Here is a 72,089-nt window from a genome sequence, read left to right on the forward strand (position 1 = left end):
TTACATATTACGACTGAAAACGTAAACTTGGCGAGGAACAAAAAGTCATGACACATCGGCTGATGGCAAGCCTTTTGCGAACCGAACAATAAAATTTGTTGCACAGCGATGTCATGTGATATTTTTCAGTCTGCTGGAAAGGGGTGGTGAAAAAAAAACACATGCCAAGCCAATAAATGGCTATTAGCATCTGCGCAAGCCTCTTTTGATCATGAGAGAAGAAATTAGAAATGTGTCTTTTACGAAGACGCCCTATTAGCATCTTGTAGATGCGCCAAGCGTTTTCTAAAAACTCTCAGTCTCTCCATACCAACGGCGTCGTTTACGTAAAAGTATGAGATGATGCCTGTGCTGTCCAGGTTATGTGCATAGTCACCCTGGCATGGTATGAAGTGGGCCAATAAATGAAGACGGGCTCTTGCAGCTGAGCATTTTGTGCCGAAAAAAAATCTGTTTGCAGGAGTACGCGGTATTCGTTCGTGTTAGAGCGAGAGTTTCTTCAACCGCAGAGCCTGTCAACGACAGAGGGCTCCTTAGGAGTGCCCTCTGACGTGGTGGACGCCTGAAAACTCACAGTGCAGTGCCGCTGTAACTTAGGGCGAACATATCCCAAGTCATTACAAGAAAAGCTTACCGTTTCAACGGCAAGCATGGCAGGGGCAATATTATGCGATCGTAAACAATATTTGATGGCCATTTCAGCGTTCATGGTTTGACTTATGCTTGGTTTGCTTAGCAAAACACAGAATTATTGTTTTGAATGCTGGTAGCAATTTCATATGTGAATACTGTAGTACGTTATACTCACGCACGAAATTTCCTGTTGTAATATCCTGCATAGAGATTAACTAGGCATTGATGTGGAAAATATTAAAAGCCTATCAAATGGATTCATGCGTATGAAATGCGATAGAATTCTTCCTTCACTTGCCAATTTATTCCAATTCTGACACTGTCCCCAAATCAGATTCCAACATAAAAAAAATTCGTATTTTCCTCTAACGGTTTCTGCTTACTCTAACCATTTTGTCATCTACGGTTGTTTGTTAGCTTTGGCTGTTAACTCATACCACTACCGGCTCACTGGTGCAGGAGTTAAGCGATGCCTCGTTGCGCCGGCAGGTGGCTGTTTCAGTCAACCACTAGTGGGGCCTCTGGGACGTAGGTTGCTCTTCCCGAGCAATATGCAGGACTAGCTCCCGCAAGTCGTATTTTTGCACAGGTAGTTTTGAGGGATGCTATTTTGCATGGAGGCTTGCTTTTGTCCAAGTCATTTTCATTTTCTCAGAGTCGCTCTTGGTTCTCTTGGATCTAATCTTTCGTCTCCTTCTTCTCTCCTACAAGCAGGGAGGCAAGGAGGGGGACGGTTGACTGGCAGCCAGTGGAGAGAGGGAACTTCCCACCCACTGCCGTCTGGCAGGTGGAAACTTCACGCACAAGCCGACGCCAGACATTTTTCGTTCTCATGAACCTCGTAATACTGTCGCATCATGCCCGCCATAAAAGCACAGGACACTGAAACTGCTCTCTTTGTCGCTCAGGACCAAATTGTAAATAAATTCAGACATAGCCACTCCCGGTCTCCGTGACCAGAGATTCGCAGGGGTAAGATTGCCCTTCACCAGTCCAAAGGCTCGCTAGAAAACATTCCGGCCGCTCTGTCTGGGGAGGTGCTGATGCCTCTCCCTGAGGCCGCATCAGCTTTTCGAGTGGGACGGGCCCCCCAATATTAATGAATTACATTCACGATGGCTAGCCTACCTCAGCGGAAAGCCAACTACAATCCTGATTGGTTCGAGATTATCCAAAGGAACTGCTGGGGTCTACTGCGCTGGGGGAAACGTTAGCGCCTACAGCTCTTCTCTTCCTGCAGTTCCTCGGTACGATGCCGTCGGTTCTGGTACTTCAGGGCCCCGAGGCGGACACCAAATTCACAGGGTACAGTTCGTTTCATGGGGTCCTACAGCGTGCATCCTGGTGAACAAGATGTACACCGCAGTCCCAATCGACCTCGAATTGGAGACTCAGCAGGAATATAGTATGATTAAGGTTTTGCCACTTAAGCGATGTGGACCCATGATTACATGTCTTTAACATTTATTGCCCCCCCCCCCCATAAACAACGCGTCACCTTCGACGAAATTTTTTACCGCGCGCTCAACTCGGCTAACAAGGAGCATCTAGTGATCGTTGGGGACTTCAATGTTCCAGCCTTCATTGGGGCTGCCACTTTGAGAAGGCCAGAGGACGCAAGCTGGTGGAGCTCCCCTCCACACTTGGTCCTAGCTGCTCACAGATCCGGCTTGTCACGTGTGGGCCAGTCGGTTACGCGACACACATGCCCTTAACAGTCTCGCGTTAAGAACACCACAGACGGCACCAGGGAGCGATCACTGCCTTCTAGAGGATCTCTCTTCTGGCGAAGGCGGCTCGCAAAAAGTGGAACCAGGCAAAATTGACCGGACCGGTTGGCATGCGTTTCGAACTCCAGGAGATACCGCCCGTGCTTTTTCCGGCGGATATGTGGTTTCGGCAAATCAGTTGGACACAATAGACAGACAGCAAGTCACGACTCTTCAGACCACCGAAGAGATGCCTGCACTGGACACTCACCTCCTGCACTTGTAGGAGGCACGCGGGAGCCTTACCAAACCGTGGAAGAAACAAAATCGCAAACTTAAGGCTCGCATTGTCGACCTCACGGAGAAAACTCTGGCGTATGCTGCCCAGCTTGCCAGTTCAAACTGGATGAGAAGTGTAATTCGGAAGCGCGCCAGATGAGCTGGAAAGGGACATACCGCCTCTTTCGCAGTTTTATCGACCGCGCTCGAACGAGACGGGCCGAGGCAACTACAGCTTCGGCGGCCTTTGCAAAGGTACAAATGTACGACACCTAAACTCGCGGACACCCTGTGCAACAGGTATCTGTCGCAAAAAGGCATCGGGTGCACCTGAGCATGAGTACGCGGGGAAGCCGAATCTAGACATTTATCCCCCTTTTGAGTTACACGACCTTAAGGCGGCCTTAGCTAAAATGCGGCGAGGTACGGCTCCGGGTTTGGATCGCATAACAGTCAAACTGTCGGCGAATCTCCCAGACTCGGCCTTCCTCCACCTTCTAGAGTGAAAATTACTTTTTGGGGAAAAGAAATGGTGCAGTATCTGTTTCACATCTCGGCTGGCACCTGAACCGCGCCGTAAGAAAAGAAATAAAGGAGGGACTAAAAGAAGAAAGGAAGGAAGAGGTGCCGTAGTGGAGGGCTGCGCTATCGCCGAGAACGATATCGCCGAGCACGTGCAGACAACTGGCCACGAGATAGCCTGGGACGAGGCGGAGATTGTAGCCGCAGAAAGAAATAATTTGAATAGACTGCATCTAGAATCATTAGTCATCCAGCCGAAGAAAGATACTTTGAACAGGAATCAAGGCTCCCTTCATCATATCTACGCAAAAAGATTAGGAACAATCCTGAAGACTATATAATCCCGCCTTCTTCTTTGACAGTCTTATTGTGAACAAGGGTCCCGTACGGGACCCGAAACGTCATTTTCGTTTGTTTTTGACTTGGTCAGTGTCCCAAACTTCACCCTGTTATTATGCTTCATCCTGACCAGACGGTATTCCGTCGAACGTTAGACTACGGGAATATATTCGACCACATGGGGATCTTTAACGTGCACTGACATAGCAAAGCACACGGACGCCTTTGCGTTTCGACTCGATCGAAACGCCCCTCCGCGGTCAGGTTCCAACCCAGGTACTCTGGATCAGTAGCCGAGCGCCCTAACCACTGAGCCACCGCGGCGGGGTACATCAACCATATTTGGGACGGGCGTAATTCTCTCCTGCCTGGAAGACCTCCTTGGTTACTTTCATCCCAAAGCCAGGCAAGACGGTCAAAACCGACAACCTGAGTCCCATCTCACTTATCTCATGTGAAGGCAAGCTTGTGGAGACGAAGGTTATGGATCCCCTCTCTCCACACATGGAGTCTGAGGACCTCTTTGCAGACAGTATGTCTGGGTTCCGACCTGATATGTTGGTGCTGGATGTCCTCCTCCAATTACACCGTGACCTAATGCGACCAATTGTCATGTTCCACAACGACAAGCCCATCCTTGCTCTCAATCTCAAAGGCCTTTGACAACGTACGTCATGGCAGCATCCTGGCCAACTTGAGTACCACCGATTGTGGGCACAAGGCATTCGCCTATGTACGAGAATTTCTCACGGAGCGTCAGGCCCTCCTCAAGATCGAGGCTGACAAATATGGAGCATGCACAATGAGTACACGGCGTACACCTCAAGGGACGGCCCTGTCACCGCCTCGTTTCCACATTGTCATGATGCGGCATCCTCACCAATTTGCCTGGGTGAAAGGCATCCATCACGCATTCAACGTGGATGATATAAAAAATTGGGCTACGGAAATGAATGTTGGGGAAATGGAGGACCGCTTCCAGCGAGCCGCCACAAAAGCAGATAGCTACGCTATCGACTGGGGTCTCCAATCGGATCTTCTGCATATAAGAGGTAATCCTGAAGAAACACGAGTTGGCGAATTTCTCTGACGGGAAGTCCTATCAGAGAGGTCGAGGAGCTTCTCATACAAGGTCTGCATAACAGGCTCAGCCCGGAATCCACTATTGACAAACTCAAGCGCGTAGGCGAACAAGTCGAACACTTGATGCATCGCGTTTGAAACAAACGCGGCGGGTTGCTCGGCAGGGGCGCGCTTCGGCTCGCCCATTCCTTCGTGGCCAGCCGGATTCTCTTCTCCGCTCTCTACCTTCGCACTACGAAACAACACGAGACACGAATCGACGCCATCATTAGAAAGGCTACAAAGCGCGCACTGGACCTTTCAGTGGCCACGTCCAACGCTAAGCTGTCGGCATTGAGGGTGCTCAACTCCTGTCAGGAATTACGAGGCCCACCTCGTGAACCAGCATATACGCGACTCTCGCAGACAGCATCCGGGCGCCGCCTGCTAGACCACCTGTGTCAGATTCTGGAGCTATGGCTTCACAACGTCTGGGTCCTTCCACCCCAGCGCAACGTGGACAAGCAGGCACACGAAGGCAAACACACCAACCTCGAACACCAACACAGATTAAAAGAGGGTACATACTACGCTGACGTGGAAAGGCCGTCGCCTATTGGATTCTTTACTGCCGCCGTAGTTCACCAGGACAAACACGTTAACGGCCTCTCATATCGAGATCCAAATTCAGCGACAGCCGAGGAGCTAGCCATTGCGCTTACCGCCTCTGATCCTAATTCGAAGGTGATCATCACAGATTAGCGTCGAGCCTGTGAATACAACCTGGCTAGCGAGGTTTCACATTTATACTACCATATTCTAAAGCTGGCAGTAAGGAAATCGGGCTCTTCACCCAAACACATATTTTGGACTCAGGGTCATCACAGCCTTAGAGGTTGTCACATATATTAAGAAGCCTAAATTAAATTTTAAAGGAAAATGATGTGAAGAAGACGACGTGAATTAACCGAAGAATCAAGAAGAGGAAGAAGAGGCATTCGGTGTGGTGGAGAGAGATGATTGGTGGAGAAGCATTCGGCGAGTGGGAGAAAGATGATTGGTGGAGAAGAGAAGAAGACGACTACAAGGCTTACGTAGACTAACACCGATGCTATAAAAGGGGGAGTGAGAGCGAGGCACTGGGAGGGAACAGCAGAGAAGCGGAGGCTCCGGCAATACAGGGTCACATCGGCTGGAAAAGAGCGACGCCGGCTACTGCTTCGGTGAGCTCGCGTTCTACGGCAACGCATCGTGGACTTCCTGCCGTGCCTGAGCACGTTCCGGGGAGTCAATAGAGGACGGTACCACCTGCTACGGCCAGGGGTGTCTACAGCGCTGTTGCAACCAATCCGGGTGGTGCCCCCAACGCCAACAACACCGGCATCATCTCCACGGGCGCTTGGACCTGGAGCTTATATGGCGCAGCCAGCGACGCCGCCACCAATGCCAACACCGGCATCACCTCCACGGGCGCTTGGTCCTAGAGCTTGTACGACGGAGCCAGGGACGCCAGCTCAAGCACGGCGAACGCCGCCTCGACGCTGCCTACTGGATCCATACAACGCCGCAGTCACACCGAACCAACCGTGAGCACGAACGCCGAGCGTAATAGTAGAACAATAGTAGTATATGCTAGTAGCAGTGTGCCCGGGTCGTGTGTATTTATAGTCTTTGTGCTTTGTGTTAGTTTTGTGTTCTAGTGTGTGTGCCACGTGGGATGTATTAAATGTGCGTTTGTGTGGGTACACCCGTCGCCTAGTCCATTTTTTCAGTCCGAGTGTTCTCCGGGGAGATCCGTGACAAAGATAAGTGGCGAGCCTGTGCCAGGATACATTTAGTTTTTCTTTTTTCTTTGTCTCGGATTTTTCTGATCTTTCGACGGCAGAAAGTATGGATTTGGCAAAAACGTTAGAGCTGGCGCTCAAGCTAGGGTTAAGCAAAGAAGAGGCGCTGCGTCTATATTACGAGGAGGGAAAGAGGCAGAAAGAGCAGGCAGATTGGCAGAGAGAGGAAAGGGCGCAAGCACATGCAGACTCTCGAGATGCAGAAGAACGCGAGGCGAAAAGAGCTCGCGAGGCAGAACAGGAGAAAAGAAGGATAGAACGGGAGAAGGAGTTTACTTTGTGGAAACAGGCGTATGTCGCGGGAGAATATGACGATATCACGGACAATGATCAGCGTTCCATAGCGGGTACAGAATCTCCTAGACCAGCCAAAGTTTGCCCAAGAAAGCTGATGGCTCCTTTTGATGACAAGTGAGATGATTTGGATGCATGTCTGCAACGATTCGAGCGGATAGCTTTGGGGCAAGGCTTGGAGCGCAGTGAATGGGCCACGGAATTAAGCCTGCGTTTAGTCGGAGAGGCGCTGAATGTGTTTGGAAGGGTGCCTGCTGCTGATTCCATGGACTACGAGAAAGTCAAATACGCATTCCTCCAAACATTCAGGCTTACGGCAGAGGGTTTTCGTGAGAGATTTTGCACCGCGAAACCTGAGGATTCGGAAACCGCGAAGCAGTTTTCCTGCAGGCTGACCAACTATTTTGACAGGTGGCTTGATATGTCAAACACAGAAAAGAGTTTTGAAGGGATGCGTGACAAGCTGGTCACAGAGCAATTTTTAGCGTGTTGCAGCTCAAAGCTGGCGCTATTCCTGAAAGAAAGTTGTGTTCGCTGGAAGAGTTCTCCGACACTGCAGACCAATTCCTCGAGGCTCAAGAGTTAAGAAATTTGAGTAAGGCAAAGGAGGAAGCCCAAAAGACCTTAGAGACAGATGCAGCAAAACCAAGATCATATGGCGGTGCATCTAAGGCGCCAGTAAGGTGTTTTCTCTGCGGCAAGGTGGGACACCGTGCAGCTGACTGTCTGACTAGTAGTGCTGCCCAAAAACACATGTTGTGTGTCAAGGTTGTAAGAGGAGGAGTCATACTCTGGATGAGTGCCGATACAGAACGCAGGACCGAGCTGCATGCGTTGTCGAATCAAGGGTAGAACTTGTCACGCCACTCGAAGTTCCACAGCTGAAAGCAGAGCAAACGCCGCTGGAAAATGAGGCAGTGAGTGGAACACCGAAGTCGAAAGCAGCAATGCCAGTGGTGGTTGGGCAAATAGGGGACCGTCCTATATTGGTGCTTAGAGAGAGTGGAGCTAATACAGTCTTGGTTCGTAGAAGCCTGGTGAAGCCCGAGAATTTTACAGGGGAAGCGTCCGCCGTCACTCAGGTAGAGAGCACAATAAGGTACCTTCCTGAAGCCAGGATTTTAGTGTCCACGCCATATTATACTGGACAGGTAATGGCAAAATGCGTAGACCAACCCATCTACGATCTCATCTTGGGAAACATTACGGGTGAAAGAAGAGTTGAAGACCCCAAGCCCGAGTGGAGGATGTTCGACGTTGAAGAACATTCAAAGGAGGAAAGGCCTGCGAAAGCTCAGACGGGTGCAGTGAGTTTCTCGTCGGCAGTGGAGACAAGAGCTCAAGCGACAGCCAGAGCAACGCAGCGTCCGCTCTCCACTCCTGTTACGATGTGCCTGAGCGTAACACCCGGCGAAATTGCAATTTGGCAAAAGGAAGACCCGAGCTAGAAGGCTTGCATCGAAAGAGTCGGGGAAAGAGTGAAAAGAAAGAAGAGTCGGACGTCATTCGAGTATCAATTGTTAAATGGTCTTCTGCACAGGGAATGCACATTTAGTTCAGGAAGGCGGGTCCAACAGCTGGTGTTACCACGAGATATGTGAGAGACCGTACAACGATTAGTACATGAGGCCATTATGGCCGGACACCAGGATGTTCAAAAAACGGTGTCTAGGATCACCGAGGAGTTCTTTTGGCCGGGTGTTCAGAGTGCGGTTAAGCGCTTTGTTCGTTCATGCGATGTGTGCCAGCGCACAGTTCCGAAGGGAAGAGTTGGTCCCGTACCTCTGGGAAAGATGCCAGCCATCGACCTACCGTTTCAGTGAGTTGCAATTGACATTTTGGGGCCAATCTCTCCAGTATCCGCCAAAGCCAATAGATATGTGCTTACTCTGGTTGACATGGCCACTCGATATCCTGACGCTATTCCACTGAGAGCTATTGACAGTATCCAAGTGGCGGAGGGTCTTGTGGAAATGTTTTCGCGTTATGGGTTCCCGAGGGAAATTTTGAGTGACCGGGGCTCGAACTTCACATCGGAACTAAAGAAGGAGGTTAACCGCCTTTTGTCAGTGAGGCATTTACTGACGACGCCTTACCATCCCATGTGTAATGGGTTTGTAGAGCGGTTCAATGGCACCCTCAATAATATAATTATTATAATTGGTTTTGGGGGGAAAGGAAATGGCGCAGTATCTGTCTCATATATCGTTGGACACCTGAACCGCGCCGTAAGGGAAGGGTAAAGGAGGGAGTGAAAGAAGAAAGGAAGAAGAGGTGCCGTAGTGGAGGGCTCCGGAATAATTTCGACCACCTGGGGATCTTTAACGTGCACTGACATCGCACAGCACACGGGCGCCTTAGCGTTTTTCCTCCATAAAAACGCAGCCGCCGCGGTCGGGTTCGAACCCGGGCCATGATCAAGAAAATGTGCCAGGAGAGACCTACTGATTGGGATAGATATCTCCCAGCGCTTTTGTTCGCTTAGCGCGAAGTACCACAAACGGGTCTGGGTTTCCCGCCCTTCGAGATGTTGTATGGGAGAACCGTTAGAAGTCAAGTTGCAATACTCAAGGAGTTTTGGGCTATTATAGAGATTGCATCAGATCTCAAGGCAACTTACATATACGTGTTTGAGTTGCGGGATATATTGAAGGAAACATGCAGGCTTGCACATCAAAGCCTGGAAAAGGCGCGTGAACGCCACAAGGGATGTTATGAAAAGAAAGCCATTCACAGAAATCTGAATCCGGGCGACAGGGTTCTTGCGTTGCGACCCATGGATCATGATAAGTTAATGATGCAATGGAAGGTCCCGTACCTTGTGACGCAGAGGAAAAAGGACATTGGTTATGAGGTAGTGATAGATGGAACTAAGAGAGTTTTCCAGGTTAATATGTTGAAGAAATATGAAGAACGAGGTCTCGTACGGCGGTACGCCCCCAGGGCAACTTGTTCGGTAGTGGCCGCGGATACAGGGGATGCTGCCGAGGTGTCCACGTTCAGTGTGAAGGAAAACGCAGGAGGGAATGAAGTACTTGAGAAGCCCAATTTGAATGCAGACAGAGGATTACAGCTCTACTCCAAATCAAGGGGAAGACGTTTTGGGATGGGCCAAGCCAAATTGAGGTAATATGTCACAAATTAGACTTGTATAGAGATAGAGCTAACTGGTCAGCTCTGGGTGTCTCTGGTATATATCATGTTGTTGCTGTGTTATTGTGTCTCTGGGATTTACCTTGTTGTTGTTGCTAGTGTTGGTGTTATGTGATCATACAAGGGAGCATGTTGTGGACATGAACATGTTTATTAAGGACTGTGAGCGGACAGCGGCAGTGGTGTGTTAGTGTTCTGAAAACGCAATTTGGTGTGCTGTGTTAGTGGTGTGCTTTCGGTATGTCATAGACATCTTCGGTGTGGGGTGTGCTGAGTCCAGAAATGCCACAGAAGATAGTCGGCTGGCTGGATGGCTTGAAGATGAGGATGACGTGAGCAGTTTTTCATGGAAAAACTCTTGAGAGAGGGGCCCTTGTCACATATATTAAGGAGCCTAAACTAAATTTTAAACGAAAATGGTGTGAAGAGGACGACGTGAATTAACCGATGTATAAAGAAGAGGAAGAAGAGGCATTCGGTGAGGTGGAGAGAGATGATTGGTGGAGAAGCATTCGGCGAGGTGGAGAAGAGAAGACGACGACAAGGCTTACGTGGACTAACATCGAGGCTATAAAAGGGGGAGTGAGAGCGAGGCACTGGAGGGAACAGCAGTGAAGCGGAGGCTCCGGCAGGTTAGGGTCACATCGGCTGGAAGAGAGCGACGCCGACTACTGCTCCGGTGAGCTCGCGTTCTACGGCAACGCATCGTGGACTTCCTGCCGTGCCTGAGACCGTTCCAGGGAGTCAATAGAGTACGCTACCACCTGCTACGGCCAGGGATGTCTCCAGCGCTGTTGCAACCAATCCGGGTGGTGCCCCCAACCCTAACAACACTGGCGTCATCTCCACGGGCGCTTGGAGCTGGAGCTTATACGACGCAGCCAGCGACGCCGCCACCAAAACCAACACCGGCATTACCTCCACGGGCGCTTGGACCTAGATCTTGTACGATGCAGCCAGCGACGCCAGCTCAAGCACGGCGAACGCCGCCTCGACGCCGCCTACTGGATCCATACAACGCCGCAGCCACACCGAACCAACCGTGAGCACGAACGCCGACCGCTAATAGTAGAACAATAGTAGTATACGCTAGTAGCAGTGTACCCGGGTCATGTGTATTAATAGTCTTTGTGCTTTGTATTAGTTTTGTTAGGTTTGTGTTCAAGTGTGTGTACCACGTAGGGTGTATTAAATGTGCGTTTGTGTGTGTACACCCGTCGCCTAGTCCATTCTTTCGGTCCGAGTGTTCTCGGCGGAGATCCGTGACAGAGGTAACGATGTTGCGGACGCGGCCGCCCGAACGTATACGTACCGGGCACCTCATCGAGGCTCCTCCAGCTCAGAGATTAGGCAACCGCTTCTGCGGTTCAGGGAAATTCTGGAGTTCTGTTGCGCACGGCATCGGCTTTTCCCGGTTCGTATAAAGGCCTTAGTAAGGCCGATGAGCGAACTCTCAGGCGCCTGCACGCCAACAATTTGTTGTGTCCTGCAATAGCAAAACATATTGACCCCAAAATTGATGCGCGCTGCGCTCACTGTGAGGAAGCGTCCGATAATGTCCACATGGTTTGAGCCCTTCAGAAGAATTCTTCCCTTCCCCCAAACCCTTTCCCCTTCCCGAGAGGGATGGGAGGCAGCCCTGCTCAATCGCTCGTGGCTGGAGCCTCAAAGAGCTCTAGTCCGACTGGCGCGAGCAACGGCCTCGTCCAGCGCAGTCACGGACTATGGACCCCCAACCCCGTAATGTAAAGGGCGATTTTTGGCCTGCAAACGCAATTCACTGGATAAAGTTTTCCACCACCATTACCACCCAGGTGCGAACCAGACCGTGGCGGCCGCGTTTCAATGGTGGCGAAGCGCAATGGCGCCCGGGTGCTGTGCGATGTCAGCGCACGTTAAAGATCTCCAGGTGGTCGCAATTATTCCGCAGCCCTCACTACGGCGCCACTTCCTTTCTTCTCTCAGTACCTTTTTAACAGTTACCTTACAGCGCGGTTCAGGTGTTCACCGAGATGTGAGACCAATATTGCGCCTTTTTATTTCTCCCAAAATTAACTTTTCTGTGTGATCCAACCGAGTCTCGGCAACTGCACGGTCGAAAGCCAGCGTCTTTTTTTTTCAGATTGTGAAAAAAATGAAAATTGGCGTTAAGGAAAGGCAATAGCGCAGTAACTGTCTCAATAATCTCGGTGAACGGCATAAAAGCGCCGTAAGAAAGGGATAAAGGGAGGAGTGAAAGAATAAAGAAGAGTCGTTGAAGTTTAGAGCTCCGTAATAATTTAACTGCCTGAGGATCTTCACCATGCACTGACAACGCACGGCACACTGGCGCCTTTTCGTGTTTCTCCTCCATCGAGACGCGGCCTCCGGGGTCGGGTTCGAACCCCGGTACTGCGGCTCAGTAGCCGGGCGCTCTAACCACTGAGCCAGCGCGGCAGGCACAGATTCCTAAACAGTTTATGACAGTCCTTCTCGTTAATGACACATCATTTTCCGAAAGTGCCATCACCCAACTTAAGTTTTGGGGAGTCTCTCCATTCCACGGGCATGCAAACCAATATGTGCTGCAATTTCGACCTGTATCATGCGTGTTGGTCGGTGAGGTCCTATAGCCTTGAGAATTCCATGTCATGATCGACTGTGCTTGACCAAAGCGCCATTTTCCGCGCTGTCTTCAGTAAATAGATGCCACCCAAATACCACCTTCACGTACTGTCGCATTCGATCGCTTTTTTTTTCACCGGGTGTGTGGCTTGTAGAATGGTCGGATACGATTTTGTGACATGTTTCCGTGGAGTGTCGCATTATTGCTGTAAATATAAGCAGCAAGCAGCAGTACATCAAAGTATTCTCGAAAAGTATTTGGTCTTCTCCCACATTATATTCTTGTTCAGCGAATGTGAATGTTGGCTCGCTTGTCTCCATTGGCTTCGTCGCGCTTGATCGGTTGTTTATGGCTGTATTCCACAGGCTCCACTTAACCTTTTCTCTAGGCTTGAAGCAATGCGAGCTCAACTGAAAGAACGACTTGGCTGCTCAGGGTGTTCCTATGGCAGGTAATGGAGACACTTTTGGTGCTTCTTCCAACACATAACGCCAGATAAAAGCTTTTTTTCTTCTCCTTTTTCTCAGGCGTTGTTGCAATGCCCTCCGAAGCCGAAGAAAATCATTCGCAATTTTCCGCGATTCAGATGGCCTCATTTGAACGCGCCTTCGGCCGAGATGCTAGCGCCCGTTCCTACGCATTACCGGCCAACATCACTTATATCGCTCATCTTCCTGAGGGTGCAGAAAAGCGAAATCATGCCCTACTATGCATCAAATACCAATGGTGATCCGCATCTTGAGAATTAAAGCTGGTGGGACATAAAACGTAAGCCAATGACCCTTAGTGAGTGTAGTTCTCGATTTGTCGCTTCAAGCTTGTTGCAAAGCGTGCAAAGCATCTACCCTGTTCTCTTGTCTGTCAGTAGTTTCTAGATCGCACTACACAAGAAGCAGCTCTCTTTTTCAATGGTTACTTTCAGTCGCCTTATTCACATTTGGCGACGTTAGTTCGTCCGAGTCGAGCAAAAATGTGCGGGAGTTTTTTAATGCGACAGCACTAGAAAGGCCGTGTCGATAATTCATGGTGCGTTAGTGATGCAGCTCCGCGAGTTAAGAGAGCCCCACAAGGAAGGAGATAGAAGGAAGAAGAAAGATGCACGGAAGAAAAGAGAGAGGAAGAAGAAGGAAGACGTGTGGTACGTGGTCATGACAAGCATTGTCATTCGGCGTCACAACACCCCAAAACAAGACCGAAAGTAACGTCACCAAGAAGGAAGTGCCGACCGGTAGAAAGAGCGTGTGGCGGCCTATCTTGAGGCGGCGATCCGTGCTTGCGGCTTATCGTTAATTAACCCATCGATAGCATGGGAATTTTCTCGCTTCTTTTTGGTGACAGATGTCAGTTTTTACCTCGTCCACAGACGCTTTGTGCCGCATTTAAAATGCCTCATGCACATGTGTAGTCTTTTCACGTCCATTTCATTACCGATGCTTCCCTTACATAACATCGTGCTTCAAGCAGTCCGCCGCAACGCCTTCTTATTATTTACACCTTTTGAGGATCGCTGCTTTTTAGCTAATTTCAAGATGCTGCAATTTTTTGCTGCTGTACATTTCCTAGTACACGCATGCAGTCATACTGAGGTTCAAGTACAGAACAAAACGAACAAAGCAGTTTGCCTCCCTACTCGCTTCGGCTGTTCTGAACTCTCCTCCTTTAGCCAAATAATTCTGTGTTAAAAATGCATCTTGATCACATTGATTTAATGTCAATATTATTTTTCAATTTTTTGTCCCAGTGCTTAAACTGCAATACGAACACTTTCTAAGTAGGCTCGAAGTAATATTTTGACCATTCTTACAAATGCATCAAAAATACAATTTTTGTCCGCTTAATATATTCATTAAACATCAAAAAGGTTCTAAAATACACTATAAATGCAATAAAACATACAAATATATACATTAAATACACTAGTTTAAAAATAAGTGTACACTTTATACACCTAATATATTACAAATATTTTCACTTCGTCTCGGCTTAAAAAAGGTGTACTGGTCGGATAACACTGATAAATGTTATCAACAGCAGAAGTACAGAAGTAATGACTTAACCGGCAATAAGCATCAGGAGACAGACAATCCTAAAGAACACGAGTTGTCATCAAGAAGTCTCACAATGGAAGGTAAACTTACGGCACCTGAAAGGGAAATATGTCGCCACGCAGGAAAGACCGACGGAAAGTGACGCCAGCAAAGAGGAACTGCTCCGGCAAGCGCGACACTCTACATGACTTATATATGCCCCCCGAGAGGAGATGCATTATCTTGCCCGGTGAGGCGCTTTTTGCTCAAAGACTCTGGGCCCCCAAATTTTCGCACAAGTATCGGAGTGGTCGCTTTCAAATCTTTAGTCTATCTAGAACCAAACTGCTAGTCGAAACTTGCGTCAGGCACCGGCCAGGAGTCGAACCGTCAAGCAACAAATACATGACCGTCTAGGGAGCCGCTCGGCCATGCCAAGCGGGGTTTTTTTCGCTGGCATGTTCGGGGGCAGAGGTGCGCATGGTGCCGTTGCCGATTGAATGCCGTCACGCTGTGCCCACTTAATTTAAATAAGTGGTGATTGCCTTCCTGCTAGAATCTACTATAAACGAATGGAAGACAGAAAAGGGAGTGTTCACTGTTCCCGGAGCCCTCCACTATGACACGTCTTTCTTCCCTTCTTCTTTCAATTCTTTCTTTATCCCTTCCCTTACGGCGCGGTTCGGGTGTCCGCCGAGGTAAGAGAGACAGTTACTGCTTCACATTCTTTCCTCAAATAATAATAATAATAATAATTGGTTTCTGGGGAAAGGAAATGGCGCAGTATCCGTCTCATATATCGGCGGACACGTGAACCGCATCGTAAGGGAAGCGATAAAGGAGGGAGTGAAAGAAGAAAGGAAGAAAGAGGTGCCGTAGTGGAGGGCTCCGGAATAATTTCGACCACTTGGGGATCTTTAACGTGCACTGACATCGCACAGCACACGGGCGCCTTAGCGTTTTGCCTCCATAAAAACGAAGCCGCCGCGGTCGGGGTCGAACCCGGGAACTCCGCACTAGCAGCCGAGCGCGCTAACCATGGAGCTTCCTCAAAAACCAAATGCTGCGGTACTGAAAATTGAAATTTTGTTCCTCAGAAACCAAATTTAAATTTTCAGTACCGCAGCAAGAGTGAATAATTGCTGTGTTTATTCAAGCCTCTACTTCATGTTAGCGTGATCATAAATATGTAGGCTTAGGAACTGATATAATAAATTTATTCAAAATAGAGTAGTAATACATAAAGCTTCCTATCTTGACACTGATTACCTTATATATACATAAGCGAGTTCACTCAAAGAATATGAAGCGCTGGATGACAGAAACCTAAATAAAAGATCTTGAATAAAGACTTAAATTTCTATATTAGAATAAGCAAAAAGAAATCTGCTTGTCATATCTATTTTACGTTTGCCATCTCTGTGCCTTTCTACTTTTACCAGCTAAGCACATGTGTGACTCACTGCCTCTTTTTAATTATGGAAAATTAAAAGCAACGCTTGCTTTTTTTTTATTTGGTACGTTCATCACCTCTGGTAGGTGAGTCCTGTCAAATGGGGCAACTTTATGCATTAGCTAGAGTTAATGGGCATGATATATGTTCCAGTATGCGTTTTATTTACGCTCTAAATACTAGTATTCGATCAGAAGCTAGATAGCGGCCAGCTTCTGACTTTGCCGGTCTTTCTGAGTTCGCAAGGATGGATATTGTCTCGCTTTTTCTGCTTTCTGTGCTACTTTTTAGCGGAACAATTCCGTAAGTGCCGCATATATTATTCTCTGCAAAAGCCAAAATTTAGAACCATTTTGCTCTTCCCTTCCAGTTAAATTTATTTTGCGTTGGAATGCACTTAAGGAGTGTACGCATTGTGCAGTAATGCAGAACATGACTGTAGTCAGTATCGCCAAACGCATCAAACATTTCTTCGAAGCTGCGCCACATCGCAACGCAAAGCAACTGCATTATGTTTGATGAATCTCTAGTTGAGTGCCACGTTACTTGGGCATAAGTGCCAAATGCTATCCTGGAGTGGCTTGCTCGCTAAGAAGAATAATTTGCCTTCAAAAATTTAACACTTTAATTAAACAGTTACCTCTGTGACCTATTTTTTAGGCGTGACTTTCAAGAATTTTCGGAATGAACGAAAACGTCTTAGGGGTTTAACGTAAGGGTTTAAAGTTGTTATACCGACTAGGGTTGCGAAAACGTGTTCATTCTTTAATCTGAGGGGACACTGAAGCTTCGCCTTAAGTGTGGTCATTCTCTACTTAATATTCTTAGATTACGGTCAGTCCTCATACCACTACCAGTGCCGTGGCGCAGCGGTTACGCAATGCGCCATCGTACTGGCAGGTGTATGTTTTTATCACGGCCACCGGTACGTACTATGCGACCAATGTCGCGCTTCCAGAGACACCTCTCGCAACCAATCATTAATTTATCTGCCACCTGCCACGGTGGTCAGTTTGCTCACAATCCGGTGGGCACTCTGTGATGACGCCTCAATGTTACATGACCTAGGTGGTCAGACGCTCTTCTAGGTCACATGACACAAGACAAGGAGCACAAGACACGATAAAACAAGATTCTTGCTCGGGTTTGGAACGTCTGGAGTAGCGCTTTCGTGCTGAAACTTTAGCATATAACTAAGTCTGGCCGCTGTGATTGTACCAAGGCGATAACTTATTTCTGCTCAGAACAGAATTAGAATCAGCCGGAAAATTGCCTAACAGCGAGTCGGTTAACGACACCGACTACGCCAAAGAATTTTTTGCGGCACGAGCTCCTTAACGCTGTCACGCTAATAGGAGCCCAGCACAGTGAGTGCTGTTGAGAAGGAAAGTTACTAAGCGCCCCTTCCTCAGCGTTCCACTCAGAATGGCTGCTCGAAGCCGTCATGTGTAGCTGCGTGAGAAGTTCAAGACAAGCACAAGCTCTCAGTGTTCTTTATATTCTTTTGAGAACAATAAGGCTGAAGTTAACACTACAGAGAAATACTCTATACTGAGCGAGCTGATTGGTGTTCATTCTGACGACCAGTGCGAAATTCGGCAAGGGACCGAAAGAAAAGACAACACGTGCGCTGACTCACTGGTCGTCAGAATGGACACCAACCAACTCGCCCAGCATGGCATGCTTCTAAGTTATATTTGTAGTTCTTTGGGCTCTTTTCATGTACATCTTTTAATTTGTCTAACCCGGCGATTCTAGCCACTATCGTAGCAGTTTGCGAGTGTCATGAGAGGACGACTTCTTGGTACGTTTGTGCCCTGATTACGTCCAGACACTCTGCGGGTGCCTCCAGAAGTCTCCTGGGCATGCACCAATGATATGCCGCATTTTAACATCCTAGTGGCGGCGTCAGTTGCGCCTTTGCAATGAAGATCTGGGCGTTTACAAGGAACATCTGTGCGCAGGCTGGCGTCACCGAACGCTGCCAGCTGAATGGAACAATTCGACAGGGTACCTCACGGAGTTTCTTTGGAGGTTGGTGGTGTACACGCTACGTAAGACTGCAAACGCCAGGGTAAACGTTTGACCCTTGGCGGTCTGTGCACTGAGGAGAAGTACAGGCAGGTGTTGGAGCTAGGTCCGAAGTTCTGCCTTAAGCCGGAATTGAGTCCAGGTGACAGGCTGGACCCTCCCCGTATTATTGCTGGACAGGTGCCGAAGGAAAGGATGGCAAGGTTGCTAAGCGAGTTCTATGAGGTGGTAACCAGCAAGGAAAAAGTAAGGAAAGTGTCCCGTGAAACCTACAAACATGTGGTAAAGTATCCGGCCGAGGACAAGCTGACTCTGGTACTATGTGAAAAAGAGATATTTTTGGTTATTTTGTCTATTGAGCAATAACAGAAGAAACCTATTTCTGCAGTTCTGAAAAACATTAATAAAGTGCGTGTCGAACCAGTGTCATCAAATTGGAAAGTGGTCGCTTCGTTGAAAAGGCAAAAGCCTTGATAACTTGTGTGCGAGAGTAAAAGGCGCTAAGCAGCTACACTTGGAGTTATTATTCACAGCTAAAACGCACAAGCCGCATATTCCTTTCGGGGCGGTAGTATCTGAACGGTACACCTGGCAACTGAGCTATCAGGCATCCTGTTAAAGCACCTGAAATCTCTGAGGATCCAAGACCCCTTTCTGATCCCTAACTCGGCGTCGGTGGTGCAGTTTCTATCGGAATACAACCTCCTGGAAGTTATTCGACGCTTAGCGAGGACGTAAAAGACTTGCTTTGCTGCCTTCCGCATTTGGCGCCTAATGAAGTGTGTGGGAAAGTGCATCACTGAACACAGTGACGAACTCGTCTTCAGGAATGCCCGATGGGTCACCGCTGAAAGCTTCCTTGAACTTCTCTCATCATATCTGGTTTCAGCCTTGGTCACTGGGGCAACAAGGTCTTTGTCCGAAAGTAAAAAGTTTGCATCGTGTCTCGGGTTGTTTCGGTCCTCAGTGAGATCTTTCTGTCGAAGGTGGACCGGTTCCTGAACGGTGATTCTGGAGATATCACGGCAGGTGTCTTCAGGTACATGGACGACTACCTCGTCTTTATCAAGGAACTGGTCAGCATAAGCACGGCTCCCGATATCGTGAAGATTTTTAAGTAGAGGGGGCAGGGGCTAACCTTCACGTTTGAATTACCATTCGATGGACGAGTACGATTCGTGGACTTAGAGTTGAAGCTAGCCAAGCATCAAGTATGTTGGGTGTACGCACCTACGGCCGGCAAGCCCCTGCTTCCGTAGAAGTCGAATCACTCCAAACCGGTGAAAAATGGGATAGCTTTGTCTTGCGTGTCAGCAGCACTGAGGATATCTTGCCAACACAGGGTACAAGATGTTTTCTTGGACAGGTGAGCAGGTTTCCTGAAGCGGGCATTACAACGACGAACCTCGCCCTGTTAGGTGAAAGGCTTTTGCTGAAGCTGAAGAGAAAGTCGGCCCCTGCGTCCCAACAAGTGGAACAAGATTCAGCGCGAAAAAAAAATCGTCTGCATGCCATGCATACACGGTCTTTTACATCGCCTAAGACAGTGCAGGTCGTGTTCTCCGCCGGCAAGAAGGTCGCTGAAGTTTGTGGGGCAGTAAGGAGGAGGCTGGACCAGCCCTTCTCCCAAGGTAGCTGCCAATGCGCGGTAGCGCACGCGGACAAATTCACCGACTACAAAAAAAGGAGTCGTGTACAGCGTGCCGTTGCCTTGAAGGAGTTTTTACTGTCGGCAGATGAGAAGATGCTTGAATGTGACGCTTAAAAAGCACCAGGATTCCTTGAAGGACAAAAAAAGTATTTCGTCCAACCACGTACTTCCTTACCGTGACTCCAAGAAGCGAACCAAGCGGACTTCCCCCCCCCCCTTCCCCCTCAGACCTTCCCAATACCTCAGTACCTTAGAGTAGACACAATCAAATTTCCACGGAAATCTTCGAAGCTTATGTCATCGTACCGCAATGCGCGGCGCAACCTTCGGTCGCCCTGCAAGATAATGAGTTATCATTGTTTGATGAGTGCCTCCAATAGCGTGGATTAAAGATGTTTTCTTTCCTTTTTGTCTTGTAGAATATTTTTGTCATAAATATTCAGGTGTTAGCGCACGTGTTGTCTCTTCTTTCTCTTCCTTGCGACTTCCTTGTCGACGGACGGACGGACGCACGGACGGACGGATGGTTGGAGAGGACTTCATACTTTTACCCTCAAAATGCCCTGTTTCATTATAACGGGATCTCTTAGCCCCTTCGCCTAACACTACGGTGGGGCCACCTACTGATAAAAACTGCAACAATGTGTTGTGATTGGAGGAGACTCCTGTTTTGCTTTCCTTCGTTTCATGCATTTGACAAAGATATTGCAGCTTTTTCTTGTTCGCGGGAGAAATGACACCGCTAAAATCACGTGACAGCTCCAACTTTAAATGGTGGGTTCAAGGGCTAATCCGAGAAGGAGTCTGCACTTTAGATGACGTTTTTTAAACTATATGCAATAACCACTAGGAGCCGGAAAAAAGCTAGCAGTTTTCCCGACTGTGAATTTAGAGTACTAGTGCGGCCTGTCACTTCATTTAGCGTTCATTTTTATTTTTCGGCTCCGTTTAGTCGTGAAATACATAACTAGTCTTATCTTTGGGTTTCCATACTAAGCTTAACACATACACGTCACATTTCACGGTGGCAAGAAATGAATCGATACCATTTTTTTCTGTATAATACCTTCGGATTTTGTACGCAAGTGCAGCCGAGAAAGCATTGCATGATTTACTTCGTGCAAGAAAGCAACCTCTTCGTACCTTCCTTAATTACCGTAGGGCACGAAACGAAAGCATGCCGCTTTGCACATATTATATAGCTATATCGTTTCGATGCATGAACGTGTGTCCCTGGGCATGTTCTTTCAGTGAAGCCAAAGGGGCACCTCTTTTCCCAGCACGTAATATATGCCTGCAAGTGGTAAGTCTGGCCGATTGCAATATACTGTGTGCACCGCAATTTTTTCCTCTTTAGACCGGAACATCAAAAGAGGAAGCTAGGCATAGGTAAAAACAAGATGTATGCGCTAAGACACAAGCAGGGCAATATCATTAGCAATATGGATAAGATAGTTAATGTAGCCGATGAGTTCTACACAACTCAAAACGTTTATGAAAGAGACAATAGCTCAAAGCAATGCATCATCCCGCCAGTAACAAAAGAGGAAGTAAAGAAAGCCTTAGGAGCAACGGAAAGGGTAAAAGCAGCTTGTGAGGATCACGTAACAGCAGATATCAGAAGGATGTAGGAGAGACTGTGCTAGAAAGACTAGCTACCCTCTATGCGCAAAGCCTTACGACCTCGATCATACCAGAAAGTTGACAGAACGCACACATTATCTTAATTCATATGAAAAGAGATGTCAAAGACTTGAAAATTTACAGGCCGACCAGCTTGCTGTCCGTTGCCTACAATCTATTTACTAAGGTAATCGCTAATAGATATCGGGCAACCTTAGACTTTAATCAACAAAATGATCAGGCAGCCTTTCTTAAGAGACATTCCCCAATAGATCATATTCATGCTATCAGTCAGGTAATAGATAAATGCAGCGAATATAACCAACCCCTATAAATAGCCTTCATTGATTACGAGAAAGCATTCGACTCAGTGGAAACCTCAGCAGTCATACAGGCATTGCGTAATCAGGGGGTAGAAGAGCCTTATGTCAAAATACTGGAAGATATATATAGCAACTGCACAGCTACTATAGTCTTACATAAAGTCAGCAATAAAATTCCAATAAGGAAGGGCGTCAGGCAAAGAGACACGATCTCGCCAATGCTGTTCACCGCATGTTTACAGGAGGTATTCTGAGGCCTGAATGGGAACAGTTGCGAATATGTGTTACTGGAGCATACCTAAATAATCTGCGATTCGCTGATGACATTCCCTTCCTCAGTCACTCAGGAGGTCAGCTGGAAAACATGATCAATGAGTTACACAAACAAAGCAGAACGGTGGGTCTAAAAATTAACATGCAGAAAACGAAAGTAACGTTCAACAGTCTAACAAGAGAACGGCAGCTCACAATTGGCAGCGAGGTGCTGGAAGTGGAACAGAAATATGTCTACTTAGGGCAGGTAGCGACAGCTGATGCGGATCATGAGAGGGAAATAACTAGAAGGAAAAGAATGGGGTGGAGCTCATATGGCAGGTTCTATCAGACCATGAATAGCAAGTTACCAATATCCGTCAAGAGAAAAGTGTACAACAGCTGTATCTTAACGGTACTTACCTAGGGGGCAGAAACGTGGAGGATAAGGAAACGGGTTCACATTAAGTTAACGGCAACACAGCGAGCCGTGGAAAGAAAAATGTTAGGTGTAGCAATAAGAGTCAGGCCGGAAGCGGGCAGAGTGGGTGAGGGAACAAAAGCGTGTTAATGACATCCTAGTCGAAACCAAGAATAAGAAATGGGCTGAGGGAAGGGGTTGTAATCCGAAGGCAAGATAACCGCTCGTCCTTAAAGGTACCGGAGTGTATCTCAAGAGATGGCAAGCGTAGCAAGGGACGGCAGAAGGTTGGGTGGGCGGATGAGATTAAGAAGTTTGCAGGGATAGGGTGGATGCAGTTTGCAAAGAACAGGGTTAATTGGAGAGAAATGAAACAGGCCTTTCCCTGCAGTGGGTGTAGCCAAGATGATGATTATGATGATGATCGAAAGATAACTTCATATATTTCGAAGAATAACACGAATACGCGCGATGTACTGCGCTCAAAAATTAGGGGGACGCTTATCTTCGCTTTAAGCGAAGACACGATAGCGCCTTCTCCCTTTTCGTCGTTATTCCTTTCCCATTTCTCACCGTTTACTAATGCACAATCACATTACAGATCGCAGTCATCTATTACAGCTACAATTGCCGATCACATTACCAATTACCAGTCACTATCTAGGTTACCCTGCACGACATACTTGGACACTACAAACTCGTACACATGCACACCATTTGTTTCAGTATACACTGAAGCACCATAACACCGCGTTTTTATACCGTGCAATTTCTGCGCCTAATTACCATTTATAATTAGTTCGAAAGCACTAATCCGGACGTTCCAAGTCAATCAAAATCGTCTCTTGGCGATGTTTCTGCGCCAGAAGAATTAGAAAGAAAAATCACATTAACATCCACGACTAGGATTCGAACCAACGGTGGTGCAAACAGACCAGCTTCAAAGGCCCCTGCGCGAGAGCCCATATGATATTGCCGCATTGTTTTATTCCACATGGTATTTACTACACGAGATTATGTATGTACAGGAAGGCGATATATACAGATTATTCACAATGCATGCAGCTAGTGACGGCACTGCGCTAGCTATAGTCAGAAAATATTGCGGAAAAGATAATCACCGCATCAAGAGCCGAAACCAGCCTGTAGAAAGTCCCTCTCGCCATTAGTGTCCCCGAGTTGGAGCATCATTCGACTGAAATGGCTTCTTGCTGATACAAGAGGTCCAGCATGCGCGTTTTCCACAGGCTATGAAGTGCAATGAGAAAGAATATGTCACATGGTTCGTAATCACATTGAGTATTCGCAAGGTAACGAACACTGTAGGCATTTAAAAGCCTTTCTTAAGCGTCCTCTGCAGCACATCTCAAAATAAAATCGCACTCTTGCAGTTCATAAAACTGAGTTCAATGGTTTAGGGTACACTGCACAGGCAGCAGTTAATAGAAGGCACAAAAATCAGTGCGAAACAGATTTGTGCTACGTAGAAGATGATGAGCGGACGGTGCCGCGGAACGGAGCAGATGGATGTTGACGAAGACGACGCTCTGCAATGCGCAGCGCGACAGTGTGGTAGGCGTATTAGACTGCGGCGATAGCCAAAAAAAGTGGCTTCTTAACAAAAAACATCTCTAGGCTATCGCCGAAGTCGAATACACCACGTGTTCAACTGCCCCACACTCTTGCGCTATGCATTGCAGAGCGTCGTCTTCATCAACTTGCATCTGCTCCGCCCCTCGGCACTGCCCGCTCATCGTCATCTTCTACGTAGCGAAAATCCATGGTTTCGCACTGATTCGAATGCGGTAAACATTCTCGGCAGCTTTTGCCTTTTTCAATTACTATAAGACCCGTGCAGATTTCAAACACACGATACTAAGTCATACACCCTACAATCAGTTCACTAGGTGCCCCTGTAACGAAGACGCCGTCCCTTTCGGTAGCGTTTAACAATGTTCTCCGCAACAAAGGTTTAATCGGCCTCTGGCCGAGGCACCGCCTAGGATATCGACGGCAGTAATGATTATCGCATTAGGCGCCTCTGTTTTCCAACCGGTAACCTCGCCGTAGACTCCCTTTTCCTGCATGCCGACCTCGCCGGACGCCCGTACCGTGCACAAAATTCAAGGACGCCTTGTTGAGTGTTGTAGATTTAAAGGAAATCGCTTCCATCGGACTATTCCAGATATCGCATCTCTGGATGGTGCACTGCAAACCGGCACAGTTTAAAAAGAAAAGCTCGCCAAATGTGGCAAGGCACTTCTGATGTACGGAAAAGTCAAGTCAATTTCTGGAGAAAACTGTCGTGCTGAAGACATGGCGTAAAAGTGGACTGTCAGCCGGCATGTTACTTCGTCACTCGCTGAAGGGGTCAACGTTGCCGACGTTCCACGTCTGCTGGCTGTGTGTGGCATGCAGAGACTTATCCATGGACGCCCACCCCTCTGTCTTCACTGCAATCGTGCTGGACACATTCTGCTCATTGTCGAACACCGCGCTGTGAATATTGCCAGCGTTTCGGCCGCACAGCCGAGGAATGTGTGGTGACACATGCGGCGAAGTTGCGGCATCGAGTACGGCCCCCCCGATGACGCATTGCAAGAGCATATCATGGACGCATGGAAGAACTCGACGCGACTGGAGATCTTCCTACCGCCGTCTCGCCGAGTCGTCTAGTGTCACTCCACCGGCTGTTGACGAACGACAGGAACCTATAGCGTCTGACGGAGAGGAGGACGATGATGCAGTGCAGGTCTTGGAGGAGGCGCAGTGTCCAGCTGCTGGTGAAGAATAAGTCATTGTGTCTGAAGACCATGCGTTTGCCGCTACGTACAGTCTTGAGCAAAAGTGGTATACAACAAGCAGCTGGTGGCGGAGCTCTTCCAAACAGCATCGAAACGCCATCTATCGACAACGACAGGGCCGAGACAGCTCACGGAGGACTCTGTAGGCATATCAGTTTGCTCATTTCAATGTGTCGCGGTGTTTTTCGGTGAAATGCCGAGCGGTACCGCAGAAGTGCCGCACCTGTTAACGTTGAGTTAAAACTGGACACCACACACATGGCCTTTTGTTCGTCGCCCTAGCGTGGCGCGAATGGCCATTACGCGAGCGATATCAAGCGCGGCGGGCGCTGGTCATGCGTCGCTCGGCTTGCCGTATCTCGATCATGCAGTGAGAACAAAATACGAAATGAACACGCAACCCACACGTGTCACATATATTATGGAGCCTAAATTAAATTTTAAAGGAAAGAGGTGTGAAGACGACGAAGTGTATTAACCGAAGAATAAAGAAGAGGAAGAAGAAGCATTCGGTGAGGTGGAGAGAGATGATTGGTGGAGAAGAGAAGAAGACAAGCTTACGTGGACTAACACCGATGCTAGAAAAGGGCGAGTGAGGGCGAGGCACTGGGGTGAACAGCAGGGAAGCCGAGGCTCCGGCGGGTCAGGGTCACTTTGGCTGGAAGAGAGCGACGCCGGCTACTGCTCCGGTGAGCTCGCGTTCTACGACTTCGCATCGTAGACTCCTGCCGTGCCTGAGCCCGTTCCGGGGAATCAACGGAGGACGCTACCACCTGCTACGGCCAGGGGTATCTCCAGCGCTGTTGCCACCAATCCGCGTGGTGCCCCCAAAGCGAACAACACCGGCATCACCTCCAAGGGCGCTTGGACGTGAAGCTTGTACGACGCAGCCAGCGACGCCAGCCCGAGCACGTCGAACGACGCCTCGACGCCGCCTACTGGATCCATACAACGCCGCAGCCACACCGAACCAACCGTGAGCATGAACGCCGACCGCTAATAGTAGAACACTAGTAATAGACGCTAGTAGCAGTGTGCCCGGGTCGCGTGTATTTATAGTCTTTGTGTTTTGTGTTAGTTTTGTTAGTTTTGTGTTCTAGTGTGTGTGCCACGTAGGGTGTATTAAATGTGCTTTTGTGTGGGTACACCCGTCGCCTAGTCCATTCTTTCGGTCCGAGTGTTCTTCGGAGAGATCCGTGAGAAAGATAAATGACGAGCCTGCCAGGATTAATTTTCTTTTTTCTTTTTGCTTTGTCTCGGATCTTTCCGATCTCTCCACGGCAGAAAGGATGGATTTGGCGAGAACGTTAGAACTGGCGCTCAAGCTAGGGTTAAGCAAGGAAGAGGCGATACATCTCTATAAGGAGGAGGGAAAGAGGCAAGGAAAGGAAAGGGCGCAAGCACGCGCAGACACTCGCGAAGCAGAAGGGCGCGAGTCGAAAAGAGCTCGCGAGGCAGAAGAGCGAGAAGAGAAAAGAGATCGCGAGGCAGAAGAACAGGAGAAAAGAAGGACATAACGGGAGAAACAGTTTATTTTGTGGAAACAGGCGCTTGTCGCGGGAGGATATGATGAAATCACGGACAATGATCAGCGGTTCTTAGCGGGTACAGAATCTCCCAGACCGGCCAGAGTTTGGTCAAGAAAGCTAATGGCTCCTTTCGATTACAAGAGAGATGATTTGGATGCATATCTGCAACGATTCAAGCGGATTGCTTTGGGGCAAGGCTTGTAGCGCAGCGAATGGGCCACGGCATTGAGCATGTGTTTAGTCGGAGAGGCGCTGAATGTGTTTGGAACGATGCCTGCTGCTGATTCCATGGACTACGAAAACGTCAAAAAGGCACTCCTCCAAAGATTCAGGCTTACGGCAGAGGATTTTCGCGAGAGATTTCGCACCGCGAAACCTGAGGATTCGGAAACCGCGAAGCAGTTTTCCTGCAGGCTGACCAACTATTTTGATAGGTGGCTTGATATGTCAAACACAGAAAAGAGTTTTGAAGGTGTGCATGACAAGCTGGTCACAGAGCAATTCATAGCGTGTTGCAGCTCAAAGCTGGCGCTATTCCTGAAAGAAAGTTGCGTTCGTTGGAAGAGTTCTCCGACACTGCAGACCAATTCCTCGAGGCTCAAGGGTTAAGAAATTTTTGTAAGACAAAGGAGGAAACCCAAGAGACCTTAGAGGCAGATGCGGTAAGACCAAGATCATTTGGCGGTGCATCTAAGGCGCCAGTAAGGTGTTTTCTCTGCGGCAAGGTGGGACACCGTGCAGCTTACTGTCGGACTAGTAGCGCTGCCCAGAAAACACGGGTTGTGTGTCAAGGTTGTAAGAGGAGGGGTCATACTCTGGATGAATGCCGATACAGAACTCAGGACCCAGCTTCATGCGTTGTCGAATCTAGGACAGAACTTGTCACGTCACCCGAAGTTCCACAGCTTAAAGGAGAGAAAACGCCGCTGGAAAATGAGGCAGTGAGTGGAACACCAAAGTCGAAAGCAGCAATGCCAGTGGTGGTTGGGCAAATAGAAGACCGTCCTATATTGGTGCTTAGAGACAGCGGAGCCAACACAGTCTTGGTTCGTAGAAGGCTGGTGAGGGACGAGGATCTTACAGGGGAAGCGTCGGGCGCCACCCTTGTAGATAGCACAGTGAGGTACCTTCCTGAAGCGAGGATTCTAGTGTCCACGCCTTATTATACTGGACAGGTAGTGGCAGAATGCGTAGACCAAACCATTTACGATCTCATCTTGGGAAACATTACGGGTTCAAGAAGTGTCGAAGACCCCTATCCCGAGTGAAGGATGCTCGACGTTGAACATCCAAAGGAGGAAAGGCCCGCGACAGCTCAGACGGGTGCAGTCAGTTTCTCGTCGGCAGTGGAGACAAGAGCTGAAGCAACAGCCCGAGAAACGCAGCGTCCGCTCTCTACTCCTGTTGCGGTGTGAATGAGCGTAACACCGGGCGAGATTGCAATTAGGCAAAAAGAAGACCCGAGCCTAAAGACCTGCTTCGAAAGAGTCGGGGAACAAGTAAAAAGACAGAAGAGTCGCACATCCTTCGAATATCAATTGGTAAATGGTCTTCTGCACAGGGAATGCATATTTAGTTCAGAAAGGCGTGTCCAACAGCTGGTGTTACCGAGAGACATGCGAGAGACCGTGCTACGCTCAGGACATGACGCCATTATGGCCGGACACCAGGGTGTTCAAAAAACGGTGTCTAGGATCACCTAGGAGTTTTTTAGGCCGGGTGTTCAGAGTGACGTTAAGCGCTTTGTTCGCTCATGTGATCTGTGCCAGCGCACAGTTCCGAAGGGAAGAGTTGATCCCGTACCTCAGGGCATGATTCCAGCCGTCGATCTACCGTTTCAGCGAGTAGCTATTGACATTGTGGGGCCAATCTCTCCAGTATCCGCCAAAGGCAATGGATATGTGCTTACTATAGTTGACGTGGCCACTCGTTATCCTGACGCTATTCCACTGAGAACTATTGACAGTATCCAAGTGGCGGAGGGTGTTGTGGAAATGTTTTCGCTTAATGGGTTCCCGAGGGTAATTTTGAGTGACCCGGTCTTGATCTTCACATCGGAGCTAATGAAGGAGGTAAACCATCTTCTTTCAGTAAGACAGTTACTGACGACACCTTACCATCCCATGTGTAATGGGTTTGTAGAGCGGTTCAACGGCGCCCTCAAAAATATGATCAAGAAAATGTGCCAGGAGAGACCTAATGATTGGGATAGATATCTCCCAGCTCTTTTGTTCACTTACCACGAAGTACCACAAACGAGTCTTGGTTTCTCGCCTTTCTAGATGCTATATGGGAGAACGGTTAGAAGTCCACTTGCAATACTCAAGGAGCTGTGGACTAGTAAAGAGATTGAATCAGATTTCAAGACCACATACACGTATGTTCTTGAGTTGCGGGACAGGTTTGAAGGAAACTTGTAGGCTTGCGCATCAAGGCCAGGAAAAGAAGCGTGAACGCCATAAGGGATATTATGAAAAGAAAGCAATTCACAGGAAGCTGGATCCGGGCGACAGGGTTCTCGTCCTGCTACCCACGGATCATAAGTTACTGATGCAGTGGAAGGGCCCGTACCTTGTGACGCGGAAGAAAAACGACATGGATTATTAGGTATTGATAGATGGCACTAAGAGGGTTTTCCATGTTAATATGTTGAAGAAATATGAAGAACGAGGTCCCGTACGGTGGTGCGCCCCCAGGGCAGCTTGTTAGGTAGTGGCCGAGGTAACAGGTGACGTTGCCGAGGCGCCCACGTTCTGTGGGAAGAAAAACGGAGGAGGGGATGAGGTACTGAAGAAGCCCAATTTGAATGCAGATAGATAATTACAGCTCTAATCGAAATCAAGGGGGAGACGTTTTCGGATGGGCCAGGCAAAACGGAGGTCATATGTTGCAAATTAGACTTGTATACAGATAGAGTTAACTGAACAGCTCTAGGTATCTCTGGGATGTATCTTATTGTTGTTGTTGTGGTAATGCATCTCTGGTATTTATCTTGCTGTTGTTGCTATTGTTGGTGTTATGGGATTATACAAGGGAGTGTGTTGTGAACACGAACATGTATTTAAGGGCTCTGTGCGGACAGCTGCAGTGGTGTTAGAGTTCTGAACACGAAATTTTATTTTGTGTGCTATGTTCGTGGTGTGCTTTTGGTGTGTGATGGACATCGGCGGGGTTTAGTGTGCTGGGTCCAGAATCGCCACAGAAGATAGTCGGTTGGCTGGATGGCTTGGAGATAAGGATGACGTGAGCAGTTTTTCATGGAAAAACTCTTGAGAGAGGGGGCCATTGTCACATATATTAAGGAGACTAAATTAAATTTTGAAGGAAAGAGGTGTGAAGACGACGAAGTGGATTAACCGAAGAATAAAGAAGAGGAACAAGAAGCATTCGGTGAGGTGGAGAGATGATTGGTGGAGAAGAGAAGAAGACAAGACTTACGTGGACTAACACCGAGGCTATAAAACGGCGAGTGAGAGCCAGGCACTGGGGGGAATAGCAGAGAAGCCGAGGCTCCGGCGGGTCAGGGTCACTTTGGCTGGAAGAGAGCGACGCCGGCCTCTGCTCCGGTGAGCTCGCGTTCTGCGACTTCGCATCGTAGACTGCTGCCGTGCCTGAGCCCGTTCCGGGGAATCAACGGGGGACGCTACCACCTGCTACGGCCAGGGGTATCTCCAATGCTGTTGCCACCCATCCGGGTGGTGCCCCCAACCCTAACAACACTGGCGTCATCTCCACGGGCGCTTGGAGCTGGAGCTTATACGACGCAGGCAGCGACGCCGCCACCAAAACCAACACCGCCATTACCTCCACGGGCGCTTGGACCTAGATCTTGTACGATGCAGCCAGCGACGCCAGCTCAAGCACGGCGAACGCCGCCTCGACGCCGCCTACTGGATCCATACAACGCCGCAGCCACACCGAACCAACCGTGAGCACGAACGCCGACCGCTAATAGTAGAACACTAGTAGTAGACGCTAGTAGTAGTGTGCCCGGGTCGTGTGTATTTATAGTATTTGTGTTTTGTGTTAGTTTTGTTCGTTTTCTGTTCTAGTGTGTGTGCCACGTCGGGTGTATTAAATGTGCGTTAGTGCGGATACACCCGTCGCCTAGTCCATTCTTTCGGTCCGAGTGTTCTCCGGAGAGATCCCTGACAACAAGACTTCTATCGCGTCGAAGCGTTTAGGTGAGAAGGAGCGCGAAGCATCGAGCTGATCTAACATGCTTGCCGATCAAATTGGGCAATGCCATTACTGTCTCGATCCTAGATGGCTCTTGCTGGATGGCACTGCAATGCAGTTTTTCCGAGCTCCGCCTGAGGCTGCGTGTCGTATACCACTGTTGCTCGCGACTGCACGTAACTCCTGTGCCGATCCCTGACCAGTAGCTTCAGAAAGAGGCCCCTCCACCAGTGGATGATGGACTTACTGCTGCTGACAAGCCTCTCAAGAAGCGCCGCGCTTCGTGCGCCTCTCAGTCAAGCGACGAGGATGATAAAGCTGGTAGCAAGCACCGTCGTCGCCGTCGAGCGTGGAAGGATAAGGGGAAGTGCCGGCGTTCGTGCTCCAGTAGGCCTGGTGGTGGCTCAGAAGCGGTTTCGACGTCTGCTGACGGGCTGGTGGAACTGTATATATAGACAGAATTATGTCCAGCCATCATGGAGTTCTCTGAAGAGGTAATATTCCCGACGATTATTTTCCGTGGCCTTGGGTTTCGCCAGACGCAGATACAACTTCGCCGACTTGTGCACAGCAGGCGTCTAGATGTTGTGGACGTCCAAGACACAAAGATTGACAGTGAAGAGGAGACCAAAGGGGCACTACAGCCCTTTCTGGCAGTCTTTGACGCCCTTGTGACACATGCTGTCGGCTTGTCAGACTGCCCTTCAATTGGCAGTTGTAGTGACAGCCTGAGAGACACATCTGACGAGCTCCCGTGCTTCCTTCTGCAGGTTAGTACTGATCGCCCTTGCCAAGCTGCACGAACCGCCCGACATCCGCCTACAAAGCAGCACGTGCCCTTACGCACGATAATCGACCTAATCGGAGGCAACCGGCGCCAGGAGGCGTAATTCGTCAGCGGCGCTCGTGATCGTCAGCATTGGATACGGTGGGAAGCCAAAGACTACATGAGGAGCGTTCGCTGGCCGGCCTGGACACTTGGCAGCAGCAACGACATCCTGAGAGACACATCGAACGAGCTCTCCTGCTCCCTACTGCACGTTAGTACTAGTACATGTAGTTTTTCTTTTTTTGTCGCTGCTCCTGCGAGGTTCACGTGCACTATTTGTGTAGCGAAATTGAAAGAGGAATTCCGTAATGAGATCGTGAAGATTAAGGAAGAATTACAAAGAGAACTGAAAACTTCACTTGAAACTAGCGAGCGCGGCCTGCGGAAGGAAATGCGGGAGGTAAAAAAAATAATAAACGGAGCTGACCAGCAGCATCGAGTATACACAGAATGACTTTGAGCAATTGCAGGAAAAGCTGGATCTTGGAAAAGGAAAAAACTCAAATCTAATGAGCGAAAATCAGGAGCTCGGTTCCCGATGTGCTGCCTTGGAAAAAAATCTCGGGACCTTGAGATACGACTGGTGCAAACTGAACAATACTCTCGAAACATGAACATTGAAATCAAAAGTGTCCCAGAAAATGAGGATGAAAATATCGCTTTGATCCTGTCAACACTTGGGGATGCAGCTAACGAACCTATAACTAGCTTGGATGTTGAAGCTGCTCACGGTGTTCCCACTCGCAGCTCTGGCAAATCTAACATTGTGGTCAGATTCAAGTCTAAGTCAAAACGTGATGTCATGCTGGGAAAAAATGAAAAAAAATGCGACTGACTGTTGAGGACGTCTGACTTGAAGGTATGGATTCAATATATGTAAATAAGCACCTAACACCAGAAAATAAAAACCTGCTTGAAGCCGCATGTACAAAGAAAAAGTAAATAGCCTGGAACATGTGTGGACGAGAAATGGTGCTATCTGCGCACGCCAGACCGATGAGTCTAAAGTGATTCGGCTATATCTACAAGATAATTTGTCAAAAATTACGCAGTGAATGCCATCGATCATCACACGCACTTTTACCCGTTTCTTTCACTTCTATGGAAGAGACGCCACTCCTCACACCCCCCGTCATCCCACAAAACGAAACAGATAGCTTTTGCAAATGTAAATGCGCGAAGTATACTTAATAAACTTGAGTCACTAGAATCTCTTCTTATCGGCCTCGAACCTGACTTCATAGCGATTACAGAAACTTGGCTCACTGGCGATATCAGTGACAAAGAAATTGCCCCACCAAACTATGCTATCGTGCGCAAAGACAGGATAACACGTGGAGGAGGAGTGGCTATACTAATAAACAAAAAAATTCCGTTCGAAATCTTACCAGAAGTTCAGGGTGCCGAGGCACTCTTTTGTAAGTTGTTATTTGGAACGAACACTGTCACTGTAGGTTGTGTTTACCACAGTCCTTCGGCAGATCAGCCTGCATTGGTCTCGCTGTATGAATATATGCAACAATATGTTCTAAAATCCAGACTGATCCTTCTTGGGGACTTCAACCTACCAGATATAGATTGGCAAAGCATGTCGTACCACTCACCGTGTTCTGAAACTCTCTTTGATATTATGTTTAGTTTTGACTTGTTCCAAGTTATCAACGAGCCTACACGTGTTCAAGGTAGTGCATCTAACATTCTTGACCTCATCTTCCTCAGCAATCACTTTGCGATCGATCAAACCAACTTAGCAGTCCTCGATGGCATATCAGATCATAAGCTAACATTGTGCACCACACCCATTCAAGCAACAGCAGCTCGTACTATCTCGAAAACTACTTACCCAGACTTCACAAACGCTGATGATTCAAGCATACTTATTTACCTAATTTCGGAGTACGAATCGTTTGAAAAACTCGCTAATTACCAAGGTACAAATATAGATACGCTGTGGGGAAGCTTCAAGGCCATTGTATCGCACTGCATCAAAAACTTTGTACCATTGAAGACCAAACGAACAAATACGCGTAACCCTTGGATAACACGCGATATCATTCATGGGAAACGCAAAGTAAAACGACTAAGGAAATCACTAAAATCAAAAAATGACTCTCAGGTAAAACATAAGCTCGCGAACGCCATCCGTGAAATGAAAGCAAAAATTATGGCAGCGAAAACAAACTACTTCTCAGTTACGCTTCCTAATTTTTTAAAACACTCCCCTGGAAAATTTTGGAAATACCTCAGCCCCAAAACAAAAGAAGACACCTTCAATTGGCAAGGACAAAATCAAAATTTTGCAAATTCTTTACATACATACTTCCAATCTGTGTTCACAGTTGACGATGGCTGCACACCGGAGAGTATTCAGCGCATTCAAACACCGCTAGACATGCCAACAATAACTGAGACAGGCGTTCTCAACCTACTATTATCAATAGACACAAAAAAAGCAAATGGTCCTGATAATATTCCAAACACTTTTTTGCAAAGATATGCTGAAGTCAACGCGAAATATTTACATTTATTGTTCAATAAATCTTTATCAACCTGTAGTCTAGCTAATGAAAGGAAAATAGCGAAAGTTATTCCTATACACAAAACCGGAAGCAAAGATGACGTTTCAAATTATAGACCAATATCACTAACGTGCACGGTAGGAAAATTATTGGAATACATCATACTAAAGCATATCACCAGTTATGTTAACCAAGAAAACATTTTATCGCCTGTTCAACATGGATTTCGAAGGGGACTTTCAACTATCACCCAATTACTCGAACTAACACATGATTTGTTCCAGAGCATTGATAACCAAAAGCAAGTTGACTTGATTGCACTTGATTTCTCTAAGGCGTTTGACAGAGTAAGCCATAAAAAACTAATTAGCAAACTTAGATCAACTTTAGGTAACGGCCCTATTATCAACTGGATCGAGGACTACTTAACTAACCGATCTCAGTATGTTGTAGTTAACAATGAAATTTCTTCTACTGCGCTCGTTACGTCGGGAGTACCCCAAGGGTGCGTCCTTGCTCCACTTTTATTTCTTATCTTCATTAATGATCTGCCCTCTAACATACAAGTTAAAATTAAACTTTTTGCCGATGACTGCATACTTTACAACGAAATTAACACTGTAAATGACCACGATGATTTAAACAGCGCCCTTCATGAAGTGGTAATATGGTGTCACAAATGGCAAATGGAATTGAACATTAAAAAAACAGCCTTCTTATGTGTAACCCGTAACAAACAAAGGTCCGAATATGTGTAGAGCATCAATAACATACCGCTCACCCGAGTTCACGAACACAAATACCTTGGATTAATCATTTCACATGATCTAAGATGGGAATCACATATTAACAGTATAGTATCATCTGCTTTAAAACGATTGTTCTTCCTTAGAAGACGGCTTCGAGAAGCGCCACCGGAGACCAAACTGTTAGCATATAACACATTTATACGATCAGTTCTCGAATATGGAAACACGATTTGGTTTCCCTACACACAACAGCTCATTAACAAACTAGAATGAGTACAGAGAAAGGCAATTAGATTTATCTTTAACAAATACAGGACCAGTGATTCACCATCCCAACTACTAAACCAAGCATGTATTCTTACTTTACAGAAACGCGCCAGACTAGCACGACTAAAATTATTGTTCCAATTAGTTCATAACTCGTTAAACATAGACACTTCGTTATATATATCTGTAGATGAATCGAGACCATCCCGGCATAAGCACCCATTAACCCTTAGAGAGTACGCATTCCGAACCGACTGTTTCAGATATTCATTTTTTCCGCTTGCCATAAAAGATTGGAATAGTTTGAACCCCTCTATCACTACTAATACATCTTTGCAGAAATTTGTAACTGTGGTAGAAGAACAGTTGCGCGATAATTAAAATAGATAAATAAATAATAATTATACAAGTACAACAGACCGCTCGTATCACTGCATATAACAGCATCTGTATGAACATTCTACTTACAATGTATAAAATTGCACCCTTTTCTGTGAAATATACTCTTTCGTTATGTGTTTTATTTTCTGCTATCTGTGTTTTTTTCCCATACTCATGTAATTACTTGCAAACAACAGTGTTCTCAATATATACCATTCCATTTGTATTCGCCTTGTACCTTCTTACTATGTGCCCACCCTGTAAAAATCCCAATGGGATTGACAGTATCTGAAATAAATAAAAAAAAATAAATGTGAATTTAACTATTATCTCAGAAAAAACGTCCGCGGTAAATGCTTGCAAGTCCCACATTTGAATATGCAGTCTGCTATAAATAAGACAAATGGACTAACTATTGTCTTTTGAGAAGTCTTGCGTATTCATAGGACATAATCATGCTCTCTGAATCATGGTATCGCTTCGATACCAATGTTGAACGGATTCCCGGATACGATGCATTCTTTCATAATCGCAGCTCGAAACGTGGTGGAGGCGTTGCCCTTCTAGCAAAGGAAAACTACTCGTTCCAGGTCTTACGAAACCACTGTGTGAACGACAAGAATATCAAAATGTTTACAGTCCAATCTGCCCGACAAATATTTGCCGTTGTCTATCGCCCACCACAAGGCAATTTTATCGAATTCTTTCGCATTTTTGATAGGGAAATAACATTTTTTTCGAATCGTTACCTATCATGTATAGGAGGTGATTTTAATATAGACATGGGCATTAATAATTTTATACACAAGACTTCACGACCATAATACAAGTTGCGTGCTTCCAAAATGTCGTCAATAGACGTACACACAGAACTCTTAAATCTTCTACTATCGACCCTTTCATCATAAATTATAGTGTACCTTTTAATGCGGAACGTCTTGCGGTAGACATTGGTGACCACTTCCCTATTTTTTTGCGCATAGAGAAACAACCCCTTCCAACAGTCCGTCTCCTATTTACTTCTTACCTTTTTCCTTTTTCCTTGCGGCGAGGGTTAACCCTGTGTGGCCAACCACCCTGAATTGCGTCATATTTGGTTATAGCAGTGGTGTACAGCTGGCGTGGGCAGGGCTTGTTTCAAGTTCCTCTCCCGTTCCCTAGTTGGGCTCCATGGTGGGTGGCTGGCACCATGGCCGAAGAACATTTTTTTCCACGGCTGCTTCCTTACTTTCAAATGATCGTCCTCTGAAAAGGGGGCAGACCGATGTAACCTATCAGTTCTTTAACAAAAAGAGAACATCTTTCCCAAAATTCTACATTGTTCATAGTGAAAAGAAAGAAAAACCAGCCAGACTCATATCTCCTTTCACAGTCTCAAAAGTCCTCACAGATTCATGAGGTCCGAAGTACAAAATGATAAAACTGGCTAGTGGAGACCTCCTGCTAGAACTTGTTGACATCACTAAAATCTCGAAACTGGCAGACATTGAAACTTTCGGTGACATCCCTGTGTCCTTTACGCCCCACAGATTGCTAAACACTGCACGTGGTGTCATCTCTAACAACGACTTTTTACAGCTGACAGAAGAGAAAATGCTGGAAGGACTCTCCAAACAAAATGTAACCAATTTATATCGAATAAAAATATGAAAAGAAAACAAAGAAATTCCAACGAAACTTTATGACTGTCGGCGGTTACTAAAATTTCAACAGCAACTAATCGTTCGCAGCACGTCGGTGAGGTCGTCGGATCGGGTCGTCGCTGCTACGGCCGTCGCGTCAAATCGTCGGGTGGAGGCTGTTGACTCTGTGCAGTGGCGGCGGCCCTAACCCCGGAGGACGCCGTCTTCAGTTGTCCCGGCAAGGGGACGTGCCTCTGAACTGACCAGAGGATGAGGGCCGACTAGGCGAAACGAAGCGCCTCGGGGACGAAGATCGCGATTGGCGCCGCTGCGAGGTCGGGGGCAGCACTTGAGTGGCCAGGCACTCTTCTATGTCCTGCAGGCTTTCACCATAGCGCGGTCGAGGTGCGTCCGGTGGAAATCCTCTCAAACCCATCCGCCGGTGCGGGCAGTTCCGCAGAATATGGCCGGGCTTCCCAGAGTGGTAGCAGAGCGGGCGACTGTTGAACGTTCGCCATACGTGCGCTTTGCTGAAAGGAGGGCACAGGTGCTGCTGTTCGACGAGACGCACGTAACGATGGGGTGGTCGTTGCTCGGCAACGAGGCGAAACGATTGCAGTGCGGGGGCAGTTCGGCGCAGGGCATTGCTGTAGGACATCACGTGCGGCTCCGATAGTGGTGCTGGTGGTGGCTGCACAGCTCGCCGAATTTCGTCACGGAGGACATCGCCTGTAGAACGTATGCTTGCCGACGGAGCATCCAAGTGGAGCTGTCGCAATTCTTCGCGGACAATGCTCCACATGAGCTCTAGCGGCGCCTCATCCCCGTGGCCTGGCAAGGACGTGCAGTAGTGAGCGGCCGCTACATTCGCCTGAAGGCCATATTGGGTACTCCGTTCCTTCAATGAACGTTCCATTCTTGTAGCTTCCTTGGCGAAGGCGGCGATGGTTCTCGGAGGGTCGCGCATGAGGCCAGCAAACAGCTGCTCCTTTACCCCACGCATAAGGTGCTGCACCTTTGTAGCTTCGGGCTTGGCCGTGTCGGCCCGATTGAAGAGGCGGGTCATGTCCTCAATAAACATGGCCACGCTCTCGTTGGACTGCTGTTACCTGGAGCGAAGGGCAATTTCAGCGTTTTTCTTTCGCTCGTTCGAGCTGAATGTGGCGAGTAGCTCAAGGCAAAAAGCTGCCCAGTTGGAGAAGGACGCCTTGTAGTTCTCGAACCACGTTTTCGCCGAGTCTTGCAGTGCGAAATAAACATTCATCAGCTGTCGCTCGTCGTCCCATTGGTTCAATGCAGCAACACGGTCAAAACTGTACAACCAATCTTCAACAGCCTCGAACTGGTAGTCGTGGTGGGATGGTGCGAACCGAGGTGCGAGAAGGACGAACGGCGGGGCACTGCCGGAGAACTGACCTGTCTGGCTGCCAGTGATGGAAGTCACAGCTCGCACAGGCCTTTTGAGTGGCTCAAACTCGGGTTGTAGGCCTCGCAGGCGACGGCTAAATTTGTGGACAGGTGTGGCGTCCGCGCGTCTGGGAGAAGCGCTAAGGATACCTCTACCAAATGTCACCGACAAACGTAGCAGGACGCGGGAAGCACAGCCGTTTACTGGGGCGAGGCTTGCCGAACAGCCGCGCTCATTCGAGTCAAAAGAAGACGTTCGGCCACATGCTGGGAGACAGGTTCAGCCACCAGATGACGCCGGCATAATGTAAGCAGTGTGGCAATACGGAAGCGCATGGTCAAAGGACTATTAGTTTAAAACTTTATGCAAGATACATAAAACCAGGGCGACACGTAAGAGTTCAGTTGAAGTTACAGAAATGGTATTTAAATTCTTTCCTAGATGGAAAATCTCCTTTGAATATTTGTCTAGAAGTGATGGAACCTTATGCTTTAATGACTGAAACTTGTTTTGGGTGCGGAAATGGGAACTAGCAAGTGTGGGAGTTTTCTAGTGAATACCTTTGTTATTCGCTGTTGTAATGTTGCAACAGTTATGAGAAAATTTGCAGATTCAACGGAGGGGAAATAAAGCCAATTTAAGAGTTGATATTCATAACTGCGCAGGAAACAAAATGATCCCATACTTCGGAAATTGGTTGTTTGCAGATGTGTGCATTCCAACATTTGCCACACAGCGCAAGACTTTCTTTTGGAGCAAATTAATTTTATTTGTATTGCTTTTGTTGAGCTCCATGCGAGACTGCAATAATTTATGTGGGGTGCGAATAACGCTTGGTAAAACTGGAGTTTACATCTTTCGGGAATGAGGTTTCGGCAGCAGGACCGAATGCCTGCAAGTGTAGAGAGCTCCTTCCAGACATGATTAATGTAGTGATCCCTGTCTAAGTGAGAATTAAAAGTAACGCCAAGACCCATATGCTCATATACTATTGTTAGATCTTTATTCTTATAATTAATCTTATTTTGCAGTGTGAAAACTTTATTTCTTGGTCTAAATAGCGTGGGTTTCTCAGTAGGCACAGGCCACTAACCACCGCGGGTTCGGGCTTCGCGCGAGCCAAGGGTCCCAATCAGGCTTGACCACACGCACCCTGGAACACCGCTACGGAGCACTCTACTTCTGCAGAGTGAAGAGCGACTCTCCACCAAGACACAGACCTCAAATTTTACGAAGACGTTTATTCACGCCGTCCTCCATCGGTACACAAACTCAACAGTCACCCCGTACCGGGGCGCTCGAGGAGTGAGGCCCACTGCGCGCTCGGAGCGACAAGAGTAATGCGCGCCGCTAGCACGCCGCCGCAGGAGATTCTCCCAGCGGCAGGGCTGTGCTCTGTCTCGTGTCGGCCGTTGGGCCGTTTGCGAGACAGAGTGGACAGTCAACGCAAGGTGCTCCTGTCGGAGGTCGCTGGACCCCTGGACAGGCTCGAGCTGCTGCAGGTCGAAGACCCGGGCTGGCGAGCTCTAGCATGCACTAGTCCGAACGGCAAAGGCCGGCCCGGAGAGACAGTAGCGAAGCACCGCACCTTACGCTGTCTCTCAGCACTCTCTCTCTGGACTCCGCTCGGACGGTCGAGCGGCGCGCGGTCGCCCAAGCGGGTTCCGAATTCCCGCCAAAAGGCAGCAATGTCAAAGGCCATTGGGAAGCCGGGGCGGAGCTGCGGCCGAATGACAGTGATTATTCACCGAGCCGCCTCTCCGTCAACTGAGGCAGGAGAAAAGAGAAACAGGAGAACAAATCGGGATGCCAGGCTACCGCCGCGCAAAGGCAACGACAGGAAGCCCGGATTACCACAAAAGTAAAACCTAGTCTTAGTGGGATTGATTATTAGGCAGTTAGACTGGGACCACCCTGATGGTGATTCAAGCGTTCGGTTGCACTGCAGAGCTAAATTGTTTGGATCTTCACCTTTAAAAAGAATGCTACTGTCATCAGCATATGTAAACCATTCAGCTGACTGATTAATACGAACTATATCATTAATATATATATTAAACAAAAGCGGGCCTAAAGCACTACCATCGGTACACTGGTTTGGAGGGTCAGCAGAGATGAGTCAACATTATGAATATGGACGCAGTGGATTCTGTCTTTCAGGTACGACAGTTAAATTAGGGGGCCCGCCCCGTATTCCATACTGTGATAATTTACCTAACAAAACATTGTGGTTGAAGGAGTAAAAGTCTACTGAAAAAAAGACCAGAATCTTTATTTTGATCTATCTGTTCTTTAAGTAGAAGTAATGCCATTTCTGTCGATCGTCCCTTCTTTAATCTATATTGGGAGTCAGTTATTATACTCTTGTTCAGGTGGAAGTTATTAAATCTATCATATATATCCTCTTCAAGCCCTTTGAAAAAATGAAGAGAATACGTGCGATAGGTAGTGAAATCGGCTCTGAAACATCAGAAAAAAGAAATTATTGAATGCTTTCCCGCCTGTATGAATTGGAATTTTAAGAGCCTGACATATACTGGTGAAATTGCTACCATCAAAATTGTGTTACAAAGGCATGACGTGGAACGATACAGGGGTGTCCTATTCAGATCTCGTACCAAGCATGCTTTGCATTGTGAATGCTCGACACAAGCTTTGCTTGATGAGCGCCGTCATGCGATGGCAAAGCAGATTCAGAGAATAATGTCCGATAGGACTCTAGTGAATTAATGTCCCTATTAGTGGATTACTACACGGCGTTGTTTAGTGGTACACCTGATACACAAAATTCGGACGTTATGGCGCGTTTCACATCTTTGATGACGCTTTTATCAGAAGAGGCATGTTCCGTTATTAGCGGCTTTTTCACGCATCTGGAGGTAGACCTAGCAATTGGTCGTTTATACCTCTCTCAAAAACACCTGGGCCTGACGGGATTTCAAGTGAATTTTACAAAGCATTTAAACTCATTCTAACTCCTATGCTGCTCCGGATTTTCACAATGGGTGTTAGCTGATGTAGAGGCCCTTCGCCAGTTTTTTAGACTAAACAACATAGTCTTGATTCCAGTGAAAAGTACTAGTGAAGAAAAACTGCGCTGAGTCGAGGGCTATAGGCCAATTACGTTGGCAAATATGGATTACAAAATAATTGATGAGTTGTCAGTTCCCATTGGCCCTCACGAAATATGCGGTATTAAAAATAACCGCGCGTACAATTTTGATAAGCTTGCTCCTGCTCTCAAGATCAGCTTGCTTAGATTGAGAACGATCTTCCAAAAGTGTTTGACCGTGTTCACCATTCATTCCCGTTTTCCCTGTTAGAGCGAAAAAGTGCTGGGTCTACTGTACTTTAAGGGGTGCAACTTTACTGCAACAGTTGTTCGACTCGCTTAATTGTAATTGGCCATTTGTCAAATCCTGTGCCAATCTGCTCCTCTGTGAGGCAAGGCTGTCCGATGTCCCTGCTCCTTTTGGAACATTATCTGGAGCCGCTATGTTTGAGTGTTTAGTGTAACAGTAATATTTATGGCGTCTCTGTTTTGGGTTGTGAAGTCAAAGTGCTTGCATATGGAGATGATCTCGCTTTTTTTTCTGAGCTAACAAGTACAGCATTGACAAAATTTTATCGACAATAGATTACCTTGGCATTGTTTCTGGCGCTGAGATGAATCGGTCTAAACGTTCTGGCCTGTGGTTCGGTTCATGGGGTTCAACACTGCTGCGTTATGTAGGAAAAGATTGGTCATGTGTGCCTCCTAAATATCTTGGCGTGCCACTTCATGCATTTAGGTCTTGTGCAAATTACTGAAAGGAGCGGGTTCCGTGCGTCCAGAGTTATGTTTAGAGTTCTGTCCCACATCGACTTTCAGTTTTCGGTCGTGCTCAGGCCTACAACATCTTTCTGCCAGCAAAAATTTGTTACGTAGTCCAGGTCTTGCACTGCGCTAGGAATTGCATCCAGCGCTTTCATCGAACATTTACGACTTTTATTTGGGCATCTCATTTCGAACCGATGCGACGACACCACTTTTTCCCTTTCTTCTTTTTATCCCTTTCTTTACGGCACAGTTCTGGTGTCCACCGAGATATCTGAGACAGTTACTGCATCAATTTCTTCCGTCAAAACAAATTAAATTAAATCAAACGCGATAATCTCTTTAGGCCTGTTCGTGCAAAAGGACTGGGCTTAGCTCACGTTTATATGAGACAGTTAGCTGCCTGTTGTGGTAGAGCATCCGCCTCGAAATCGGGAGGTGCTGGGTTCAACCGCAGTGCCGCCGAGTACCCGCCGTCAAGCATCCCTAAAGCCGCCTCATGCGGTAGAAGCCCACTTGTGGTCCTTTTTTGACTGAAGTGGTGGCCTTGTGATAGGGCATCCGCCTCGCATTCGGGAGGTGCTCGGTTTGATCCGCAGTGCCACCGAGTACCCACCGGTTTTCTGATGGGTACAAAATTCCCCCCCCCCCCCCTATTGCTCGGCTTTTCTGGGGTGAACTGCTTGGCAAAAAAATCTTGACAGTTTGATTTTCTAACGAGTACTTATTTTCTGTTTTTCGCAAGATCCTGTACAGGCATTTGATAAAGATGCGCTTACCACCGCCATGGCATCCTTATGCGTGCTTTGGCCTCAAGCCTCAAGGGTCATGATGTGTTAACGCGAGTGTGCAAGATACCGATTCTTGCTTGCACTAAAACGTTCTCCTACAAACTGCACACCGAAGCTCTACTCGTTAGCACGTGGCTCCTTAGGAAAACATTTAATATACCTTCTGTTAACTTCCGCCTGTGCAATGTCTCTGAACCCATTGAACACTGCTTTATTAACTGCAGGGATGCGCTTTTGGTTTGGCATGCGGTCAAAACGACACTAAGAAAAGACTTTGTTATATATTCGTACAGGTTTCGCTACCTTTCGGCCACCCAACCTGACTACGAACCATATGACATGTTTTTCCTCATTGCACTGCACAGCCTGTGGAAAAAGCGGATGCTGGACCACAACACTGAACCTCTCCTTTCAGCCAGAAGCCAGTTAAGTCGAATGATGCGCTCACTCAGGGACATTTATGATGAAAGAGACTTTCTACCGGATTGGTTTCCGCTGTTGATGCGGTGTCTGTATTTGCCGCCCTTTGAGCTGTGTTCTTTTCTGTCCTTTCTTTTTTTGTGCTGAAGTTAGAAATTGCATGCCAGGCGGAATTAAAGCGCGGTCATGTAAAATGAAAGGTCATCAAGGAGGTTACGCTTCCACATGCCGACACGCCTATATTGAAGTATTGGTACTGGTCCTTAAGGGTAACGGAGTTGATTCCAAGAGAAAGTAAGCGTAGCAGGAGGCGGAAGGAAGCTAGGTGGGCGGATGAGATTAAGAAGTTTGCAGGCAAGGGGTGGATGCAGCTGGCAAAGAACAGTTGGAGATACATGGGAGATTGCTTTGCCCTGCAGTGGGTGTATTTATGCTGCTGATTATGATGATGATAGAAATGCCGCCCTCAATGGGTCACTACATGAACTTCTCTCTGTGGATGGTTTCATTCTTTTTTTATGCAGTGCAGTTTGAATGGACTGAGTAGGAGGTGCCCTACCAAATGCAGATGCTATGGCTTCAGAAATGGTCCCTTGGGGAAGTGCTTCGATGAGGGTCTCAATCCGCCTCCCGGATGGAAAGCAATCCGTGCAAGGCACCCGATACGGGTGTAATTTGCTTTCAATGTACGTAATACTGCCAAAATAAAGAGTCATGTCATTAAAAAACACGCCTATTTGTTGCTAATTATGCATGGGTAGAAAGCAGAAAGTTGAAAGGACTTATGTCGACCATCCATGCTTATAAGTGGAAACAAGCAGAAAACACTGGCCGAAAAATCAGGTGGTGGTAACATGATTTAACGGCTGGTGGGCCTAGTACGAGCTCTCCGTCCAACATCACTACCCAGTGAGCAGTGGTGGGCCACTAAACGCTCTTTGTGATTACGAACTGGGGGGGGGGGGGGGGTATGGTATGTACACTCTAAAGCAGTACGTGACAGTAATGATGACATGACGTGTGAACAAAGGAGCGAGGAATGCTTTCCACTACCTTGGCGTGGGTCCACCGATGAAGTCTTCTCTTCCAGTGGTTGTCAGAAGTCGATGGCCATACGCTAAGAACGACCCAAAGGCATCAGCCTCGGCCGATGTGTGGGCAGCTGCTCGGGTAAGTGAAGTAATTGCCACGCCGTTGTATTCGACCAGTCATGAATTTCCCGGACAGGGTTGAAAACATGGCGGGCGGTAGCACAATGTCGCGTCGGCTGTGGCAGGCTGGAGCAGTGTGCCGGGAGCCACGAACAATTAACCCTCCGATGACACTCTTGCTAGACTCAAAGCAGCGAAGCAGCTAGGCCAGTGCGATGGTGTATCCACCTTCTCTACAAAAAAATAGAGGTGACACTTAAGCCCCGCCCTAAGCGTATGGCGAGAAAGCGTTTAGGAGTTAATGCCCCTGGCAAAAGAACATTTCGCAACACTATATTACAAAACTTTATTAAAACTGCACCAAGCAAAGCGTCTCGTTACTTGAACACAAAGCAAAAGACAAGTCTTCCGATGTCATCTCTGGACGGCAAACTTAACGCAGATTCGATCAATGAATATTTTCAGGCAGTCTTCGCTGCTGATAAGAACCACGTTAGGCACAGCAATACGACCACGGGAAACTCGTCGGTACGCCTACAATTTCTGAGGCCGGTGTGCTATCCTTGCTCGTAAATCTTCATGAAAAGAAAACTAGCGCCGGGATGATATTCCCAGTGGTTGTCCGAAACGTTATGTTTAGCCTTGTAGTAAATATCTTCGCCTATTTTTCCAGAAATCATTTCACGAATTTCGTATTCCTTCTCAGTGGGAAATCGCCAAAGTATTCTCTGTGCACAAATCAGGTTATAAGCAATCTCCGAATAATTGACGGTAAATCTCTCTGACACGCACTACATGTGGGAAAATTCTAAAACACATTATCTTCAAATGTCTTGCTCAATACCTAGAGGATGAAAAGCTAATTCACCCTTGTCAGCACGTGTTCACAAATCGACTTTCCGCTAAAACACAAGTTGTCTTATTCGTGCATGATTTTGCGCGAGGTATCAACAATCACTCGAAATTTGACATCATTTTGCTTGTCTTTTCCAAAGCGTTCAACAGGGTTTCGCAAGAAAAATTGATGCACAAGCTTGAGCATTTAATTCGTGATTGTTCCGTCACCCAATGGATCAGCAGTTATTTATATGAACGTTACCAATTTGTCCAATTCGGCGGACGTACCTCTGACTTTATTTCCGTGGTATCTGGTGTCCCCCAAGGTTCTGTACTGACTCCTCCTTTATTTTTTTATATATTAATGATATAACTAACCAAAATAAAGTACAAATGAGAGTCTTTGTAGACGATTGCGCCCTTTATCACGAAGTTAAACATCACTCTGTCCCTGATCAAACTAAACAGCGCTTTGAATAAAGTTTATCAATAGTGTCATGATTGGAGCATAGTTATTAACATAGGAAAGATTGTTTATGTGTCCGTCAAAAAGGAAAGAATTCCGCTTAAGTTCACTTATCGTTCCAAAAGCACTGCTCTACAAACTGTTAAGGAATAACGGTATCTGGGTATCCTTATCTCATCTGACCTGAACTGGATAACACAAGTTTAGTATGTACCAAATAAGGCAATGAACAAGCTGTTTTTCCTCAAACGTGCCTTGAATAACTCGCCTCCCGAAATAAAGCTTCTGGCATACGTTTCGCTTATACGTTAAATATTTTAATATGGTAGCATTGCATGTTTCCATTATACAGGTACCACTGTAGGCGCACTCGAAAGTGTGCAGCGACAAGCCGCGCGATTGATCTATAACCAGTACAGACGCCCAGATTCCCCTATTGAACACTTGCATAGCGTAGGATAGATAAAGGGTGAACCCTTTATCTATCCGATCTAAACTAAACCGCTTGAAATTCCTATACTTAATCCTGAACACTTCATTCAAGATTAACTCCGAAGACTTCGTCAATATAAGCCCCTCCAGAAACATACGCTACAAACACCCTCTCACACTTGTAGACTTTTTTTGTATGAATAATACATTTTACTTTCCCTTTTTCCGCGAGCAGTGCCCGGATGGCATGCACTTGACGCTTGAATTGTAATGCAGCCGACAGTTCTTAAATTTTTGGATCATGCTTTGCTGAGTATATTGCCTCAAAACAGATTAAATTTTGTTAAAATGGTTTTGGTATATAGTTCGTGTTGTATAACTGGTGACCTGGAATTTGTTTTTTCGTGTCTTTGCTTCAACTAGAACCCATCCTTGTCATTGTAAAACTGCTTACCGTTCTATAACTGTTTTATCTCGAAGTTGTGTTTTATATTTTTAAATGCACCAACCCTGTTTATCTCGAAGTTGAGTTTTTTTTAAGTGCATTCACCTCTGTAAATTTCCGGTTGGAATTGACAGTATTGTAGAACTTCTTGCTGGGCGAGTTGGTGCATAGCTTTCTTGGGATGGCATTGCGCAAACGACAAGACGTACACAGGAAAAGGAGAAGACGCCAGATAGAGCGGAAACTATCAACTGTATTTATTGCTTTCACAAAAGGATATATATGCAGAATTCACGCGTACAAAAGAGGGGGAAGAGGGAAGAAGAAACAATGGATTTACAAGTCAAGCCAGCGAAGGTCATCAAAAGCAATGGAGAAAATTCTTTTCTCTATCATATAAGGTGACCGAGGTATCACTAACAAAATTATCGCTTTTTTCTTTGATGCGGAATGCTTCTTAAAGTTCGCAGGCTATTTTGTCTTTACTCTTGCCCAGAATCTTGATGCCTTTGAGCAGCGGCTGAAAACCAAGACATGAAGAGCATGCTTCATTGCGCGTTCATTGACGCAGCGTCCAGTTTGGCCGACATACACGCGCCCACACTTGAGCGGGATTTGATAGACCACGCCCGTGGCACATTTCACGATTTGAACAGCATGTTTCTCTATGCATGTGCTTAGTGGGGCTCCTTTCTCGTTGACTCTTGGGCCAAGCCCAAATAAATATATCGCTATAAAAATAATAGACATGTGGAATTTGATATTCTCTACTCTAAATTCATAGTTCGCTCGTAGTCCTCACACCGCTCCTGGCGCATTGGTGCTACGGTTAAGCGATCCGCCACTGCCCAGCGATGGCAAGTGCTCCCAGCGGTGAGCCTTGTGATACACAGCTTACTTTTCCCGAGCAACCTCTCGCGACCAATCAATAATTTAACTGTGACCTGCCACGGTCGGTAGCTTTTCTTTAGTCCATTGGGGAGGTTGCGATCCTCTTTGGCCTACCTAGGTTTCTTCTCCGGGTTTTTTTTTTTTGTAGCGAGAGCTACATTGGCCACGAACTCGCAGTATCGCAATGCTCGCATTCCAACCGTGGTCGCACCACACTACGTGAACCGCGTGACGAACCACGTGACAACAACTAGGCACTCAACCAGACTAACCAGGACTCGCAATCAAGATTAACCAAGGCTAACCAAGCTATGCCTTCGTTTTTATGCTGAACGTAAAGCGCAAGAAACAAGGACGTAGAATAAGACAGATAAAACGAGCGTTAGCTTTTGCTACGTATATCCTGACATAGCCGAGCTAAGCCACTGCCACTTTTTTCATCGGTTTTTCGCTCAGGGCCAACGACGCCGACGCCGATTTTATTGCGACACGGGCTCCTTAACGATATCGCATTAAAGTGGTGCTTGGCGGCAATCTAAAGCACAGGACGACTTTATAGATGGTGATGGTATGATTGAATATCTGGTTGGCCTACCGCGAGCGCTTTGTCCCGCGCCTCTGCCAGCCTTGCCGTCGTATCGTCGGTAACAGTATCTCTATTTACCTGCCCCGAACTGAAGGAACGTAACCGAAGTGGTTAGAAGAAGAAAAGGTACCCGGGAGTAGCATGCCATCCGCCCTTTGCATCTAACACAATAATGAACTTGTTCCTCTAATATGGCATCCACTAAATTTTTTTTTGGGTCTGCAATTTTCAAGGGGGTTATGGTTGAAATCAAACTGCGCAATTTAATCACAACTTATGATAACCAAAAATCTTAGACAAGCGAATTTTTTCAACGGGAGGTTGGTTATGAACACAATTTTTTCCCATATTGTAAGGCTGTACTACATGAACAATAATATTTGCAGATCATTTTCCGGCACGCTCGGAGTTACCTGCTATTTGTTTTCAAAAGTACACGCCATTTAGTTTTCTACAGCCGCCTTAACGACCCAGTGCGAGCACAAAGCAAATTTTAAAAGCATAATTTTGCTGCCATCGCAAGCTTAGACAATTATTGCCAATATGGTTATAACAATCTCTTACGATATTGCAAAGTATCTGAACAATTATTACTTAAAAGCGCAGCACTGGTTTTCTACGGCAACTTTACACACTCGGTGCAAGCGCCGCGCCAACTTGAAAGGTGGAATTTTGCTACGTGTTGGAAAGATAGACCATTCCCCATCAATATGCTCATAACATTATCTTACAATCTCATAGTGAAAAGTGGTGTCCAAGAAAGGTGGACTTGTTTCTTGCGTACAGCTTGCAATCAATTTTTTAAAGCGAGATGAGGAAGCGGGAGGTGCAGATTTGATGCGCACTGCGGATGAGAACAGGAGGCGGGAGGGACGCGGTGAAAGTTCGCCCTGTTGTAAAAACTTCGAACCTCGTCATCAAATCTTGCAGCAATGCTTTCAAACTCAGGACGTTTGCCCCAACAAGCCTTTCAAGGAACATGTCAAGCTCGTTTTATGCTAAATGGATGGACGACGTATCATGTCGCCGGGACGTCTCCGAAGGTTAAACGTCGCATTTTTGGGCTGATGTAACTTAGAAGGACTTTGGTGTAGGCCAGTTGGTATGACATCATGAAGAGCAAAACCGCAAAACAGGACGGGACTGAGGCAGGCGACAACACAGGGCGGTACTGACAACTGAACATTTAGTGAAACACAGCACAGCTTATAAGGATCAATCGCGTGTTACACGCGCGACTGATCCTTATAAGCTGTGCTGTGTTTCAATAAATGTTCAGTTGTTAGTACCGCCCTGCGTTGTCGCCTGCCTCAGTCCCGTCCTGTTTTGCGGTTTTGCTCTTCATGTTGGGCTGATGTGCTGAAGGCAGTCGCGGCCAACATAATGTAAAAAAGCTTCACGAACCGAGCATTGTAACAGCCTGGATGGATGGCAAGATGATGACATTTTGACAGCGGCGGCAAAGCTTCACGAGACAGAGGTGATAGCTATGGTTCAAGGTGGTGAATGGAGGGTTACAGCGAGCTTGTCGAAATAAACTTGTTTCGAGAACAAACAAAATTATCATCCTTTACGCCTAGTCATGGGGTAGCTTTCGCCTACAATGGTGGTCAAAATTACGGGTGTGGGCCATATGCAAATGTGCAGTAGGAGGTTTTTAAAGCATATATATATATATATATATATATATATATATATATATATATATATATATATATATATATATATATATATATATAGCAGACAAGGTAAATGAAATGAGGGGCTTGTTTGACAAACTTATTTAGGGAGCCAACAATCACCGAATCCAAGGTGCATAGGGGAATGTTTAATTTTTTTGTGTTGTGTTTTTCAGTGTGATACTATTACTTCGATTAATCTATTGCTTAAAGAAAATTACTTATAAAACAGCAGAAAAAACAACCATGCCACCGGTGGGACCCGAACCCACGACCTCCGAATATCGCGTCCGGTCCGGTAGAGCGACGAAAAAAAGGTTACAGCGAACATCGATGACTGCGCTGCGCTGCGCTTCGTCTGGAAACAGGATCGCGCAGTGGCACACCGCTGGAAACAAATATCGTGCGTGTTTGTTCTATGGTGTTTTGTTTTTCTTCTAAGTGAAGTTACGACGAGGAGAATTTGCCAAAGTCTGGTGCCTACTGTGAGCGGCGGGTGTGTTTGTGTACTGTGCCCCTGCGTTTCTCGTCGGACGTGGCGAAGTGATGGAGCAAAACCATTCTCAGGATAAATGAGAAAAACGTGCGCGGAGGAAACCAACCTACGAGTTCCTCAACCGAAAAGATTTGCGGAAGCAACCTCCAACGCAAAGATTTGTTGCTGCCAGTTCAGCGCGCAAACGATCGATCGTTGGCAGCAGTATGATAAGATAGCCGAGCGTCTAGCAGGGCGTCGTTCGAGTGTTGTGTAGCACCGTCGATTGATCACTTTCCACCAGTGCTAACAATCAGTGACTAACATGCGCTGCTTGAGCGATTGTCATTGGATTATTAACGGCCAGGCGTGTGGGAGCAGTGTTTGTTTCCTTAATGTCAGCCTTAGTACTAATATAAAATTATAACCGATACACTGGTGCCTTTTCAAGTAAGCTTGGCATGAATTCGCATCTCTGTATGGCTTAGAATTCTTCGCTCACTGCACGCGCCAGCTGTAGAATGCCTGCTGTGACACAATCTCACATCAGTTGTGCTGCCAGCGCTCGACTTGCTTCCCCACAACACAGGTTTGCGCTGCTTTTCGATTGTTATATGTTGCTACTAAAAAAATTCCAAGACAGTGAAGGCAACAGAGCCAATGTGTACATCAAATAAAAGTACGACAAAATAGGCAGAGCTGCTTGTGAACTGACTCCTAATACCTCTACTAGCGTCTGCGTTAAATGTGTCTGCATGTCTTCTTGCGTGTTTGTTTATATTTGTTATTTTTCCTTTTTTCGCATTTTAGATATTAGTTTTCGCGCTCACTTTTGTGTGCATGTCTGTGAAGGTGTGAGTGCTTCTGTGCGTGTATATGTTTATTATTCCTATTTGTGCCCTTTTATTTTTGTGTTTGTTCTTGTAAGCATGCTGCATCCACCTCTTCCTTTACAATTTCATTAACTCGTCTCATTCAATGCACCAAGTCCTGTGAATAGTAGGGCTGGCCTCTTCGACGTCATTAAATCCTTACTCTCTTGTCTAACTTGCCTCCTCAGTCTGCCAGTTAGCTGTGTTTTCTCCTACTATTCTGACCTTGCTTCTTGTGCTGTTGCCGCAACGTGATTAACCAACTTGCACTAAAGAAACTTCTATCAGCTGTGAGAACAAAAACATTGACAGATACAAAATGTTAAAAGCATCATGTGGCTTGCGCAATAACTTCGTCTTTTACCCCTGTTAATGTGTTTATGCATCAGTGAATACGGCAGCTCGCCAGGAGTGCACATGAAAGTGTGCCATATTGTACAACAGCATCTTACGATGTTGTTGCATTCAGTCTTAATAAATAGATGGTTTCGCTGCCCGTCACATGTGGGGGCACACATAACATTGTGCAGTGGATTATCATTTCCTGTCTTGACGCTTTCATCATTACAAATGCAGTTTTCTAGTGACTGGAACCAGCAAAGCAGTGCTGTTAGAGCTTTTGCAGCTTTCACCATTTATTACCTCACCAATGTCACTGTCTGAATCTGGCCGTCATTTTGCCTACGACTTGTAATGAACAAAACGAGTCACTAAAACACGTTCAACCTTGCTGAGCATTTTTCCGGTACGTAATTATGACAAAAAAAATGCTAGCAAAGTTATTCACGTTAATAATTGTGCTTGCATTCGCGTTATGGCCAAACTCAGATAAATAATTTAAAAATTGGCTATGACAATGCTGCGATTTTCAGTGCATACTGCTAACAGAGCCATTAAGCGTGCTCTGACTACTGTTATTTCAACATGGGGCCCGTCAAACTCGACGATGGCTGCCTGAATGAGCATTTTGGGCCTCAGTAAGCTAATGATGTTTCATATTTATTCTCTTATTCTCATTACTTGTGTGAGCCAGATAACCAAAATAAACAATGCAACCACATGAATGTGCTTTGGCGGGCAAGCTGCTAACAGTGGCGGTCAGTTTTGTGTTGACTACTGGTACCGCAGCTGCACTGGCTATAACATGTTTTAGTGCATACTGCTAATAGAGCCATAAAGCGTGCTCTGACTATTGTTATTTCAACATGGGGCACGTCAAACTCGACGATGGCTGCCTGAATGAGCATTTTTGGCCTCAATAAGCTAATGATGCCTTATATTTATTCTCTTTATTCTCATTCCTTGTGTCAGCCAGATAACCAGAATAAACAATGCAACCACATGAATGTGCTTTTGCGTGCAAGCTGCTAACAGTGGCTGTCAGTTTCGTGTTGACTACCGGTATCGCAGCAGCACTGACTATGACATGACTGCGATTTCCGGTGCAGACTGCTAACAGAGCTAAAACGCGTGCCTTGAATACTGTTATTTCAACATGAAGCCCGTCAAACCCGATGGTGGCTGCCTGAATGAGCATTTTGAGCCTGCCAAAGATAATCAGAGTTAACAGCTGTGTTTCAATTCAGATATACCAGCATTTAAACATGTTTCTGTGTTACTTCTTAAATCGAGCACAATGTGTGCAGGACGTTGCTCATCAGAATTGAGCTTCTATTATAAGGAATACGCCATAAATGGAACTGCTTATTTATTGCAGAGGTCACAGAATGGATGGCTGTCTGTTGCGAACCAACCGGAAAAATTTTGGTAGCCCTAATAAAGGCTGTTCTTTCGTTAAAAGAAGCCGTTATGTTTCGTCGAGTGGCTCAATGCCAGACAGCTGCAGTCGGAGTCGCTTTCTTCAGTGTCATGTTCACCCAGCTGGATGATGATGGGTTGAATGTGCTCACTCCCAGACGTGTCAAGTCTGAACTTTGCCTCCAAGTCCATAACGTGCTTAATGCTCTTCGCCCAGTCTTCCGCCGCTACGTGCTTGATTTTCTCCCTCAGGATGGCGTCGACCGAGGACAGCTTGAAGTCTCTGTTGTCCGCAGCGATGCCATTTTTGACCTTGGCCCACACAAGCTCAATGCGATTAAATTCGCAGTGGTACGGTGGGAGCCTGAGTACTATGCAACCGGCGCTTGCAGCTGCATTGTCTACGATGTAGCTCAAAAAGCGTGACTTTACAGATGCCACCAGCTCAAGCAGCTGCTTCTATATCATCCTTTCAGCGTAGGTGATGTTCTTGCTTGTGAGCCACTCCTGTATCTTCTGTTTCTTCCAGGCAGTCCTTGGCAATTTCTCTGCTCGCCGGCTATGGTAAGGTTATTTGTCTAAAACAATGACGCTACCAGCTGGCAACTTCTGCAGAACGCCATTAAACCAGCCCTCAAAGCGATTGCCGTCCATTTCCTCGTGGTAGTCGCCTGTCTTTTGGCCTCGGAATACATCCAAGCAGCCGTCGACGAAGCCATCCTTGCTGCCGATGTGCGTGCCGCTCAGGCGCTGACCTTTCCCGGAAGATTGTTTTAGACCCGTCGTTAGGCAATTTTCTCGTGCGAACAGGCGTCCGCGCTTCGGCACCACGGTGTCTGTCCACACGATCGACCGAGTGTGTCCCGCCGTCACCCATGTCTCGTCCAGGTAGAAGATCTTTCGGCCTTCCGCTCGGTAGCGCTCCACGTCACGGAGGTAGCGATTCCGCCAATCGGTCATGTCATCCCGGTCGATAAGCAGCGAGTTGCGGCTTCTCTTTTCGTGCTTGAAGCCGATCTCGGCAAGCAGGCGACGCACAGTCCACCGCCTTAGTGATGGGAGTTCCAACCGCTCCGAGACCTCGATAGTGATCTTCTCGACCGTCGGTATCTCGTTGCGGCGAAAGAAATCGTGCACACATGACCTCAGCGCGCACAATATGAAGCTATCAAACTTCGCGCTGCGTCTTCTCTTCTCCGCATTGCGTGGGCGCTTTCGCGTCGGCGTCGTCAGTTTGCCACCCAAAAAATGCGGAGCTTTAACTTCCTCCCTCACCCTGAACACAGTCCTTTCGCTGACACCGAGCATGTCAGCAACAAACTTGCTCGTCTCCTCTACGCTGCGTTCAGGCTCCCTGTTACGCCAAAACGTGTAGCAGTGGAAGATCATGTTGCATGAATCGCTGTTCAGGATGCGGCCGCTCTTCCTCTTGCCGAGGCTCCTTGGTGGTGTGATCATCGATGCGACACAAGGCTCGTTCGGCAGCAAAGGCTTGCGATCCGATGTCACCTCGCTGGGCTCCATGGCGGAAAAGAGGTACGGAATGCCGTGCGCGAACGTGCGTGAACTCACGAGATTGTAGGTTCGCAACCGCAAAAAAAGAAACAAATATTAATTGAAAAATAAGCTTGACACATTAAAAAATAAGCTTGTGAAAACACACAAAAAGTACATATGAAGTCTATGCTATTGAGCCAGACTGTTTTGTAATTACACGCCCGGTGCTGTCGATCTCGCTCCGTAGCAGACAACGCACAGGGTTGTAGAAGGCACGGAGTTATTTTTCTCTCGCGATCCGGCATGTGCTGAAGCATTTGCATCATGATAGTTTTATTAAACCACTCATCAAGATACAGAAATCTTATTTATACCGAGAAATACGCGTTTTAGAAGCAGTCACAATTTTTTGAGCGGGACTATTTCTTTAGTCGCGGAGGCAATGGGCTGCTGCGCTTCGGTCATCTGGGCGGGGCCCCTACTGTCTTCTAAATTTGTACACGACAATAGTATTGTCCAATTCTGTCGTTTCTTGAATTCAACTGCTCTTTAAAAAGAGGATATTGAGTTTCTATTCTCCATATTCTGTTTCGTTTAATAGCTCGCCTATATCTTTTATAGTTACGTAACCGCCAAGTTCAACCGTACATACTTCATATTTATCATCCCTATAACGGTTACTCCACATTTGGCAGCTCTCTTTGTGCAGATGAGCGAAAAGGGCGTACTCTGGGGCTGAAAGACGGCAGCTTGTATTCGAAACGTTGTGTATAATGCTCATTAGAAAATACGAAGCTCACAGAGCTTCTACACAACTTTTCCTTTGACCTTTAACCTGCTTTTGCTCAACAGCATGTTATCTAAACCATAGTGCATCAGCTGTTTAAAAAGAAATGTCGCTAAAGGCAGCTGGCAACAAATTGGATGAGCAAAATAACATTGATCACTCAAGTAATCTGCTCAGTAATACAATGCTCAGTTCTGCCGCGGGCGGCACAGCGAGAAAGCCGGATTGTGCATTGTATCAAATTTATTTGAATTACAAATATCCCTATGCAATGCACTTTCAGTCTATGAAACGGCGTAGGCGACTTAGTACTTCGCCACAGGAATCTTCTGAGTTCCCCTGGTGGCCAAATAGGGCGCCATCCGCGTGCTGAAAGAATTGAGGCCTCTTTAGGATCTTCCTTCCGTAGCGGCAGCTCATGTTCATCTGGCACAGTTAAATATGAATTGACTGCTCTCTTACACAAACAAACATCGCCATATGCGTCGCTGTCCTTTCTTCACCTTATAAAAGAACAAAAATCTGGTCCCTCTTTTCTTCCTATTATCAGTGTTGCTTGATTTTTTTCAACCTCCTACTTCCTCGCCAATGCAGTTCTCAGCATTACGTCGAAGCTGCTGAGCTTTGCAAGCCGCCGAATTTCGTATATTGATTAAATTGGATCCGTCAAGAAAGTGCGACTGTTAAAACTGAGATAGGAAACCGTATCATTGGAACAATCAGGTCAGCTTGAGAAAAAAAATGAGGTACGGTTTCAGTCTACACCGTACGCAAAAAGAGGTACACCCACTTTTAAAAGAAATAATATAACTGAGGACTTGCCCAGGCATGTTGTTTAGTTTGGGAAATATTTGGAAATAGGCCCACATTGCCTTCAGGGCACGGTGTGTGCTACTACTGTGGCCTCTCAATGGACATGACTTCTAAGCAGTTCTGCCACGAATATCCAAGAAGCTGTAATAATAATTTTCCTTATTTAAAAACTTGAGTTCATTGATTATTATATGCGTCCATTTATCTACTACTAAATGTCGACATTTTAAACAAGGCAGCTTCAGACGCTGAAGCAAATTATTATGCAAATCATCAAAACGGAGGAACGCCGTCTCGGTCTTGCTTGTCATACGGTAACAATGTTCGTCTTCAAAGCTTGTGTCCCCGCCCACAACACATCCTCCTCTTTCTCGAAGGTCGCTTAACTTAGAACTCTGCGATATGCACTCCATACAGCCTTTGAATGTGCTTGACAGCTCTTCTATCTGTTTTTATCAGCACCCGTCTTGTGCTATTGTCCAAAATTGAAGTTCGCAGGCGTCTTACCATTGTCAAAAGAAAAAAAAAACTGGTGTTTAGAGAGCGCTGCGGCTCTATTGTTCAGTCTTGCGAATAAGAGCCGCAGCACAGCGTAAAACTAAATTTTATTCCTTCCCCCATCGTAAACTTCATCGGTTATGCTTCCTGAACAGACGGAATGCCATCAAACCATCGACCATGTGCATCTCTGAGGTTCGCTGTATTAGTATTGGTCCTGTTTAATTGCAAAACATAACACAATGGCGAATGTGTGGTTTTCCTTTGCGACTGCAGTGATCACGGTTTTGGTCGCCTTTGTTGAAAGCTTGCTTAAAAGGTCAAAATAAAGGACAAAATCAACAAATTCCCTCAAAAAACTGACCATCTCATGTCTCAATAACGTACGGAAGCAGTTCATAACCTGCACATAACTGGCGTGGCTATCAAGGCTCTGTATACAGGGTGTTTCACCTAAAACTTTGCACAATATTTAAAAATAGTCTTTTTGGGTTAGAAGACCGGTTTTTCTCGGCATAGCATTGTCACCGCTGTAGTACAATAGAATACAATTAAGGCGTGCTAACTAGCAGGCTGAAAAACTATTATTCAATAGTTAACATTTCAACTATTGCTGTTAGGCTCCTTAATTATTGAGAGCCGTGTAGCCCAAAGCAAGTAATATCCATATCAGTCTTTAGGATTTATAAAACGCGACTACCATCGAACCCGCCACGGTGGCTCTTTGGTTAAGGTGCTCGTGTAATGAGCCGGAGTAACCGAATTCGAACCTGACCGCGGTGGCCGCGTTTCGATGGAGGCGAAACGCAAGGCGCCCGTGTGCTGTGCGATACCAGTGCACGTTAAAGCTCCCCAGGTGGTCGAAATTAATCCTAATATCTCCACTACGGCACCTCTTTTTTCCTTTCTTCTTTCACTTCCTCCCTTATCCCTTCCCTTACGGCGCGGTTTGGGAGTCCACCGGTATATTTAAGACAGTTACTGCGTTATTTCCTTTCCGTGCACTGGAGCGGTTGCTTCGCCTACAAGCTTCTCGAAGCGCAGAAATTCGCCGCGATGTAGCCAAATTTGTTGGGCCACTGCGCCGAGCGCAACCGCGTTTTCTAAATTCTGAAAACTGATATGGATATTGGTGACGGTGGGCTACACGTCTCTGAGCCGTTAAGAATCCTAACAAAAAAAAAAGTATGGTGGGGCAACCAGAAAAGGAATGTAAACCAATAGGCCCCTGCCTGTGCCACTAAGTATAACAGGCTTAACCCAATGTGATATTAATGAAAAGGCCCGAAGGCAATGTTGTGCTTTTGCCACCCGCAGGTGGGAAAATAAAAAAAATGAGGGGGGGGGGGGGGGGGTAATGCTACAAAGCGACCCACAGCCGGGGGAGCGGGCCCGGGAAGACTTCCCTGATCTCCCCTAGGACGTTGCGGAGGGGGTGGGACGTAGGTTGTGGGAATGGGACTGAGGGAAGGGTTATGGGTAATGTGATGGGAATGGGGACAGCGAGACATTTGCCCTCATTTTATCATTGCTCGACTCCTGTCTGGCCAGGACAGGGAGGGCGTCGATGTTGACCAATGGTGCGGCTCCACTCACGGGATGACCGACCACCCAACGACGCAATAGCTCCGACTCGGAGACAGGAAATCCTAAACCGGGGCAGCTGCCTCGGGCTCCTCCACGGCTTTTAGAAGTCCGGTTCGGACTTGCGAATCGCTGCCAAGCTACTAACCGTCAAGGGTTTTCGCGGTTTTTCAGACTCCGGAAGTATGTGTGGTGGATCCAGCCAATGGAATTAGACTCCCGGGGACCCACCTGTGCTTCCAACCAACCAGCCTTGCACTTATTTCCTCCCCTAGCTTGCTCCACACCTACTGAGGAGGGAGTGTTCAAGGCCGGGCTGACCGGGCCACAAGCCAAGAACCTGGCCGAGGGTGAGATAACCCGGGCCTAATCCACCGCTACTCCACAACATCGACGGTTTTCGCATCGGCTGTACTAAGGTCCCCCGTATCTCGGCGTCCCGCGCTCTAACCTCACGGCCCCGCGGTCAGCCATCCTGGCTGCTTCCCCGAGGACATCGCTCCCAACGAGCCCTTCTGCTGGAAACTCCCGCGCGGACCTGGCCTCTCCGTGACCAGAAACCGACGCGCCAGCCGGTAGCCACGCACGCCCCCGCGTGCAGAGGCCTTTTGATTTTCGAGCACTTTTCGAGCCCAATTCCGTGAGTCCAACCTGATTATGAAACCAGGCCTGCCTCCGCACAGGCATCGGACCTCATGTGCGCGACTGGCCCACTCAGTCGCTTGGGAGTCGCTGCCACTCCCATGGGGTTTTGCATCCCCAGAGGACGGGCCCCGGCAAGCCCATCCCCACCGCTGGCGTTGCACCGGAACAAAGCCTAGTAGCCGAAACTACACCGGCCCGTATCCGGTGGCAGGGGGGGCCACGGGCAGGCCGCACAGTCGGATTTCCCCCCCGAGGAGCCTAACAGTAATAGTTAAAAAGTTAACTATTCAAAATTTTTTAAACAGCCTGCTAGTTACCACTCATTAGCAGTATTTTGATGTTCTGCACCGCTGACAACGCTATGCTGAAGAAAGCGGTAACTCAAAAAATCTTATTTTTAAGTATTGTGTAAAGTCTTAGGTGAAATACCATGCATAATATTAGGGCTCTGACCACGGCGTTATCTTGGTCTTGTCCTAGCCTATCCTTAGCAAATTTGGTGTTGTCTCGACTAGATCTAATAAATGGTCTACGCTGTGGTGCGCTCACGCCCGGGCGCTAGTTGTCCAATGGCAGGAGAAAGCGAAGAATTTTCCGCAGTAGGAGCATACACGGATTCCTTCCCTATTAACACTGTTGTCTCGATGGTCGTAAGCTGTATATTTCAAATTTTACAGCCCGCAAGAAAGAATTTTTTTCCTAATGACAGTAATTTCCTTCCTGAATTAGATTGTAGCGCTCCTCATTACGCGTGCAGGGCACTTTTGATGTTTGCGGAAAAGCGCAAACAGAATTTCTGAAATCAATTACCTTGGTAGCATATCCTTGGAGGTACTCATGCAAAAAGACTTTTCCACCTGTAATAATAGCTTTTTGTCTGTTGCTGAAGTCACGCTCATATTCGAAAAAATCACGTGATCCGCCGATCTCCCGATTACTAATTTGAGAAATGCAAATGTGTCGGTTTAAAAATTTACAAACTATTCTGACACACGAAACAAATTTTGATCATTCCCGAAAAAAAGTAGCCGCAGGAGTATTGCGGTGCAAAATTGGTTTAACAGCTTCCACAGTGCATGCATTTACCATTCAAAGAAATTTTTTTCGAAGCAACATAGCAGACCGGCGCCTGAAACGTTTAAGGGCCATTTGGGCCCGTTACACGACGCGGTAATGAATGCACAGCTTTATTTATGGGGTTTGGAGCTTCCGACCGCTATGTGTAAGGCCTTCAATGGGTGCTGGTGCCAAAGAGCGATCGCTGTCACATCTTCAGTCTGGCCTGGGAGTATTACTCAAACCCAGCGTTGAATCCCAGTGTTCAACCGACAGCGAAGGGATCGCATTCACGCCCGCGCAACAGAATTTACGGTTTCCGCCGAGTAGCAAAGTCTTTTTCGATGCTACCATAGAGAACCAGCAGTGATCCACTTATTTTTGCTAAATCAAGTCGAGAAATCTTGTTTTCGTTTCCTTTCAGGATAATTCACTATAATATAAATGGTCACTCCACCCGTTATTTTAGTCTGTTACTTAACCCCAGCAAATAGCTACCTAGGAAACAGCATATGGCGAAGGAACTTGTTCTGCTTTAAAAGCACATCTGGAGCAGTCAAGATAATTACGACTTCGGCAGCTGAGTATGACTGATGTACTTAGAAAAAAATTTTACTCACTCCAGGGCCTGGAAGCCGCGTGCTGTTATTGTATCTTGTTAACTCTGACACATCTACAACCAGTGCCTTTAATTTGAAACCTAAAACTTCGGAGCCGGCTCGCGTCCTTCATCAGTTGTTACTGGTGCCAGTAGCTAGCGTTTTTAAGTATGCACGTGTGGGAGCAGGAGGTCATTGAACGAAAGCTGTCGTGCGAAAGGCGCGAGAGAGGGGGGTGGGGCTTAAGGCTGTGAGTCACGTTGTTGGACTGTGGGGAGGCCAGTGCCCATTGACCGGCTCCCCACAGCCCGACTACGTGACTCACAGCCTAAACCACCCACCCCCTGCCCCATTCCATGCATACTTAAGACACAAGCTACTGCCCCCAGTCACCCCTGAAGAAGGTGCCGAGCCGGCTCCGAAACGTCGGTTTCAAATTAAGGGTTTTGGTTGGAGATGTGTTAGGGTTTATTATAAGTCTTCAAACCCAACAGAGAGGCAAATCTGTCAAAATGTTTAGCTGAGATTGTAGTGAGCCTCTCGCAACATTACAGCGGCGCAGGGAAAATGAGACGTACTGATGATGAAGGGTAACATTCGCGCGGCAATTAAAGCACGTTATATTCTCTTCATCAAGGCAGGTGAAAGTAGGGATATGATAGAGGTATTTCTCCTTCTGGAAACGCAGTTAGGCTGCTGCTGATAATGTGTAGTTGGGCAGCTACAATCGACAAAGTCGCTTTAATACATAAATTTAGGTACTATTTTCACTCCATCGAGGAAGATAAGTAACAACAATATCCGCGCTCCATCCCACCCCTCCCTACTGAGTTCACCCGCCCTCGGTAATATTTTAATTGCAAGTCCAATCTTATATGTTTTCGAAGTTATTTCCCCGGCCATCGTGTCTCTAATCGCCGAGGCCTACGTCTTCAGCAGAATATATTTGGCAGCAGATGGTCCTTAGACCTCTCTGTGTGAGCGTGCTACCAAAGCGACATTTAGATTGAAGTGCTTGATGCAAGTGTAAAATTTGCCGAATGCGGTATGTATTCATGAGAGCGAGTTTCTTTAAGTATTGTAATGCTTCTGATTAACGATGTCTGTCAAATTAGGCATTCTGGCCATTACTTGTGCATTTCGATGCACTCACCAGATCCGAGTGAATGCATATTCGCTAAGATGTGGTGACAACCATTAATATTAAAACTTGCCTTCAAATTTCGAAAAATAAGTGCCCTGGATTTCCAGAAGCTGTTAGTCCAACGCTGCCTTCCGAAGTAACCATACTCTTTCACTCAAAATAGATAAATACACTTACATTGTTCCTTCCTTTTATATTAATATAATTAAAGCCACGATGGTCGAGGGAGTAGAATGTATATTGGCTTCAAATAAAAACATTTTTTACAGCAGCATTGTGGCTCACTCTGATGAACCGCTTGCCAGAAGAAGAAACTCTAAGGCATTGAAATTAACCATTTCGTAACGGCATTGTATTTCCCGCCATTACTCCAAATAATATTCAACTTAATATAAATCATTTAAAAAAAAACACTCCAGTCAACCCCTCTAAACAAGTATTTTTTTCGTGAAATGTGGATAATTGTGGGTTTTTCGGTTCCATTGCACTCACTGGAAAATTCCTCTGAGGGGTGACTGAATGGCTGCCAGCCATTTCCCCGGGCTGGTGCTTGGCTTTTCTGGGGTGAAATGCTTGGGAAAAGATTCTTGGACCAAACCGTTGTGTTGTCGGACCAGTGATTCATTCCGCCGTCAACCAACCCTATATCCTCCTCGTGAGGTTAAAATGCATATTTGTGGCGCCTTTTTTTTCAATCATTCTTTTCCAGCTACGTTTTTTTAATCTGCTTAAATAATTATGATTACTGGGGTAAAATTTCAGGAACCTTTACAATGAAAATGCATCCCGGTTTTAGATTTGACTTAGCTGAATAACGAAACACAAAAATGTTAAGCGAATGCACCTGCCCAGGAGCAGTTCTGGCGTATAGTTTGGTAATAATAGTTAACCACAGTTCTGAAAAAACAGCTGGCATCTCTGTTGGTGCCAGAACCGTTGCTAGGTATGTCTTGCTCACTAAACTCTTGGTAGACAGTGCTAATTATTATTGTATATTTGACACAACCATTCTTTTTTTCCCGAGCGCTAATTCTTATCCTTGAACATTCCGTTTACAGAGCAATGTTTCCTGGTGATATGTACCCAAAACATTGTTAATTCATTCGAGCGGCAAACGTGCATGACATTGAATGATATAATGCATGATTTCGCGTTCATAAATACAAAATAAGTTCTAGGGCGAATGTTTTTTCTTTGCCAAAGCTGCCGCCTGGATGAAGGAATATTGCCGCGATTCTTTGTAATGCTTTTGTTTTCATTTTTTAAAGCTGCCGGCGCGCCACTTTATCGCTTTGTTTGTGAAGCAAGACGCGACCAGATTTATTTCGATTGATTGCATCCTGGCGGAGCTGATTCTACGTTGATCTAGACAGTTCTGGTAACTTAGCACGCCCTACCGCGAATGTTGCTATCAGCTTTTATTAAAAGCTCTGCTATGGGATCTCGATATCGTGAACAGCAACAACAACGAACTACAACAAGCTAATTCTTTTACAAAAACGCATTTCTGTTTGTTTGTATGTACGTACATCCGGTCACAAAATGAATATAGACAGTGCAGTTGTGGTATGTGTGCATTGTGGCTGTGTAGTGCGTATTACAAGTGTAATATGTTTGCACTTGTGTAAATTCTGTACTTTTGCCTTTTATATGCATTTCCTACTCTTATCACTGCTGTCGAAACTGTTTGCTGTAGGGGGCTGAGACCTAGTCTCCGCTCGCTATGACGAGTAAAGAAAGTTAATTCAATCAATCAATAAAAAATGAGCGCAGCTGAGAGCAACGGGCATTCTGTTCGATAACCGCCGAGCAGTGTGCTTCTGACTGCCTACGAAGTCAAAATGAGTGTTCTTACGCGATCTAATAAATACACAGCTGCTGCAGAGAGCCTTCGAATAAAGCTGCAATTCCAGATCAGATGACTTACTCACATGCAAATGCGAAAATGCTATAAGGGACAAGATATGTTTTCCTTTCATATTTGAGTTTCTTCGACTGTACATCGAAGCAATTGCAGCAATGGTAATGAATTAACGATTTATGTTGGTAGGCGCAGTACTGTTCACAACATGCTCAGAACTGAGCCGATAATCGCGATGCTCCAACGACAGCATATTCTGCGTAAGCTCCTAGAAAAATTGGAGCAAGATAAAATTCCTATTTCAGCGTATTTATGCGATTTTAAAATCTCTTTACACAGTGTTTCCTCCCGAAGAAACAGTGCCGGTGTCATTCCATGTGGCTAAGGAAAACTACCAAAAATTGCATGCCTGCCATTTTCAGCCAGAACTATGAGCGAAAGTACTCGAGAATACGCCCTTATTGGTCCCATTCTAGGCGTTATTGTAACATGTGAAAACACTGTCATATGACAGGTACTATTGCGGGAGTTAGATCAGCAGCAGGCGCGACTGGCCGCAGTCAGAATGCGCACAAAATCCAAGTCACCCAAGCACTAGCTCCGGCGTCCTCGTCATCGTCAACAGCACAGCGACAGAACAACGTCCTCTCTAGCAGAGCACAAGAAAAACGACAATTACGTTCTCTTACGGGGGGAGCAGCCGCGGTGGCTCTGGTTATGGGGCTCGGCTGCTGAACGGAACGGCGCGGGTTCGATCTCGGCCGCAGCGACCGATGGATACGAGAGAGAGAGAAGGTTTATTGACGGGAAAGGCAGAGAGAAATGGATAAGAAATTCTAGAGGCCCGGGTACAGTGCGATGCCAGTGCACGTTAAAGAACCCCACAGGGATCGCTCCAAAGTGCTCACATCTACACCGTGTCCATTTTTTATAACCTGTTGAGACTGGGTCTTGTGGTTGCCAGCGGCGCTTCTGAAACAAAGCATTTTCTTGGTTAAGATAACATAGAACTGCAACAAATTAAATATATACACGTGTCTGAGCGGAAGTGCCGGCGAGGCTGTCCAAGGAGCCCAGTTAACCACGACGCAGACGTCGCTCACATTCGCACGCAAGCAAAGCATGAAGACTCAGCCCTCAACCACTCTGCTGGTACTACCGCCGGTTTCAGCACCGCGCTATGAAATAACGTCTACTTGTTACTGGTCGGGAAACCCTCTTTGAGATCACTGCCGGTGGTAAGCGATATCACGCCTCCGTTCCGGCTGCTTTTCCGTAATAACAGACAAGGTCTCCGCCGCTAGGCTCCTCATCGACACAACGGTGGAGGTCAGCGCGGTCCAGACAACCAAGATTCATTGTTACAAGTCGACAGGACAGCCCCTATGTGCAGCAAATGGCTCATCAATAGCGAAGTGCGGACTTCTCTGTCTTGCCCTCGACTTGGGACTCCGTCGCAGATTTCGGTGGGAGTTCGTCATCGGTGACGTCGTCCATCCGATCATCTGTTCGGATTTCCTCTCGTATTCTGACCTCGACGTCAGCGTGCGGCGCCATCACCTGACAGACGGTTCGACCAGTACATATACAGCGCATAAACTTTTGCTTTCTAGGATACAAAACAACGCCACTGAGTCCAAAAGGCTTCGAACGTTCTCTGGCAGCACCAAAATAGGCACGGAAGATTGTGGTCGGCGGCAGCGCAAATATGAAATCTTAACCTAACGTGACGTTACGCAAAACTTCTCCGCACACCAACGGTGCCTTCAAAAGAAGCCTAAAAATTCAGTCGTCGATTACGTCGATATTTTAAATGCTAGCGCAAGAACACTTGGCGTGCATCGCCTACAGCCTGTACAGATTTGAATCCTTGAATAGCGTAGGATTTTTAAAAAGTAATGCAGTTGAGCTTTACGTCTTACAGCGACTCAATGTATGACGGAAGGCGTAGTGGAAGGCTCCGGTGTAATTTCGAACCACCTGGAGTTCTTTAACCTCCACTTACATCGCATGGTACACAAGCGCCTTGCGTCGAAACGCGGCAGCCGCGCCGGGGATCGAACCTTAGTCCTAGGATTCAGCAGCTGAGCGCTCAACCACTGAGCCACCGTGAATGGCTTACGCAGTTGTCTACATACTGCGCCACGCGTACAAGTGACTCCTTTGTTTCAGGCGAATTTAGTATCCCTTACAACGCAAATCGTATGTTCTTTTTTTTACCCAAGTAGCGAACATGTTGGATATTCCTCAAAAAAGTTAGCTCTGTAGCGCCTCCGTCGTCACTTAAATAGAGACACATTTCGTCACCGCCAGTAGTATTGTTACAGTGGGAATGGGATTATTACAGGCGAAGGTTAGGCGGATTAGAGGAAATGATAATGATGATGATGTCTTCAGGCTTAATGGCACACACCCAAGGCGAGGGATTGGCCAGGGTGCGCTGCTGGTACAAACGCACACCTGGGGAAGGAGCGGAGCAAATGAATAATTTTGTGACCAAGACTCGAAAGAAGAAATTGACCAAGCCGCCAATCGAACGTTGTTGTTCTTGTTATCGTCATACAATCCTTCGCACGTCTTCGGCTTCGTCCACCTTTTACGTGGTGCCCGCGTGCTTTGCTCTCTTCAACGCGGAGGAGGCGTGGCGCGTAACAAAATCATTTTCTGAGTTTGCAGTGTTATCTGGAACTACGAAACGAAAATGACTCAACGACTCCTCGAGCGTTTGTTTGAAAAATTCTGCTATTTTAGTGTGGCAGTTTTCAAACATTGTGAGGCGATGTATGTACCGCCTCGTACAAGCCGGTAGAAATATATCACTTAGTGCGTCGCGTAGCTAAGACCTTGTTATGCTACCCCCATAATGTCTTCTTGGCTGCATCTTGCACCCTTCCCAGACGCGAGGTTTGAAATACAACTAGATTAGAGACTCCACATGCTATTGAGACGACCAAATTTTGAGGCGATGCACGATTTCCAACTGCAGTCGGAAGCTTCAGATTTCACCCACTGTATTGTTGTGTCGCTGCTGTCGTTAAGTTTCATTTGCATAGCTTTAATGATGTATGTGCCTGGCTAGTTAGTCCGGCAAGTTGACTTTTATGCAAGCTGCTGCTTGCACACAGTCGTCCTCTCTTTTTGTGCATGTTCCTGTAGAACTTTTTTGAAAAGTTAAATTGATCACTTCAGTTGAATTTTAGAAGCGCATCTCTTGCCTCCACAAACTTATCGTTAGCAATAACAAATATTTTTTTGAGGAACTCCTGTTTTTATTTACATCAACCATACTCTGGATTACGGTTGACAGCAAAGCTGCTAGCTGCATTAATGTGCTAGCTGTAATGGCCCCGGTTAGCGATTTAAATGGTGTCTGTATGGCCCTTCTCCGTCACGGAAACAGAAAAAAAAATTACGGAAGACACTTTGTCAAGACTAAAGAGTGAAATGGCGCAAGCCTGACACCATTGCCAATGGTGATTTGTTGCGTCGGAAACACCACGGAGCGGACGTGCCTCGTGGCCCTGATGCATGCGACGTATCGCTTAGCCTCTCTTGAGCGGCGCTAGCGTTCAGCGGCTGCCGCACGTCGCATGATGGGAGGCATTAGTTTGGCGAAACGAGGCATCCTTCCCACACGATACCGCAAAGTAAATTGCCGCCACCGCCGCTGCCACACCACACCCAAGTAGTCGGTCACCACGCGCGCCGCGCGACAGTGACGTCAGGCCACACAGCGCCCAATCGTGAGGCCACCTCAAGAGCCTGACGACAGTGACGTTAGGGCGCACCGTCGAACCCACGGCCGCCACGCGTACCGGTGCGAGGAGTCACCCGCGCGGCGCCGAGCCACTCCGACACCCGCATTTGACGGCAGTGACGTCACGCACGCGAGCCAATCAGGAGGCGCCCACTTGCGCCTAGCGACAGGGACGTCACGACACAGAGGAGACCAATCAGGAGGCTGGAAAGATGTGACAGTTTCTGTGAACGGCAGATGACCTTGAAAATGAGCCGTTAAAGGCTTCCGCTTTAAAAGTTCCACGGTTCGGATTCCGGCCCAGGAATTTCTCGTGAGAAGCGAGTACATAAACTTATGGCCACAGCGGGTGCCATATTACCTCATGGAGAGAGGTGAACATAATCTGTGCGGCAAAATTATGGGTGGATTCTGGAGGACTGCGGTGGGGTACATATTATTAAGTTGAATTAGGATAAATTAACAATGGATTACATTACATTAGGTTGCAGCAGCGTTGATTAAGTTGGTTTATGATGGATTATGATGAATAACGGGTGAACTCTGGCGGATTGCGGTGGAATGATAGTGGATTAGATTGAGTTAGGTTGGATTATGGTGGATTGCAGTGGACTTCGATTGAAAAGGAGTGAGGTGCGTGGAATTAGGTTGGATTAGGAACAATAGGGTGCATTAAGGGTGATTACAGTGAATTTGTGGCTGGATTAAAAAGTAGACAACGCTTTTGCATTCATTGTACGTAAGTACCTTTGTGTGTCGCCCGAAAAAAAGGGTTTGCAATGGTCAAAAATGGCGTCGGCAGTTGTTCGAAAAAGGAATAAGCAGTCGTTAGTGTGGTCGACTGCTTGTAACACCTTGCTCTTGCAGAGCATAACCTGTCACTTTTTTTATAAAGAGTGCCCACTATTTCTTCGTTATTAGAACACAACGTCCGTTTCTCATCACTCCGTTATAGAGTATAGTTGACTTTTCGCTAGTTTTGTGCTCGTGCCAAATCTTCACTTTGCAGCTACAGATGATACTAAAGAACACATCGCTATTTTAGCTTTTCAATCTCATTTTAGAACAGCTGCTATTATGCCTTTGGACACGGAAACTGATCGAGGAGGCAAAAGCAAAGAACTAAATATGACCATAGGATCATGCATTTTTTGCAGCTACATAAGCCAAGCTAAATAGGATACTGTTGCACGTCACCTACGTGGAGATCTCTTTATACACACGCATCTTTAATAATCACTTTAAGTTCCACAGTTTATAGCGTGAAGACGCTGTGCGCGAGGGCAAACGAGCTCGAATTTCAAGGCATTTGAAAATTTCGAATGTCTCCACGATCTTACATGGACTCGAATGACATTCTAACCAAGCGCCTACGAAGAATATTTCCTAGCAGGGTAAGAACCGCAGTTGAGTTAAATTATATTTTGTTTGACATAATTCTGAATGCCCTTGTAGCCATGAGTATTAGCCAAAGAGCTTTAGGCGGTAAAATAATAATAACTTTTAAATGTGCAGTCTTCTAAGGAACATGCAATAATTCTTTGGCCCTTCTAGATGATTCATCATGCACTTCCTTTTCTATCTTCAATTCCAAACTTTCTGACTCATCATTACTTACAAGGTTGAATTATGCTTGCCTTGTTGCATATAGATCTTTATGCATATATATTTGAAGACTATAAATTTTCAAATTCTCATATTCTCAAGACACGAGAAAACACTCTGTCATCGAATCTTTCGTAAAACGCGGCGTGTCGGTACTGATAACCAGCTTCTGCAATTATTTCGCATTTCACGTTTCGGAAAGGGCCATATTTCTCTTCACTAAAGGTTTCAGGCCCAACACAAATTTTCTAGACCCACATTAAGCCGACTAAGCCTATTCAAGTAGGGGTATTACAAAGTATTGCAAAGCTCTCTTCTAAGTATCACTTGTTCTTCGCTGAAAAGAGGGAAAAATTAAGTCTTGGACCCTTGGTAGTGGAAGGAGTGCTGAAGAAAACTTGGTCATTTTCAATCGCCTGCCAATGCAAATGCTCATTCTCCTTCGTCGTTGAAGTCTGCCGTTAACAAAGAGACCTCCAGGCACCTCGCCTTTTCTCTTAGAGTCATGCGTATTCTACCAGCATCTATTCCCGATTAATGCGCGTGCTGCCGTGAGCAACTGAGCCGCATTATTATAGATGGCAGTGTTTGGAGGCTGCTATTAAGGCCCCTTGGTTATCAAGGGACTCTCGCTGCTACCTCTCACTCAGCCCTCAGACATCTTGGTTACCAGAACACATCTGTCAGCCAGCAGATGAAACAGAAGTCCCTGATTAAGCCATGTTCAAGTCAAATACATTTTTTTTTTTCATTTCTGCAAAGAGAAGAAAAACGCCCCAAGGCTAAAGAATACTTACGAAGTAGCTTAACTACGGCCGGCGCCCTTTACGTCAAAGCAGCACGTAACTCTCATAATTAACACAGCAGCCTGAAACTACATGAGCGACGTCGTTTCCAGCGCGTAGTGAATACAAAGCATTCAAATTTTCACTATCGATCAATTGAAAATATACTCGGGCAGCGTGACAATTAGTTACTGCAGAGCGATTTGAAGCAGAGACGCAGGAAACGAGGACGAGCGCTCTCCCTATTTCAGATCGCGCTGCATTACTCAATGTGTTATCAACTCGGCCAATCTTCAGTTCCAGCGTGAGAAGTAATGACTTAAAAACTCCAAAACATCAATATTGTCAGTTGTGAAGCCCGTCCGGCAGTCAGGAAGACAGCGAAAAGACTTCCAAAAGAAAGTCTTTATTTAATTGACTTACAGCCACAAAGAACTGAATGACTGGACAGCGGTGTTAGCAACAAGCGTGTTAGGTGGTCGTCGAAAAAAATGCCCGCCGCTCTCGGCAGTGCTAAATTTAAAACCAACAACGAACTTTCGAGGCACGCCATACAGAGTAACTACAACCGTCTCGAACAAAGTGGAATCGGTTCCGCATGGCGCGATCATTCGAGACAAATGTGGCTGCATCTTGCACCGCAGAGGAACTGACAAAGCAGCGTGCCGGCGGCATTGAACATGAAAAATAAACATTCTAAAGCTTTGCTGTATTATCTCCCACTCAAAGAGACATCGTCCCGATGCTTTACAATGAAAACAAATGTGGGCAAGAATAAACATAGACAATGTAAAAAAAATCACTGACACCCAGTGTTCTTTAGCGAGCAACTTGTGCCGATGAGATGCTGTCGCTCCGTCGATGGGCCACTTCGTAGTTGACCTCCCAATCTGTCAATGATTGTGTACGGGCCGAAGTAGAGGCGCAAGAACTTTTCACTCACTCTGCAGCGGCGAAGCGGTGTCCACACCAATACACGGTTACCCTGCTTGTATTGCACCTGGATTCGGAGTACGTTCCAGCGTCGGGTGTCGTTGCGCTTTTGGTCTTTCATTCGCAATCGGGATAGTCGTCGGACTTTTGAGCGCTGGACGTAGGCGGCGACGTCGATGTTGTCTTCATCGGTGACGTTTGGGAGTATGACGTCGAGCGCGATGGTTCCCTCCCTGCCATTGACGGTCCTAAACGGTGTCATTGGGGTGGTCTCTCGCAGCGCGGTGTTGTAGAAGGTGTCAGGCAGGGTGAATTCCTAAGTCTTCAGTATGGCGTCTACATACATGGCAACCATGTCGCCCATGGTATTGTTGAAGCGCTCCATAAGACAATTCGTCTGAGGATAGTAGGCAGTCATCCTCCTGTGTCTTTTTTGACTCTAGCCCAGTAAGACTTCGGTCAGCTCCGCTATGAACGCTGTTGCTCTGTCCATGATGAGCACATCGAGGGCGACGTGTCGCAGAAGGAGGTATTCCACGTATACTTTGGTGACTTCTGCTGTTGAGTTCGGCAACGCTGTTGCCTCGGATAGTGGATTACGTTGTCGGTCCGTACAATGATTCCCTTGTTTCCAGACGTTAATTTCCGGAAAGAGCCAAGCAGGTCCATGCCAATTTGTTGGACGGGCCTTAACGGTGGTTCAGTGGTTTTCAGAAACACTGCTGGCCGGGTGGGAGGCGTCTAGCGCCGCTGACAATCTCGGCAGGTTCCACATAACGTGCGGCATCAGCATATGATTATGATGACAAATTTCTATAGCGCAGGGGCATCTGCGGCCAAAGAGCACCATGGCACAAGGTTTTTCTTTTTCTCAAGGTGGGGTCAAAGACTGATTTCCCAACCATTTCATCTTAAAGGAACTATGCAACGAACAAAAAGTCTCTTGTAAATGTTTTCAATGCTTAGAAATGATGCTAAGCATTCACACCAAGTATGAGTCTTCGTAACTGAGCCGGGAATTTATTATAAATTCTTAAAAACTGCTTTTTTTTATAAATTTCGCGGGCCGATTGGTGTGCTCGTAGTGACCGTTTTTTAAACTAAAATCGTGAAACTAGACGTCACTGTACCAATTACATCAGCAAGCCGCCACACGCTGTCATTCGCTTGAGCTACGGCAGCCACGACGTCACGGGCACACATCCACCAGGCGTGAAAATCGTCTGCTCGCGCCGCCGCGCGACCCTCTCGGGCAAGCGCGAGCCAGGGCATTGCCTTGGCGCATATGGATTCAATTTTCCTCTGCCGCCTCCTTCTGTCGGGAGTTCCGGAGCCACTCGCACTGCTCTTCGTCCGCACGCATAGGGCTCGACGCCCATCGCGGCCGTAAGCGCGAG

The 72,089-nt window shown here is 46.9% G+C and overlaps 1 long non-coding RNA gene across 1 annotated transcript; it reads left to right on the top strand.

The window, feature by feature from the left end:
- The first annotated feature begins 16,081 nt into the window (after nt 1-16,081).
- On the top strand, nt 16,082-44,218 carry LOC144134889 (uncharacterized). The gene is made up of 3 exons (XR_013315291.1): nt 16,082-16,223; nt 20,854-20,905; nt 44,061-44,218. It is a non-coding gene; the product is annotated as an uncharacterized LOC144134889 (long non-coding RNA).
- Nucleotides 44,219-72,089: the final 27,871 nt, after the last annotated feature.

This window comes from Amblyomma americanum, chromosome 5, assembly GCF_052857255.1.
Source record: "Amblyomma americanum isolate KBUSLIRL-KWMA chromosome 5, ASM5285725v1, whole genome shotgun sequence".
Taxonomy (NCBI): domain Eukaryota; kingdom Metazoa; phylum Arthropoda; class Arachnida; order Ixodida; family Ixodidae; genus Amblyomma; species Amblyomma americanum.